The 68,561-nt window shown below is 54.8% G+C and overlaps 2 protein-coding genes across 20 annotated transcripts; one reads left to right on the top strand and one right to left on the bottom strand.

The window, feature by feature from the left end:
* Positions 1-3,334: 3,334 nt before the first annotated feature.
* SLC25A45 (solute carrier family 25 member 45) lies at positions 3,335-14,938 on the bottom strand. 3 transcript variants are annotated; one of them, XM_011287017.4, is made up of 6 exons: positions 9,962-14,938; positions 8,889-8,932; positions 8,631-8,702; positions 8,148-8,333; positions 5,150-5,411; positions 3,335-4,995 (listed from the first exon to the last, which is right to left on the bottom strand). In XM_011287017.4, the coding sequence occupies exons 1-6, from the start codon at positions 9,996-9,998 to the stop codon at positions 4,727-4,729; spliced, it is 870 nt and encodes a 289-aa protein (XP_011285319.2). In that variant the 5' UTR covers positions 9,999-14,938; the 3' UTR covers positions 3,335-4,726. The 3 variants fall into 3 exon arrangements, with proteins under 3 accessions (XP_011285319.2, XP_044895486.1, XP_023095821.2); XM_045039551.1 differs by having other exon boundaries at positions 5,150-5,279; positions 9,040-14,938; XM_023240053.2 differs by having other exon boundaries at positions 9,040-14,938.
* Positions 4,278-52,516, top strand: FRMD8 (FERM domain containing 8). Of its 17 annotated transcripts, none has more exons than XR_006586698.1 (15): positions 5,410-5,664; positions 5,771-5,925; positions 8,543-8,642; positions 15,514-15,598; positions 17,026-17,193; positions 21,131-21,232; positions 21,584-21,642; positions 21,774-21,940; positions 23,944-24,168; positions 26,296-26,419; positions 27,353-27,496; positions 31,429-31,633; positions 46,695-48,912; positions 49,543-49,628; positions 49,869-52,516. XR_006586698.1 is itself a non-coding variant. In XM_045039547.1 (13 exons), the coding sequence occupies exons 3-13, from the start codon at positions 8,637-8,639 to the stop codon at positions 34,978-34,980; spliced, it is 1,404 nt and encodes a 467-aa protein (XP_044895482.1). In that variant the 5' UTR covers positions 4,292-4,377; positions 5,836-5,925; positions 8,543-8,636; the 3' UTR covers positions 34,981-36,701. The 17 variants fall into 17 exon arrangements, 9 of the variants coding, with proteins under 9 accessions (XP_044895483.1, XP_044895482.1, XP_044895478.1 ...); XR_006586699.1 differs by having other exon boundaries at positions 46,695-48,859; XR_006586696.1 differs by having other exon boundaries at positions 49,543-52,516.
* Positions 52,517-68,561: the final 16,045 nt, after the last annotated feature.

Genomic DNA, 68,561 nt, shown 5'->3' on the forward strand with positions numbered 1-68,561 from the left:
TCCAGGAGGATGAGAGGAGTAGGGCGTCTTGATCAGAACTGCATTTGAAAAAGCGGAGTTATTTGTTCAGATTCAGGACAGGACCAAGGCTGTGGCACGAGGATGGCGAAAGAGGGAGTGAGTCCTAGAAAACTTCAGAAGCAGGGTTGGCAGGAGCTGGGGACTCCTTTGATATGGGAGGAGGGGAAAAGGAGAGCTTCCTGGAGACATGTGGCCCGAGGACATACCTGTACCGCAGAGCACTGCAGCAGGAGGGGACCGGGGGGAGCCATGACGTGCCTTTGAGATCCTCAAGGACAGGTGACCAGAGACAGAGGGCAGTGTGGGCCTGGAGCTCCGGACAGCGGTTAAGCCAGAAACAAGTCACATTCACGAAGTGAATCCCCACGAGTCTGAAGGAAGTGACTTAAGCCAGAATCGTCCTTGGGTGTGTCATTTCCCCCTATAGTCTTCGTGTCACTATCCACATAAGTTAGCCTCCTGTGGTCACTGCTCTGAAAACAAACGTGACATTTGACAGTATGAAACCGGTAAGATGCCGTATACGCTCGCCCAAGTTACAAGCTCCTGATGTGCAAGCCTCAGACACCATCCCCGTTGTCAACTCAAAGCAAGTGCATTTGCTATTTTCTTTCCTAGTTCTTAAGGATTCCTTTCCCCTCAGCGAGTCCTCAAACGTAATGATGACCCCCGACGATACGTTAATTCCTTGTGGAACTTAACGTGACTATTATGAGACCCTGCTGATGTAAAAACACTTGGCTTTGAGAAATATCCTTGGGGGATCCCCAGGCGGCTCAGTCGGTTATCTGACTCTTGATTTCGGCTCAGGTCATGATCTCACGGTTTGTGAGTTCGAGCCCTGCCTTGGGCTGTGCACAGACAGCGCAGAGCCTGCTTGGGATTCTCTCTCCTGTGTCTGCCCCTCTCCTGATCGTGTGCGTGCATGCGTTCTCTCTCTCACCAAATAAACTTAAAAAAAATTGTCTTGGGGCGCCTGGGGGCTCAGTCGGTTAAGCGTCCGACTTCAGGTCAGGTCATGATCTCGCGGTTCGTGGGTTCGAGCCTCGTGGAGCCTGCTTCGGATTCTGTGTCTCCCTCTATTTCTGCCCCTCCCCCACTTGTGCTCCGTGTGTGTGTGTGTGTGTGTGTGTGTGTGTGTGTCTATCTCAAAAATAAATAAACATTAAAAAAAATCTTTTTTTAAATTATCCTTGGCCACTTCCTGCCTGTTCTTTGTCTTTCCACCCTCCTTTCCAACACTGTTGTGTCCTTTCCCTGGGCCTCGGAAAGAGGAATGAGTTGTTTTCTCACTAATCGTGTTCACACTTAACCCTAACCTCCCTCCAGCTCTGTTCTGTCAGTCCAGCTAGCAGCCCTTGCCATGTGCAGCAACAGCAGCTCGGGCCGGGAGTACATGGCCCCGTGGGAGGCCTGCACTCTCTCTGGTTGTAAGGGAGGAGAGGAGAACAGCTCCAGCCTCCAGAGACACCCCGGGAAAGAACCGGATAGGGAAAACGGAAGCCTATGCCTAGACGGTGCAAAGGCAGGCTTAAGGGTGTAATTGCTACCCCAAAAGAGGATTTAATTAAAACCCAGTCAAGAACGGATTTTTAAAGTTTATTCTCTTGCTGACAGGTAATGTGCGAAATGGCAAACTACAGAGGGCCACCCTGACCTCCTGCTCCCTTCTGGCCCATTTATAAGCACCGCCTTCTCTCTCACATGTACCGACTGCCCCCCCCCCCACCCCTGCCCCCAACCACTGCTGTACCATCACCATCCTATCTGGCTCCAAATCTGGTACCGACGTGGTGCTGGACAGCCGCTGGGGCCTCACTAACCGACCAGATGTCAGAGGCAATTGAGGCACAGGAAGGGCGGTGACTGGCTGAGCCAGACCCTGTCTTTCCATATCAGGAACACAGGCTTCCTGACCCTGGCCAGGAGGGGAGGCCACTGGAGCTAGGAGTTCAAGTCCCCTCTACTGGACCCATAAGTCCCTTAGCTCGAGAGGACAGCACACACGTTTCTGCCTGTAGGAGCACCTGAACACCATTAAACCTTAACGTGTATAAAAGGGACCAGAATGCTTTGCACCACACGGATTCCTAGGCCCCAATCTCAGAGATTCCGATTCCATCCACCCCCGGTGGGGCCCGGGATCCTGCATTTCGAACCTGATGCCACTGCTCCAGAGACCACACTGGAATCAGCCCGACCTGGAAACCCGCAGACCCCTACCTACCGTGTTAGCAAGGGTGAGGCCAGACTATTGCAACAAAGACGTGTCAGAGCACAGCAGCCCGGGTGGTCGTGGGCACCCGGGTTCTGGGCCGACGGGGTGCCTCCTGCGTCCTCAGCAGGGCCTTCTGGGGGCCCCACTTCCGGCCAACAGTGAGGAATCTTCTTGAAGGTAAGAGATGGGCAATTTGCAAGGTGCCTGGGTGGCTCAGTCGGTTAAGCGTGTGACTTTGGCCCAGGTCACGATCTCACGGGCCGTGAGGTCAAGCCCCGCGTCGGGCTCTGTGCTGACAGCTCGGAGCCTGGAGCCCGCTTCGGATGCTGTGTCTCCCTCTCTCTCTCTCTCTGCCCCTTCCTTCCCCGCTCTTGCTCTGTCTCTATCAAAAATGAACATTAAAAAAAAAAATTAAGCAAAAAGAGAGATGGGCAATTTGCAGGCATTACACATTTCTCTGGCAAAAGCCCAGGGACAGGGCCCCCCTGAGTTGCGAGGGAGGTTAGGAAATGGAGCCCGGCTCGGTGGGCACATGCCTTGCGGCCACACCGTGACACTGGAAGAAGACGGGCGCCGTTTGGGTGCCGCTGCAGTTTGCAGGCCACCGTCCGGTGAAGGAGAGCTCTGAGGAGCACACGTGGGGCTGATGCCATCAGGCCAGCCCCGGGTGGGTTTGAACTTGGTGGGAGGCTGTCGCGGGCCCCAGGCAGAACAGGTGGGCAGAGTAACTGGGCTCTGGAGTTGGAGGCTTGGATGTGTCCGGGCAGGCGGTGCGACATACTGGCCATGTGACCTTGGACACGTTACACACACTCTCTGAGCTAAGGCTGTGATAAGAGCTAGAACGCTGTAAACTGTGATAATATTGTGATGGTTTGGGGTGGGGGGTAAAGTTTATTTATTTTGAGAGAGAGAAAGCGGGCACACAAGCAGGGGAGGAGCAGAGAGAGAGGGAGGGCGAGAGGATCCCAAGCAGGCTCCGCCCTGTCAACGTGGACCCCGACGAGGGGCTTGATCCCACGAACAGTGAGATCATTAGCGGAGCTGAAATCAAAAGTCAGACGCTTAACCGACAGAGCCACCCCAGGCATCCAATGATGTTTTGTTTTAAGATTTTATTTTGTTTTTTAAAAGTAATCTCTGCACCCAACAGGGGGCTCAACCTCACAACTCCAAGATGGGAGCCACGTGCTCCACTGACAGAGCCAGCCAGGTGCCCCTATTGTAATGGTTTTCATTGGGAGCCCCCAGTAAATGGTAAGAATCCCAGGCACTCAGGTCGCCAGAAGGTGGGCCCAGGCTGACCTCAGACCAGATAGGGACATTAGTGGGTACAAACTCTCCTCGGCTTCATTGCCAATCAAGGAACCCCTCTTTGGCCAGTTTGTAACCCCTACTTAGCAACTGAGATGGGTAAGAAAAACAAACACCGTCCGTGAGAGTGGCCAGGCCAGCACTCCTGGGGGAGGTGGTCCCTGACTTCTGGCACCGGTCCCCTGGAGACGACCCCAAGAGGGGCCAGGCAGGCAAAAACTCCCGGTAGAAAGGTGGGGGTGCAGCACCAAGGAAGTGGGTGTGGTGGTTGGAGCTGAGGGACCGATCAGAAGTCTGGCCCCTGACCTCAAGGAGCTCCCTGTGTAACGGGGTTAGGCTGAGAAGCAAATCAACAACCACGACACAGCACAGGGGAGGGAGGGCCGTGATCCAGGCCTGTGGGGGATGTGGAAGAGATCAGGGGATGAGGTGGGGGTGGGGACTAGGAGGTGGGGGGTTGGGAGTGGTATGAAAACCCCCCAGCCAGTCAAGAGGCAAGGGGGAGGCAAGGAAAGACTCCAAGGGACAGTGCTCGACCTGGGCCCGGAGCGGGCTTAGCCACCCCTCGGGAACTGTTTGCTCCAGGCCACGAGGGAATAAGCCTTCCAGGCCAAGGCCAGTAACAACACAGCTTGCTCTCCAAGTGCAGGGCTGGGCTGTGGAAGCCCCCAGGGAGAAGAAAGCCAGTGGACAGGGAGGGCCCAGGAGGTGGGGGGGGGGGGCTCTCCCCCAGACCGGAAGGGAAGCCACTGAAGGACTCTGGACCAGCAGGGGACAGAAGGCTGCTCTCCAGGGGGGTCACGTGGGGAGCAGTTTGAAAGGAGGTGAGGAGGGCCCGTGAGGACGAGTTGCTGGAATCCAGGGGGTGGCTGGTTAGCGCCCAGGGGCGCAGCCTCTAAGAGCTCTTTAAGGGGTGAAGCCCCAGGCTGGGGGCCAGAAGGTCACCAGCACCACGGGCCGGGGAGTGGACTTCACAGACTCAAGGCAAGCGCTGCTGGGGGGCTGAAGTCAGCCTGTGTTCCGGAGCCCAGGGCCCGGGCCCACTGCTGCTCACCCTTGGGAAGGACTGGGCCTCTCGAATCGGATCGCAAGCCGGTGCTTTCACCTCGGCCTCCAAGCTGGGCAGGTGGGCGGTGGCCTCGCTGGGGAGCGGCCGGCATTACCTGCCCGGACTCACCCCCACGAGCGGAGGAGGTATTCGTAGCTGAGGAAGGTGACGGCGTTGACAGGAAAGGCGCGGGCGCTGTTGATCGTCAGCCCCCGGAAGAAGACCCCCAGACCTTCCTGCCGGGCGCTGCTTACCATGCAGTCCAGCACCCCCCGGTACGCCCCGCGCTTCAGCCCCGCCATCTGCAGCCGGGACTTGATCACATCCAAGGGCGTGGCTACGGCCCAGGAGGCGATGCCTGCAAAGCCCCCTGCCACCAGTACCCTGGCTGGGCCTGGGGTAGAGGAAGCCCAGACGGGTGTCAGACCCCGAGGAGCAAGGCACCCTCCCCCCCATCCCCAGCGTCCCTCCCCATCCTCCGGGCAAGGGCCAGCTCCCCTCCCCCATTCCCCCCTCGGTCCCCCCCCCCCCCACGCCAGTTTACTTACTGGGGTCCTGGCCGTCCCGCGTCGACTGGCGGCAGAGCCACTCATAGGTGACAAAATAGATCCCCATTGTGGGGGTGTCCCTCAGCGTCAGGGCCCAGGCTCCCCGGAACAGCCCCCGGGGCCCCTCCTCCTGGAAGATGGAGACCGCACAATGCACAGGCCCCCGGTACCGGGGCGGGGGGCTGCCCGGAGGCCGCGCCCTTGGCTCCGTCTGGTTTTGTAGCCGGACTTTGATGAGGTCAAAAGGGGCCAAGCAGTAGACCTGTATGTAAGGAAGCAGGAAGACCCTGGGTGGGGCTCTGGGAGAGAACGACGCCCCGTCCCGCTCACAGCCTCTGCACACAGGGCTCGGCATGGGCCAGACGGCTTCCGTAGCATCAGACCCCTGACAGCGAGCAGCACCGCCCCTCTCCCTGGACAACAGCATTGAACTTGCCTGGTGCTTGGTGCTCAGAGACAAACCTGGATTGTTTCCCCAAGACTGAGGATAGGTTTCTAGCCTCCCCAAAGCCAGGGTGAGACCCACCTGCAGTGATTGGGTCTGAAGAAAGGATTTAATCTGTGCCCAGGAGACAGCAAAGGGCTGATTGCCGCCCCCTCCCCCCCCCCCCCCCCCCGCAGGGTGAAGGAGGTCACCTCAGTCCTGTTGGAGACTCCATAGGTTCTCCCTCCCCTACCTCCTGCAGGACACCTCTCAGAGGCCCCTGACGGGGTCAAGTGCTGGGCCAGCCTTTCCTGCCTCCTGAAAACCACCAACCACTTGTGTCCCAAGGAAGGTGGGTGATGGTGGGATCTGCGGGTCCTGGGATCTTATCACCCGGCTGAGGCAGAAGGGACGAACATTTGGGGTAGTATTAGGACTGAGGGTGGTTCCGGGTGGATGTGGAGGGAAGGTGGGGGCAGGGGCCAATGTGCGAATCAACGCGGATGCACTAGGTCAAGGTCAGCTGTTAGAGTTCAGATGAGAATTGAGGTGAGGCTGAGGTTAGCACGTCATGAGGGGCTTCTGTGGTTATTGTTTCTTTCGTGGAAGGTACATGAGCTCAGGTCCTCAGCCCTGGAGATGGCTGATGGCAGAGGCAGCTGGAAGTCGGCTCTGGCGGCGATGGTCAGAGGGCGACAGGCCAACTTTGCTTACTTCTTCCCCTGTAGGAAGGGCAGCGGGCTGGGGTCCCTCCCCCTGAGGCGTGACCCTGATATCATCCTTCAGAGTCTGTGGGTGGAGCCAAACTCAGGACTCCTCCAGGCGATGTGCCCCTGAGTCCAGGGCTCCTAAGGGTGAGGAAATGGCCGAGCCCAAGGTAGGGTGGCCAGCAGGGGCAGGTTAGGGTCCTCACTCCCCAACCTGTGCCCATGGGGTCAGTGGGGACGGCAGACACTGCCACAGTGTTTGACAGGGTCAGCCTTTACTGAGCCAAAGGCAACTTTTATGCACATCAGAGGTTGTCATTCCCTGCCCTGTGCTAACCAGAGTCACTTCCTGCCTCTTCGTGCCCTTCTCCACACTGAAACACAATTTCTGCTCCAAGATCCTGTTAAACCGAATCCATGGGCTTGATGGGAAACTGAGTTCCAGTCGGTCCTTGGACCAGGTCCCCATCAGTGACCCTATAACACCCCGTTCTGCTATCTGTTCTGCTTTTTTTTTTTAATTTTTAACATTTATTTATTATTGAGAGACAGAGCATGAGCAGGGGAGGAGCAGAGAGAGAGGGAGACAGAATCCAAAGCAGGCTCCAGGCTCTGAGCTGTCAGCACAGAGCCGGACGCGGGGCTCGAACTCACAAACTGCAAGATCATGACCTGAGCTGAAGTCGGACGCTTAACCGACTGAGCCACCCAGGAGCCCCTGTTTTGCTTTCTAAAGAGCAGGAGGGGAGGGTGACTTAGGAGCTGGGCCTTTCTGGGCCGGCTACTAGCCTGGGGTCTCAGTTCTCTTCCTTGTTTTTGTGGGGTGCAAGTCTCAGGGCTTGGGAAATATGCAGGCATGTGTCCTGCACAAGAAGGGGCAGGAGAAAGGCCAGGACCTTTGGGGGTCTCATGAATCATTAATTCACTTGAGCGAGCCGCCTGGTTCTGTCCTTTGCCCTTGCTCTCTGCCCCATGAAGTATGTTAGGAGCGTCAGGGCAATATCAAATAGGGGGTGACGGAAGGCGCCCGGCTGGGGTGTGGAGGGGAGCCAGGCAAGAGTCCCTCCGCCTCTGTGCTCACGCCCCCCAATCAGCTGGGATTCCCCCTGGTGCCTGGAAGCCGCGTCTTCCTCCACCCCATCAATCAAAAGCTGGATACTTAAGTGCTGAGAACAAAGACCAAAACCGAATGATGAGAGCTATTTAATGATTAATGCCCTGGGCCTCTCGCAGCGAGCTCTGTGGACTGGGGCCCCGCGAGGCTCACAGATCCCGGCCCGCCACATGCTGCAGGCAAAGGGGCTGAGCAGGGCATGAGCTGGGGCAGTGCCAGGACCACGCCAGGACTGGAAGGGCTGGGCTCGGAGCTCTGGGAGCGCTATCAGTTCTCCAGGGCAAGAGGTCACCTGGGGGAGAAGTCTTCCCAGAGCCCTGAGGCTGGCAGAGCCCTCCGGAGTGGGCAAGCCCCGTCAGCCTCAGAGTGGGGCATCGACTGTTCTCCATGCGGCCCCCTCAGCACCGTCTCCCCAGACCCCACCCCCAGCTCTCTCTGCCTTCTGCCCCGCCCCCCCCCCCCCCCCCCCAGTGTTCTCCATGACCCTCCCCTCCAAGCCTGCAGCCCAGACGGCCACAGCCAGCTCTGCCAGGCCAGGTCATCGGGCAGAAGCCAGGAGCTGGCCATTCCCCCACAGCTCCTCATGTACCCGGTGGGGAGACCCAGGGTCTGCAGAGAGGGCTGGGAGGGGAAGCAGCAAACGGACCTTCGCTGTGCCCACATGCGCGCGTGTGTGGATGTGTGTGCGTGCATACACCTGTGCGCGTGTGCATGACCGTACCCGTGTGGACACACCCCACACCTCCCTCTCACCTGCACGAACCCTCCGATGCAGCCAGCTATGAAGACGTGTATGTAGCTGGGTGGCTGGGCCCGCCGTTCCCGGTGAGAGGTTGCCGTGAGCGCCAGCAGGGTGTTGCTGTAGACCCCGAACAGGACGGAGTTGACCATGGCTATGCTCGCAATGGGGAAGCTCATTCCCTTGAAAAAGCCCAGGAGCTGTAGAAGGATGTGGCAAATGCTAAAGTGGCTGGGGGACCAGGGAGGCCTCCTCTTCTCCCCTCCCACCTCTGGCAGGGTCTCCTCTGGCTAGAAACCACTCCTGAAACCTGCCGAAGGGAGGTCGAGGCAGCCCCAGGTCCATCCTCGGGGCACCAAGCTACCACCCAGCCCCGGGTAGCCCCAGACTTAGGTCATCTCTCTTCCAGGGACAGAGCCCTGCCAGGGGGCAAGAAAGCTGGTGCTGGCCACCCGGAGGCCTCCTATGCCAAAGCCCCAAAGAAGCAAGACACCCACCGACTCATGGCGGTAAGTCTTCACCATACAATCGATGATGCCCCGGTATGTGGTCTGGGTCTGTAGCCGCACCTGGGTGAGGAGGACAGAGCAGGCAGCCCAGCAGGGATGAGCAGAGATGGCTCTAGCCCAGCTCCTCCCTCTGCCCAGCAGGATGCCAGCAGGGCAGGACTGATAGGAAAGATCCCCCTCTCAAGGCATCCTGACTGTTGGTTCAGGTCGTAGCCTTTCTTCCTTGAGCGCGTCCCCTCGACTCACCTTTACAGTGTCAAAAGGGTGTCCCAGGACCAAACCCAGAGCTCCTGTGGGATAAGAAGACGGTATGAGTGAGGCCCCTTGCGCCATGCTGAGGAAGCAGGTGCCTAGAGGGAAGGGGAACTCGGGGGGAGAAAATGGGGCAGCGCCCTACCTGCCAGACTCCAAAGAAACTCCAGCTGTCCCCTTTGCAACCTCCTCCACACCAAGTGCTGGGTGAGGCAGGCATGGGGACGTGGGGACATGGGGACAATCAGAGAGAGCCCTGGCCCCACCTGGAGGACACAGGCCGAAGGGAGGAGCCAGCCACAGACACCACGTCCTCGTAGCGTCTAACACTGCCTGTCTTGCCTACTTAACCGTGGGGCGGTGGGATGGGTTCTCCAGTGCTCCTGCCCCGCTGCCGGCCTGACTCCTTCCCTCTTGCCTTCCACTCACTACTGCCGTGGAGTATGTGGCCTCGATCCAGACGGGGCCCTGCTCTCCCCCCCTCCCCCCCCTCGGCCAGCAGTGCGGAGCTGGGAGCCCTTAGAACAGTCGTGCTGACACCAGGGGAGGAGGGTCCCGGCCCCCAGGCCATCTCCCCTGTGTAGCAGGTGCAGGCTCTGGAGACAGAACCTTCTCAGGAAGGCAGGTTCGAAACGTCCCTCTCTTTTCTTCTGAGAGAAGTGTCACCCAGAAGCTGGGCTGGGTCCCCAGCACAGCAGGCCTCAGCGACAGGGCCTGCAGCCCACGGCTGGGTAGGGCAGAGGCCCAAAGGGGAATGCAGGACAGCTGCTGGGGTCAAAGGTGAACTTCCTTTCTGAGCCCCCCAGGGTGGGCCTAGGGAAGCGGGGTTCCTGGGGCGGGTCTGCAGGCGCAGGTGAGTCTGGGGGAGCGCTCGCCTTGGCCCTGGAGGCGAGGGCAGCTCGGCTTCCTCTCCGCTCCCCTCAGGCAACTGCCAGGAGGCTCCGGGATAGCTGGCTCTGGGTGCTTCTGGGCCACCAGGACTTTGGTCTCAGCTCCTCCCAAATCACCAGGAAGTGACCCACCCCTGGGGTGGAGGGGATGTGACAGAAGGGAGAAAAGTGTCTCACCAGAGATCCAGCCGGCCACAAACTCCTCCACGGGCATTGTCCGGCAGGGGCGGAAACTGGTGGCTCCGGCAGAGACACTGGTGAGTGCCGGTTCCTGGTCTCCCTCCCCCTGATCTGCCTGATAACCTGCCACTAATGTTTAACTCTGCCCGTAGGGTGAGCAGTGGCCCGGTGCCCAGACCTCGGCACCAGGAGAAGGGAGGGAGCCAACTCGGGTGGCCTCGACAGCGGAGGAGGGCGCCCCGTGTGAAATCTCAGGGCAGGGGTGATGGCCCAGGTGGCCTGACCCCCTGCCGGCCAGCGACGGCCTCGCGGCCTCCCACGGTGACCAGGCAGGGCAGCCGGGCCCCAGCCTCCAGGGCTGCCTCCGGCTTTAACGAGCTTGTTGAGGGCAAGGCCCTGCTTACCTGGCCCAGCGGGCCCCAACCCCCTCTATCCCCACAGCACCTCACGCCAGGCTGTCGCCCACTCGGGACAGGCGGCCAGGCCTGCAGAGATGGGGCATGGCCACCAGGGGGCAGACAGACGGCGTGGGAGGAGAGGAGTGATTCTTGGGCCTGAGGCCCGGCCTTCTCCCAGGGTTGTCTATGGCTCCCCAGCTCCCTCGTGTGAGTCAGAAACAGCTTCCCTCGCTTGGCCTTCTCTTCTCCATCCCTCCTTTCTAGGGGGAAAGCTGGGGATTTCAAGCGTGTAAAGGCTGGTGTGTGTCTCAGTTCAAGGGTTATGACTGCCCGTTTCTCTTTGGACAATAACCCAAACTGACAAGGCAGGGACCTGAATCCCTCTCTCCCGCTCTCGGCTTCCTTCGACCAAGCTTCTCTGTTGCCAATACATTCAACATGCTACAGCGTGCACCGTTATTCCACTCGCCCATCGGCTCTTTACGAGCTGAGTGTGGTTAAATACACTCCTCCGTGTTGTTTTGAAAATGGTACTTCACATCATTTAAAAATTGTGTTGCATCTTTTGAGAAATTAGACGACCGTTCATGCCTTGTGTTTCTCACACCTGTCTGGTACTTTTTTTTTTTTTTTTTCAACATATGAAGTTTATTGTGCTGTCTGGTACTTTTATCTTTTCTGCTTCCGCCCTCTCTCTCTCTGCCTTAGGGGGGCCGATGTACATGAGCAGAGGCAGCATGGGCTGTGGTGTCGTCCGGTCTCAGCTCTGCCCCCACCAGCCAAGTGATCTGTGGCAAGGCGCGTGCTTCCCGAGGCGCTTTTCTCCCACGTCCTTTGGGAGTCTCCAGAGGTCACTAGAGGGGGTTTCTGGGGCGGTGGTGTTCACGTTCAGGATCACGACCTCATCCAGGGCTGTGTTTCTGACTTTCTCCATTACACTTGAATGATTCCCTTGCAGTGGGGCACGGGAGCACAGCGGCAGTCCCGCAGCCTTGGGGGCAGAGGCAGGGCATCAGGGCAGACCCGTGGGTGCAGGCAGAAAGCGCTGAGCTTGCTGAACACAATGAACCTCCGACATTAACAGAGCGCACAGGGCTTCTGATGTAACGTGTTGTTTCCATCGACAGCCACAGAATATTCTGTCAGATTCTATTCTTAGGTATGCTGGGTAGTGGGGCGGGGGCGGGGTCTTCTTTCGAGGGCACAGAGATCCAGTGCTCAGGTGCCATGGCCCACAGAAATCTGGGAAGACACCAAATGTGGGTCCCAACCTTTGGAGTCCTCCTTGACCCCTCCCTTTCCCTCATATCTCAATAACACTCCATAAGGAAACTGTGTTGGGTTGGTATTGCCTTCAAAACACATCCCACACCCCAGCCCTCCACACCTCCTCCCCTGCTACTACCCAGGCCCGAAGCCACCATCACCTCCGCTTGGATCCCTGCCTGGCCTCCCTGCCTCCACCCCTGCCCCCTTCCAGTCTGTTCTCCACCTCGCAGCCAGAGCTATGCAGGTGAAATTTAAGTCAGGCCATGTCGGTCCTCTGCTCCACACCCTGCACGGGTCCCATCCTGCTCAGAGTCAAAACCAAAGTCCTTCCTAGGCTCTAGAAGCCTTCACAGTACAGCCCCATGCTCTTTTGACCTCCATCCCAGCCACTCTGGCCTCCTTCTCTTCTTCAGAAGGGTTCCTGGCTCCAGGCCTTGGGCATCGGCTGTCCCTTCTCCCTGTTGGCCTGGTCTAGCCTGGACTCAAACGTCATCTGCCTGGCATTCCTGGTGCCCCTTTCCTGGATCTACCTTTCCTTTCTTTCATCGCACTCATCACTGTCTGATGCACTGTGTCATTAACTTGTTGTCTGGGCTGGGATCTCGGGCTGTTTTGTTTACTGATGTTATCCCGAAGGCTTAGAACAGCGCGTAGCACAGAGTAGGCACTCAGTCAATATTTGTTGCAAGTGCGAATGAGCAGACAAGCGAGGGAGCAGCATTAGTGGGCAGCCTTGCAGCCACCCCTGGGTCTCCAGTTCTCTAGCCCCATCTCCAAATGGCCCCAAAGGATGTAAAGTCCCCACAATACTCCTACCTGCCCCTCCAGATCTCGTGGCAACTCTTACTTCCCCAGCAGATGCCCAAGAATCAGTCCCGCTCACCCTTCCGCTTTCCCACTGTGGCCAAAGCAGCATCCACCCCCCACTACTTTCTTGCGGGCAGACAGGTCCTACGAAGCGGGGTTCACGTCTGACCTCCTGGGGGTCCCTGGGCTGCCCCAGTGACCTTCCTGAGTGCTGGCTTCTCACCAAGGGCTGGACTACAGTCCTCATTCTGCTGCGTACCCTCTCCCAAGGGATGGTGGGCAATCCCTTCTGTGGGCCTTAGGGTCCTTCACTGCTTGCAGAGGTAGGAAACCAGCCCAGCTGATTGCTGAGTCTAAGGCCTCTTGGCTCTAAAGGCCTGAGGGCTGCTGTGCTCACATCAGAATGGGCCCTGCTCTCTTCTCTCATCCCAGCCCACCACCCCAGTTCAAGGGAGACCCACTACCACTCCCTGGAGCCCTGCCAGGCTAACCTTTTGCCTGGCAGAGCAGAGCTCTGACCTCGTCCTTCTCTAGCTCACAACCTCCAAAACATCCTCACTGCCTGCCAAACCCACCACACACCCCTCGCCCTGGTGTTCACACCCCCTCCCAGGGGCCACCCCATCTTCCCAGCCTCACCTGCTGTGCTCTGATTGCCCAGGGCTTCCCCGGTGTCCTAACCTCGCTCCCACAGTTCCCACTACTGGGAATGCCTTCAGGAATCTCTTCTGGTGCCCCTCCTCACGGGACGTGGGTTCCGGCCTCCTTACCACCACAGACTGCCAGACATCAGCTTTGTTATTTAAACGTTCTGATCCTATTTTTTCATCAACAAATGGAGATATACTGTCCACCTCCGAGTGTGGTATAAGGATTAAAGGACTTTGGAAAGAGAGGTGCCTGAGTGGCTCAGTGGGTTAAGCGTCCGACTTCTGCTTAGGTCATGATCTCATGGTTCATGAGTTGGAGCCCCTGTGCTGTCAGCTCAGAGCCTCGAGCCCGCTTTGGGTTCTGTATCTCCCTCTCTCTCTGCCCCTCCCCTGCTCACACTCTGTCTCTGTCTCAGATAAATAAACATTGAAAAAAATTATAAGAAAAGAATGTGGCACATTGTATACGCTCCACAAACAGCAGCTGCTTACTCTTACTTCTACCCACGTGGGCCATGAGGGTGACATGAGGAGACAGGGGAGGGCCTGGCACCCAGCAGGGCTCAGGTAGTTGTAGTTTTAAACCTGCATTTCTTCTGGGCTTCTCTCTTCCCCCTCTCTACCTCCACTCCCTAATTCAACCAGAACAGAAGCTTCCTGAGGGCAGGGCAGTGTCTCACCCTGGCCCCCATCCCCTGCCCTAGCCCAGACCCCACACCCAGTACGCACTCAAGCACACTGAACTGTGTCCCACTTTGCTCCCACTGGTTTAGGGAGGCCACCAAACCATCGTGTCCTGGTCTGAGGGTCCCAGAGCTTAGAACCTGGAGGCAGATGCCCATTCTGACTGCACTCTTCTCTCTAGCTCACACCTGAGCTCCCTTGAGTCCTCGGTTCACGCGAGGAAGACATGTTGTAACGGGCTCAATTGCGCGGCAGTGTGGCTCCTGGAGGGCAGGTAAAGAGAGGTTTCAAATACTGAGGAAATTGTGCTGGGTTAGGAGATGGGGCAGCCTCCCAATGCAGGGGGCGGGGAGGAATCAGAGCCTGGTGAGCCCGCGCCTCCCCTTGCACCCCCACCATCCCTGATCACCCAGCCCATTGTGGTGAGAACAATTTCTGGTTCCTCTGGCTTAGGAAGGTGCCCCACGGACCTGTTTTTCTCCCTGAGAGCTACACCTCAGGCATACACATGCTGGCATTGCCAGGACATGTTGGTGACGTGACCCTGGGATAATGGTTTCACACCTGTCTCTTCAGGGGCCCAATGCCTCTTTCTGGCGTGGGAACGGCTCAAGGTCTCCAGGCTGTGTGTCTAAGATAGAGAGGGCTCACGTGACTGCACCTTGGAAAATCAAGTGTGTCTGGCCTGGGTTTCTAGCACATAACCTGAGAGTCCTAGGAGGCCACTGAGTTCAATCTCTTCATTTTACAGATCGGAAACTGGGGCCCGGGGGAGAAGGGGCTTGTCCAGGCCGAGTCCGTAGAAGGGCCCAGTCTTCTGACCGCAGCAAAGAGCCCCTAACCACTCATGGCCCAGGGGGAGCTGCTGCAGTACAGGCTGCTGCCTGAGTCACCTTTACGCAACACCCAGAACAGTGCGGGTCCCTGACACGTCCCAGGACGCATCTCCATTTTTGCAAGTGAGGGCACCGGCCCCAAACCACGCGCAAGTGATTGCCCATAGCTCGGTCACCATTCCTGATTTCCTTGAACCTTCGCCACACCTTGTTACAGGCCAGCGGGCAGGCCCGTGGAGGGGGGGTGGGGGGGGGGCGCTGCCCTCGGTCACCGTGTTGGTGGCGGGGATGTTTCGCGGCGCGGCCGCCTGGGGACCAGGGGCGTAACCAAACACGCGAGGCCCAGATTTCCGCGGGCCCGTGAGAGGCGAGAGCGCGCCGGCGCCAGGCAGGGCGCGTGCGCCGCAGCCCCGGGCTCCCATTGGTTCCTGCGGGTTGGGAGGCGGGGCCGTGCGCGTCGCGCTTCCTCCGCCCCAGCTTCCGCGTCCTCGCCCCGGTAGCCGGACCCCGAGCGGGTGCCAGAGTCTTACCCGGTTTCAGAGCTGGAGTCGGACCGGAGGGGTCGGAGTTAGACCAGGACCCTGGGCTGAAGCGGCGGGCACTGACTCCCTGCGAGGTGAGAGCGCGGCGACGCCCTGCGCGGGTCCTCACCGCGGATGGGAAGGCGCCGTGCCCTGCCCGGGGCATCCCGGCGAGTCGACCCCGCACCTGACCACCAGCCTCGAGCTTGAGTTGGCTGAAGACCCGCTGGTCTGCACACCGGTGCCTCCAGCCAACGCTGTTCACTTTCGCAGATCAGCCCGGGACTCCAGCCTTCCTCAGTGAGAGTTTGAGGGGCTCCCCAATCCCCTCATCCCTGGACACTCCCTCCCCCCAGCGGCCGTTCTTTCTCTTTCCTTGTGTAGATGGACGGGACAGAAGGCAATGCTGGGCAACCGGGCCCCGCTGAGCGGTCCCATCGAAGCAGCGTGTCCTCCGTGGGAGCCCGAGGTGGGTCCCTGTCCCCCTCACCTAATCTCCATACCCAGTTTGTGTCTCAGCCCTGGGGAAGTGGCCCTGGCTTGTCATCTCTCTCATTAAAGAGAATCTTATATAGTAATTAACAAATGAGGTCTGTGGCCGTGTGAAAAGTGACAGAAGACAGAGGACGTGGGCTCTGTCACTAGGCTGTTGGCCAAGTTGGGTACTGTTCTTGAACTTCCCTTTCTTCATTTGTAAAATGAACATATCTTTCATAGCTGTGGAATTGAAATGAAACCTCATGAATGAAAGTGCCACCTTGACTTTCTTAGATTTCTTTCTCACAAACAGCAGGGTGAAAGCAGGCATCGTTATCTTCATTTTATAAGGAAGGAGATTGGGCCCTGGAGAGGTTAAGTCAGTGGGTACTGGAGCCTGCATTGACTCTGTTTTCCCTACCTGAAAAGTGAGTCTGAATCACAGCCTCCCGGAGATTATTTTATGGTCTGTCAAGAAAGTAGCTGTTAGAGGCAGAACAGACTGGAGATCCAACACGCACGTTCATGTGTGTTGATGATAAACTATGCCTTTGCCTCTCATAGGCTTTACCCCATTGGATTCACAGCTTGTCTTTGAGAGACGGGGATTAGCCCTGCTTTAATGAAGCAAGTCACATTCACACTTGCTGGAATCAGCCCACCAGCCAGGACCCCGGCTGGACTGGAACCCAGGTATTTGGGCCTCCGAGCTCAGGGGTCCTTCACTGTACCTGCAGTTCCAGGGATGGGGATTTGAATCTGGCTGCTCTTCTGAGGGCCTCCCTTTGGCACCAGACTCCAAATAAGAATCCTACAAAGCTGACACAAGTGAACACTCAACTTTTTAGGTTATATTTCTCCTGGCCTAGTTAGACTGTCCTGGAAGGCCATGGTGTTGAGTCCTGAGGCTTGGAGAATCCTATGGAAGCTGAACCCTGGAACTTGCTTTACCCTGGGGTGGCCTTAGGAATCCCCTGTTCTGTCTTAGCTGGGGCCAGAGAGAGACAGCTACTTGGCTGAGGATAATAGCCAGTTGCCAACTCTCCTGCCTCGCAGCCTGATACGCTAACTCCTATAATCTCAGGACGGGTTTGGCCTGTCTCTGCCTCAGTTCTCACCTGTGGAATGTTCTCCATCAAGGAAGAAGCCTAGGGAGCTAGGGTGGGGAGTTAGGGCCGGGCCAGAGTTGCTGTGTTTCTGGGTGGTTTGAGGGTCTCAGATAAGCCTTAACACCACTCGTCACAGGGTCTTTGGAAGATGCTGGGGCTCCGCCTCTAGAGTATGGAGGCGTTCTAAGGGATTGGGGCAGCAGGGGAGGGGGGCTCTTGCCCCAGTGGAGGGGGGTAGAGGGTTCCTGGTCAGCATGCCTCTGCCTACGTAGCAGGCCCAGCTGACCCTGCCCAGTTTCTGTTGTTGCAGCAGCTGACGTGCTGGTGTACCTGGCGGATGACACAGTGGTGCCCCTGGCCGTGGAGAACCTGCCCTCACTTAATGCCCACGAGCTGCACCGGGCTGTCCGTGAGGTCCTGCAGCTCCCAGACATCGCCCTGGATGTCTTTGCACTCTGGCTTGTCTCCCCTCTGCTGGGTAAGGCTTGGCAGTCAGAAGCCCAGGCCGGAGGGTTGGAAGGGCAATGACCAGTAGGGAGGGGACAGCTTCCGGAACCTCTGGCCCCAGACATCAGGAGAAAGCGGGACTTCTGTATGTCCTGGAGCTGTCCACCGCTTTTAGGATACCTGGATCCTCTGCCCCCACTCTCTCTCTGCTGGTGGCAGAGGAGGGGTCAAGCCTGCCCCTCAGCCTCACTGGTGCTGGACCTGGGGCATGAAGAGGATCAGGACTGGGGGACAGGGATGGAAGGGATCTGCATTCACTGAGCATGTGGTCCATGCCACAACCTGAGCTGGCATTTCTTGAGCAGAATCTCTCCTCACCCTAATGGCCCAGCCCTGTCTTACAGATGAAGAAGGTGAGGTTTGGAGTGGTGGGTTCAGTGACTGGTAGGACCCAGATCAGAATGGAAGCCTGGACAGGGCCCCCTCAGCCAGCCTCTGAACTGCAACCTCCTCGTTGGGGGCAGGGAGGAAGGTGGGCCAAGGAAGCAGCCACCCCCGAGGGTGGGGTGGACAGGACGAGTGGGAACTTGACTTTTCTGCACGGGGCGTCCAGCCCTGCTTGGTTTCTGGTCCATGACCACCTGTGTCCTGTCCTTTCAGGCTGAGATCCCAAGGCGGGGAGGCGGTAGCTCTCCACATCCTCAGGCCTGGGGGCGGGGTGGGGGGTGGGGGTGTCCCTGAGGCCTCTGAATAGGGTCCCTGGCCTGCTGGCTCGCACAGGAAGAGGGCCAAAGGAGAGGGTGCCCCAACAGGTGCCAGGGCCAGGCATGTGTGCTGAGCTTAAATATTCTCCTTTCTTATAGAGGAGCAGGGGCAAGAAGGGGGTGATGTGTCCCTCAGGGCCCCTAGTGGTTACCTCTTTGTCAGGCCAGTGGGATTTGTGCCTCTGCCCCAGAGGGAGAATCTCTAGTGACCAGTGGGAGACGGAGTGCCCATCCTGTGTATCTCCATCCTGTCCATGTCCTGTGTCCAACCCCCCACCCTGCCCCGTTGGAACTTCCTGTCCAGCTGCTACTCTCGCCCACCCTCTTCCTGCTGGCAGGTCTCCTCCACCCATTCCCCATCCAGCTCAGCCTACCCCTTTTCCACCCTCCGGGTGTGGGTCGAAACTGCGAGCCCCTTGGTTTGTATCTTTGGGAAGCTGGTGGTGTCTGTTTCAAGGGTTTCGGCCGGCCCCTGCCCCGCCTCAGGCTCTGTCTGTCCCTGCAGCTGGGCAGCTCCTCCTACTTCCTCCGCCCCCACTCCCTCCTCTTCACATTCCTGTCCCCCCCTCCGCCTTGCAAGAACATGAATGGGCTGCCTGTGTGGCCGGCCCGGCCCGGGTCACCCTGGGGCACCACCCTGTCCAGGAGGAGGGTGGCTAGAGGCCCCAGCATGAAGTCAGTGCCCACTTGGTTCCCTGGCTGGGTTCGGGAAGGCTGAAAGGCCATTTCTTCTTTGACTCAGGCACCTCGGAACCCTTGGCTGCCCCCCAACCCCAGAGTGGGTTAAGCTATGACAAATGCCCCAGGGCTGTAAGGGGGGAGGGGTGCTGTGGGCTGGAGCCACCCCTCAAGCTGGATGTTTGGGGAATGTCTGTCCTTCTCAGTGCCCTTGTCACTCTGCATGGAACAGGCTCCAGGGACCATCAGTCTCATTCGAGTGAAAGCCTCCAGACAGGAAGGTCCTGTCTGAAAGTGTGTGGGACCGCAGGGTCAGTGTAGTCCTGCTCTGATCACGGGAGTCCCCTGAGCTGCTGGAGCTCGAGATCAGGGCTGGGCTGTAGACAGAAGGAAGGGCACCATTGCCCCCGGTCCACTCTCCCTCTCAGTGTGTCCAGAGGTCCCAGCTGGTCAGTTACCTTGGTCACCTCACAGGTAGGTCCAGAGCCGCCTCCCAGCACCCCTGTGGCGGCCAGTGATCTAAATGCCGGGGACACAGTGGGAAGCAGGACTAAAGGTGTCCCTGCCCTGGGGGAACTCGCAGTCTGAAGTGTGGTGCAGGAGCTGTGGTCCTGGTTGCCACTAACTCTTGGTGGCCTTGGGCAGGCACTGTCTTTCTTTGGACTTCAGTTTCCCACCTGTTCAGTGGATGGTCTCCGTACCCTCTGGCTCTGGCATCCTCTGAGCATCCCGGTGCAAAGCATGTGGAAGCTGAGTGGCCGGCTGGGTAGGGTTGAAGACGGAGCCTTTCTTGGAGGGGAGAGGGCGCTGCCACTGGGTGTGGCAGAGGCGGCGGCAGATGGGTGGGGGCAAGGATCTAGGTTGGAAATGAGGGACAAGGAGCCACTGGGAAGTCTGAATATCTGAGAAACATTGGAGGAGAAAGGGGTGTGAGGAAGCTGAATGCAGGGGTGGATGGGAGACGCTGCAAGCAGGAGGGAGACCAGTTTGGGGGGATTTGGCTACTGGTTTGTGTTAAGATCAGGGACCAGATGGGGGCGCCTGGGTGGCTCAGTTGGTTAAGCAACTGACTTTGGCTCAGGTCGTGATCTCACAGTTCGTGAGTTTAAGTCCCACTCCGGGTGAGCTCGAGCCCCACTTCGGGAGAATACAAGCCCCGCTTTGGGTGAACCCAGCTTCTCTCTCTCTCCCCTCTCTGCCCCTTGCTTACTTGCGCCCTCTCTCTCCCAAAAAAAAAAAAAAAAAAAGATCGGGGATCAGATGGAAGCCCAAAGAACAGAGGTAAAGACCCTTGGCTTCATGCTAGCAGGATAAGGTGCCCAGCCCCCTGGTGGGGGATGAGGGAGGAGATAGGGGTCAGAAGCAGGGTCAGAAGGCAGGAGTAGCTAGTTGATGGCATGGATATTGCCACTTCCCCACTCCCTTACCTCCAGCAGCCATCCTCATTCATCTGATGGCTTGGAAGTGGCCTCTGACTTCTCAAAGGCTGTGGTCACTGATGCGTAAGGTGAAAGTGCTTTCTCATTCCTGGCCCGGGGTGTCGAGCCCTGGGGCCAGCTGGCTGCCCAGACTCAAGGGGCCACGAGAGATGCACTTGGCCATTCTGTCCACCCATGTGAGGGCCTGCGGTGGGCCAGCGGTAAAGCAGTGAATGGGATAGAGCCACTCTTGCCCGGCTGACCCGAGGACTCAGCAGCTAGTGGAGCATAGGCAGGGAGGTGACATCAGATAGTGGTAAACGCCGTAAAGGCAACCACATGAGGGTGTAGTTGGCACGGAGGAAGTTGATGAGGGGAGCTGCCTCAGTGAAGGGTCTGGGGAAGGACACGCTTGAACTGAGACCCAAGCCAGCCGGTCATGTGGGGGGCGGTGTGGGGGGAAGCCTGAGGCTGGAGGAACAGCGCGTACAAAGGCCCTGAGGCACCGACATGGCTGGGGAGATTCAAGCTGTCGAAGAAGGCCGGTGTGGCAGGAGCAGAGCGGGAGAAGGAGTGAGGAGGAAATGAGGTGGGCAAGCTGGATGGCATGGAATAAAGGTCAGCCAGAGTTCCTGGGGAGGATGCTGGAGGTGAGGCCTGGAGAGGAGGAAGCCCAGGCTCTGCCAGGGGCAAGAGAAGACAGCCTCTTGGGTCTGTGGGTCCCAGTTATCAGCTTTGGGCTCTGCTTCCTGATGGCAGTGCTGGGTTCTCCTGTACCACCATCTCCGGCTCTTTCTGTCGGCCACCGCCTCTCGTGCTGGAGGGAACAGTCAGAGGCTGGTGCTGCCTAGAGCCTGACCCTCTCTCACCTGTTGTGGGACTTTGGACAAGTGACTTAACCTCTCTGTGCCTCATTTCTCTGCCTGAGTGAAACGAGCATAGCGTTCTTACAGAGCAGATGCACGTAAACCACTCGGAATGGTTCGGGGTGCTTGTACCTGCTCAGTTAATACCGGCCACGACGGCCATCGTCGTCGCCTTCGTTCGCGGGTGGCAGTCGTACTGGTCAGAGGCCACGCTCACGGCCGCTTCCCCTCTCGTCCCGCAGAGGTGCAGCTGAAGCCCAAGCACCAGCCCTACAAGCTGGGCCGCCAGTGGCCGGAACTGCTGCTGCGTTTTACCGACGCCCCCGATGACGATGTGGCCATGGGTCAGTGCCGCCGCCCGCTGGCCCGCATCTCTCCCAGGCACCCTCGGCCACTCCTTCCAGGGGAAGACCCTTGGTGTGGAGGGGTGGGGGGCAGACTGTGCCAGGGGCCAGGGAGGGCAGCCCCTGGGGCCTTTGGGCCTCACTAACCAGCTTTTGCAGGATCCTTGAGGGGAACCCAGGAGGGGGGTGGCCCCGGGGGTCAGCAAGTGCATTGAGACAAGCCAGCCTCCCAGTCTCTGGACAGCCCTCCGGCTTTGTCAGTCGTGGTGGGTGAGGGGGGCACTAGCCTGCCAGGGGAGAGGGCCGGGCCAAGCCAGGGAGCCGCGCGGTGACCCCAGCCTCTCTCCCCAGATGAGCCTTCCCTGCAGTTCCGAAGGAACGTGTTTTTCCCAAAGCGGCGGGAGCTCCAGGTGAGGCGGTGAGCGCCAGGCGGTGCCCCCGTCCCTGGGGCCCTGTGTCCGGCCTCCCCTTGTCCGCAGACCCCCGGACACTGGTGTGCCACCCCAGCTGAGCAGCCCCTCCGTCCCGCACCGGCCCACAGATCCACGACGAGGAGGTCCTGCGGCTGCTCTATGAGGAGGCCAAAGGCAACGTGCTGGCCGCACGGTACCCATGTGACGTGGAGGACTGCGAGGCCCTGGGTGCCCTGGTGTGCCGCGTGCAGCTCGGGCCCTACCAGCCTGGCCAGCCCACTGCCTGTGCCGTGAGGTGAGGGCCAGTGGGACCTGGGGCGGGGGCACGGGGTGGGGAGGGTTGTCCCGGAGCCCTGCTTGCAGGTGACCCGACAGGATCTGGAGTCGGGAGGCATAGGCCCCCTGGGGCTGGCCCTGACGCTGTGTGACCTTGAGCAACTCACCCCACCTCTCTGAGCCTCCTTTTCCTCGTCTGCTCTGGGCTGAAGAGCCTGAGAATTGGGAGCTTTGGGCGAAGTGACACCTGTGAGAGGAGACCCCAGGTGTGCATGAGGGTGGAGCCTCCATCTGAGGTCAGGAGGGAGGTGAGCTGGTTCTTCCGGGGACTGACCCCCATCACCAATGACCGTCCAGCTTAGTTCCGCACTCCAGGGACGAGGTCCCGTTCCCCGGGCACTCCAGCCTGCGGGCTCTGGGCTTCCCACCCCCTCCCAAGAAGCAGTGCTCTCTGCTGTGACAGTGATTGTGCCCCAGAAGCACACCAGGCCGGACTCTGACCTCCACGGACAATGGTCCTGAGGTTTAGAGGTAATTCCAGTGGAGATGAACTTTCGGCACAGCCTGCTCCTGGACCCCAGCCTCCTCCCACCCCAGCACTGTAGTGGGCGGCGTGTCGGGGGAGAGGATGTGCAGAGACAGGGCCCTGTGCCAGGTGACTAAGAGCTGGGGCCCCACGGCGACCACCTGGCTCAGCCGAGCCGGAGGGCTCCCCACGGAGCTGGCTGGGGCTGGTGGCCGTAGGGATCCTGCCCCTCGGGAGTGTCTGCTGCTTTACGCAACCCAAAGTGTTTGTACTTGAGGGACTTTGTCAGCTCTGGATGGATCCAGAGGTGCAGAGGCTCCGGTTAGATCCCCAGACGCCTGTCCTCATTCTGGCCCGGCCCCGTGTCCTCTGGGCCAGCTCACACTCAGGCAGGCCGGTTGTGTATTGGGAGAGGCCTCTTCCCTGACCCACAAGAGTCCTCAGACTCACTCTGACGTCCCCTTCCCTTGGCTGAGCCTCAGGTCCGACCAAAGGAGACACGGTGGCCAGAGCGCTGATGGGCCCGCCCTGAGCCTGCCCAGGCCCCACCGACGGGCGTGGGGAAGGCGGGATTTCCAGGTGACAGGCGAGAGTTGTCGCGGGAAGATGGGATGCGGGAGCACGAACAACGGAAGTGCCCACGGCAGCCCCGAGAAGGGCGACGGCCCCCCGGACACCCCTTCTCACACTGCCCCGCTGTTGGCCACCAGGCCGGCGCGAGCTCCTTCCTCACCTCAGCCTTCCCGCTGGCGGGGAGTGTTTGGTCGTCCAGAAGCCCCAGGAGAGACCCCTCCCTTCTGTGGTGAAAATGGCAACCTCAGCGGTACTTTTTAGGTGCCAGGCACCTGCTGGCGCCCTTCCACGCAACCGGCGGTTGGTGTCCTCGTTTCATCCCTGGGGAAGCTGGGCCTCTGAGAAGGTCCTCGCTGCCCGAGGACACACCTCCGGCTGCCCCCAGCTGGGAGCAGCTGGCACGCAGCCCGCACGGTCAGAGCGCTGCCTGACGCGGGAACGGGGCGGCTATGCCGAGGTTCTTTATGGTTGCGAGCTTTTCTTCTTGGACCTGTGTGGACGGATTGTGGGTTGACGTGTTTTGGTTTTTTTTTATGTCCCTCTTTGGCAGAAAGTCCGTGGAGAGGTATATGTAGGTCACTGGCTGTCCTGGTTTTTGGTTGTAAAAGTCCCACTAGCTCGGAAATCCAAACCTTCGTGACTCAGTGACACAGACGCCGCGCTGAAACCCTCCAGCCACAGGCCGGCTGTGCGGCGGGCCTGGTCTCGGCTCCCCCTTTGGTGTCCCAGCCTGTCCTCCAGGCCTGTCACCAGCCAGGCTTGCCACGGGGCTCACGGCAGTGGGCTCTCTGGCGGTCCTCGTCCGGGGCCTCGCCTGCCCCTGCCCGTGAGCGCGCCGCACCCTGAGGACCTCGGCACCTCTGGCCAGGCCCCCGCCCCGGAGCCCCGCCTCCCACCGAGCCCCCCACTTCCTTCCTCCGCAGGGAGAAGCTGGACTCCTTCCTCCCCACCCACCTCTGCAAGCGGGGCCACGGGCTCTTTGCTGCCCTCCGGGGCCGCGGGGCCAAAGCGGGGCCGGGGGAGCAGGGCCTGCTGAACGCCTACTGCAAGGTGAAGGAAGCGGCCGGCGGTGACAGCGGGCGCGGGGCCTCCCTCAGCACCCACTACCGTGCCTACCTCCTCAAGAGCCACGAGCTGCCCTTTTACGGGTGAGCGACCCCCTGGCTGTCATCGTCCCGGGCAGCCACGGCCACGGGGCCTCCGCTGTCCCCTCCCCTGACAGCCCAACAGTCTGCACAGCCTGCCAGGGTTCCCACCTCTGCGCCCGCCGAGCTCTGTCCTCACGTGAGGCTTGTCTTGGTGCCAGCACCTCGGGCCCCACGGGGACCGAGCCGGACCCCTGTCCTCCCCTTGCACCTGTCCCAGGCCGGGCGGCGACCCTCCTCCCACCCGCCACGGTCACCTGGCCGCTGGGCCCGCGGACCTTGCGCGTGGCCAGTTCTCTCACGCCACCAACAGTGGTCGGTGGCTCTCGGGTACCTGCTGCGTGCCAGCGATCGAGGCGCCGGCGATACCTCGGTGAGCAGAGAGACGCGGGCCCTGCCTGGTGAGGCCGCCTTTCCCGTGGGAAGTCAGACAGCAGCAGAAGCAGAGACCTCAGGTGGCACGAGCGGCAGCCGGGTGACCGGCGAGGACAGTGTGGCCGTGCCCCGAAGGGGAGATACGGCTCAGGCCGGGTGGTAATAACGCGGGAGGTGAGACGCGGTCAGATGCCGGGGTGTTTGAGGGTACGGTCGACAGGATTTGCTAGACAGACGGACAGCGGGACAGATGAAGGCGAGGAGGCAGAACTCCAGGTGTCTGGCGTGAGCACACGAACGATGGTGTCATCAGCCGAGATGGGACCGTGCCACGGAGCGGGTTGGGAAAGGTTTGGGGGTTTGGATTTGGACGTGTTGAATTTGAGATGCTCGCTAGATACCCAGCTGGCGATTCCGGGCGGGCAGTTAGGTTTCTGAGTCTAGAGTCGGGTAGTCATTGGTGAGCATCAGCATCTGGGCGGTTTGAAACCTGGAGCCTGAAGACATGGTCAAGGAGGTGCGAGTGGACAGGCGCAAGGAGGCCCCGGGATGGCGAGGCGGGCGGGTGGGTCTCTACGAGCCAGACAGAGGGAAGTGTCAGGGAGGAGGAAGTGACCAAGCGTCGCACGCTACTGCTTCCGGGTTGAATTCAACGCGCCCTGGGTGGCTGATGGTTGACCTTGGTTTCAGCATCGTGGGGTGGCAGCGGATGGAGGAGAGTGAGAAGAGACAGGAGACGGTGTGGCCGGCCCCTTAGGGGTCGGTGCTGTGCAGTGGAGTCCAGAGATGCAGCCTTTATGGGTGGATGCGGGGGCAGAGGCTTTTAATTTTTATGGTGAGCGAATGTGTGTGTACAGATCAGGCTGATCCGACAGAGGGTGAGAAACTGAGATGAGGGCAGCCAAGTGGCTGCTTCTGGTTGCTCCCGTGTCCTCAGTGAGGCAGGAGTCCCAGCCATCCGCTGAACCTGTAGAAGTCTTCCAGGAGCAGGGACAGGAGCAAGGCTGCTCTCAGGACCCGGAGGAGCACGTGCTTGTCTCCAGGCCGGTCCCGGAGCGAGGGTGCAGGCTGTCACAGAGAGTGGGACTCAGCAAGGGCTCTGGCTTCGCCTGGTGCGAGGGGGCGGCAGGCCAGGCAGACATAGGAGAGGGAAGGACGTGGCGGGGCAGGGGGAGAGGGTGGCGGCTCAGTGAGTTGGTGTGCCAAGGCCACCATACCTTTTCCCCTTCCCCGTGTCAAGCCCTGAAGCCTCCCTGAGTGGCCCCTGTCCCCTCACGGCCCCGAGCAGGTGCAACTTGACCCCACTGCTGCTGAAGGGTCTTGGCCTGACAGACCGTGGGCGGCGGAGTTCTCCCAACCTGATACGGCCTGGCAGCTGCCAGCAGCCTCAGCCCCATCCCCTCCTGGCGGTTCCCCGGACGTAGCCTCCTCTGTCCCACCCCCAGGTTCACACTCTTCTCTCCGTCTGAGGTGCCTGCCCTTCTCTGTGACGCTCCTCTCCTCCCCCTGCCTGTTCAAGCCCTCCTGTCCTGCATGGCCAGTGCAGATGCCACCACCCCCAGGAAGCCTCCCTCCCACCCCCTCTCTGTTTCTCCCTCCCCAGGGGCAGGTTTCCATTTAACCGTCGGTCACCAAAATGGCTTAAACTTCTCATATGCCCAGGGCAGGGCCTGGCCAGAGCATTGAGGAGGGTGACCCCGGACGGTCTGTTCCTGGTGCGGGAGGTGACCGGCTAATGGCAGTTCCCCTTCCCAGGTGTGCCTTCTTCCATGGTGAGGTTGACAAGCCGGCCCAGGGCTTTTTGCACCGGGGCGGGCGAAAGCCGGTGGTGGTGGCCATCAGTCTGGAGGGCGTGCATGTCATCGACAGCAGGGAGAAGGTACCTCCAGCTTCTCCAGGGTGGGACCTGGGTTGGGGGAGCAGGGAGCCTCACTGGAGAGGGCTCACGCAGGCCTTCCTGCTTCTCGTGGGCTGGTGGTTGGCCCGGAGGCAGACTGGATGGCCTGTGTGGCTTCCCTCCCCCTTGGACGGTCCCTGGGGCTTCCAGTGTCATCCTGGGAGCTTCCTTGGGGTCTGCTCTAGGTCAGCTTTTCTGTCAGCACGCTAGGCAGGAGGGCAGCTAGGGAAAGGGGAGGCTGGGGCTGGGATTAAAGCCTCTGGGTGGAGGGGGTCTGGCCTGGCCTGGCCACTCTGCCGGACCAATGGCTGGAGACTAGCTATTGGTTTTCCAGAAAAGCCTCATGACTAGAAGCCCTCTCCGGCTGCCAGAGTTGGGCTTCTTCCCCTGTATTTGGCATAGGCTGTCGGTTGGTTCCCTGCGTAGATGGTGGTGTCGGCATCCTGCCCTGTGGGGCAGTTTCTCTGCACTTGGGCCAGAGTCTCTCCTAAGCCAGCAGAAAAGTTTTGGGTGACTTACCCCCAGAGAGGGACCCCAGCCCCTCCTGGGCACCTGTGCCCAAGTATGCTGGGCCCAGAGCCCAGCTCAGCCTGCTGAGACGCTACCCAGCTGATCTCATGGAAAAGCCCCCTACCCCCCACCCCTTCCCCCACGTGACTGCCCCAACTGTCAGGGGCTTGACCGGCTGGTGAGTAGTGCCATGGGTCAGGGGCTCTCAGCCTCCCCAGACCACAACCCCCTTTGAGGGTTTGATGAAAGTGGGGACTCCTCCGAGAAACTCATACAGGAATTTAGACTCAGCCTTAGGGATAAATAGCCTGGCCAGGCGTCCCCTCCTGGTGTCACGTGAGCAGGCTGGAGTGGGGGAATGGACTCGGCTCCGAGAATCCAAGCTCTGTGTCTCCCGCTGGCCAGCACGTCCTGCTGGGCCTGCGTTTCCAGGAGCTGTCATGGGACCACACCTCTCCCGAGGAGGAGGAGTCTGTCCTGTGGCTAGAGTTCGATGGGGACAACGAGGGCACCCCGGTCAACAGGCTGCTCAAGATCTACTCCAAGCAGGTAGTGGGCATTGCCTGCACCGGGGGCGAGGTCGGGGTGGGGTAGCCTGGGCTCAAGGGGTCCCAGGCTACTGGAGGCTCCGGGCTGGCTGACAAGGAGGCGAGAGGGCTGCCGAGTGCCTGGGGACCAGGGGAGCTGACGTCAGCTGGGCCAGAGCCACTCTTGCGAGTCAGAGACCCGGTTTGCAGATGCCACGTTGGGCTTGTGGCTGTGTGACCAGCCGGCCCTGGCTCCAGTCCTCGAGGCCCCCTGGGAGTTGGGTGCTCTCAGAGAAGTGGGCGTGGTGGGGCGAAGGCCCCTCGGCACCTTTGTTTCACTCTGTGCACACGGCCCTCATCCCTGCACCTCCCTGCTGCGAGCCCAGTGGCCTCTGCCTTGCCACACCCAGTACACAGATGGCTGTCCTCCGTCCCCGGCTCAGCTTGACCGTGAGCTCTTGGCCACTCCTGTCCCCTGCAGTGGCTCCTCTGACCCCCTGGCCTATAGCATCACAAAGTCTTCCCTCTCACGGTTTTGCATACACGACTGTCCCCACTTCTGCTGATGATTCTGTCATTTTTACGTCACTAGGCTAGACCCCTTTTCAAAGTAAATGTGTTATTGTATCATCTGTAGAGAAAAGTTACCAAATCCTAAGTGTATGGCTCAACGGGTTTTCTGAAAATAAACCCACGTAACACCTTTCAGATTGCGAAAAAGAACCAGGACCCCAGGAGACCCCTCGAGCCTCCTCCCAGCAAGGGCCCCCCCATCCTGACTTGTTTCACCCTCGAGTCTTTCTGCCTGTTTTTGAACCTTCTGGCACAGGCTCCCTCAGTTTGTTCTCTTCTGTCTGGTTTCTTCTGCTCAGTGGTGTGTTTGTGAGCTCTGTCCCCCCTGCAGGCGGCAGTGGCTTGATCTTTTGGAGAGGCTCTCCGATGTCCCATCGTCCACGTTCACCAGCCTTGACTTTCCCACTCCATTGCTGATGGACACTTCCGTTTGGGGCTGTTGCCAGCAACGCTGTCGTGATCACTGTCGTGCGTGTGCTTTGTACGCATACGTGGGCGTCCCCCTGGGAGTGGGATGGCTGGGCCCCCAGGTCAGCACACGCTCACTTGAGGAGACACTGCCAAGCCGTCCCAAGCCGTCCACAGCTGTCACGCAGATGTGTGCCTGCCGCTCCCTGTCCCTCCATTTCAAGTTAATTTTTTACATGGAGTGTGATATATAAATCAACATTCTCTCTCTCTCTCTCTCTCTCTCTCTCTCTCTCTCTCTCTCTCTCTCTCTCTTTTCTTTTTGTTCCAGCATTATCTGTTCAAAAGACTACCCTGTCTTCATTGAATTGCCCTGTGTCTCCGTTGAAATTCAGTTGGCCAAGTGTGTGTGGGTCTATTTCTGGATTGTCTGTTCTGTGCCCTTGATCTATGTGTTTGTCTTTCACTAATAATCCCATCGTACTGATGACTGAAACTTAATAGTAAACTTGAAATCGGGTAGTATGATTTCTAGGACTTTGTTCTTTTCCAAAATTGTTTTTGACTATCCCAGTTCCTTTGCATTTCCATATCAATTTCAGGAAAAGCTTGTTGATTGTTACCCTTCCTCCCCCCAAAAAAGTCTTCTGAGATTTAGATTAAGATTCCATTGAATCTGTAGATTAATTTTGGAGAGAATTAACATCCTAAATCTTCCAGGCCAATAATTTCTACGTCTCCCTTTATTTGGCTTTGATTTCTTTCACTAGTATCTTATAGTTGTCAGCATAGAGATATTGTACGTCTTTTATTATATTTATCCTTAAGGTTGTCTTTTTTTTTCTTTCTTTCCCTTCCTTCCTTCCTTCCTTCCTTCCTTCCTTCCTTCCTTCCTTCCTTCCTTCCTTCCTTCCCTTGGTGCTACCCTAGATGGTACTTTTTTATTTATTTTTATTTATTTGTTTTTTTGGAACATAAAAAAATTTCTTCTTCTCTCACGTAACATTATATATAGGCAGTCCAGATCTGTTATTGTGAACTCAGAGTCCTTTAACTTTCTTTCTCCACCACGTATATTCTCTTCTCTTAAATTTACCTCATGGTCCAGGATGGCTGCTTCAACTCCAGCCATCACATCTACATGCTCCACAACAGGAAGAAGAAAAAGGGAGAGGCAAACATTCCCTCTTTAAATATCAATTTTCGGTTCATTGTGGTATGTAAAAGTACAGTTGATTTGGAGGCACCTGGGTACCTAGGTTGAGCATCTGTCTGACCCTTGATTTCAGTTTAGGTCATGATCCCAGGGTTGTGGAATCGAGCCCCGCATCGGGCTCTGCTGAGCTTAGAGCCTGCTTCAGATCCTCTCTCTCTCCCTCTCCCCTTTCCTGTGCTCACTCTTTCTCTAAAAGAAAAAAACAGAAAGAAATACAATTGATTGTGTTATCTACACATTCATATATCCTGCAACTTTGTTAAATTCACTCGCTGGTTTTAATAGTTTTGTTGCAGATTCTTTGGGGTTTTCTCTATAGACAGTCATGTCATGTGTAATAGGGGCGGTTGTATTCTGACCCTCCAGTGTGTGTGCCTCTGTTTGTCTTGACTGATTCCACTCCTGGACTTCCAGTACAGTGTTGGGTACTGACTTGCTCCTGACCTTGGGCGGGAGTATGTTTGGTCTTGCTCGAAATATGTATGGTGTTAGCTGCAGGTTTTTCACAGACACCCCCATCTGGTCGAGGAAGGCTAATAGTCCCTTCTGTTACTGGTCTGCCAGGCTCTATCCTGAATGGATATTAATTTGGTCAGATGTGGGGTCGTTTTAATGGCAGGCTCCCTGGACCTCAGAAGCATCACGCTGTGATTGAGGTTTTGTTCCAGGGAACTTTGAGGGCTTCCCTGTTGTGCTTACAGCCCCGTATCCTCTGTCCCCACTGGCTGCCCTCCCACTCACCAGCCAATCTTTGCATGAGAAAAGGAGGCAGGCGTGGAGAATGGATGCCGGCTTTTCCTTCCGGGCCCAGGCAGCGTTTCCTGCCCTGCCCCCCTCCCAGGGCGGGTTGTGTTGCTCCGGAGAGGCCTCTGGCTGCACCGTGCGGGCACAGGTGCCGGGCCGCTGTTCTGTCAGCGGGGGGCCATCCCCTTGGCCCCTGACCCCCAACCCCTTGTGGGTACTCTTCTTGGGAGCACGAGGCAGGCATTCGGTCCTCCTCGGTCCCTGCTGTGTCCCACTGCCTATAGTAGACCTGGCACGGGGTCGGCACTCGGTGAGGATGTTGTCTAACCGAGGGATTCCACCCGCTGACAGCTGGCTGTCTGTGGACCCACCAGACCCCTGGTGTCCCCATCACATGGTGTCTGGACTGTGCTCACTGACACCTGGTCTCTTCACCTTTTATGTCAACATGCGTTATACTTAAAATTGGTTGAGAAGGTGTCGCCTTTGAAGAACGTGCTCAGAGGGCGTCCCCCACCCTCAGCCCTGTGACCTGACCACCACCGCCTTCCTCGTGGGCCTGCAGGCTCTTCTCTCAGACAACTCCCTCCATTCCTTCCACCCAGGACGCCCTGCCTGAGCCCTCTTCCGGCCTTCCTTATCGTCTCCGCGCAGCTGAGTTTCTTTCCCATCTGGCCTGACTGCTGCCACCCGTGGCACTCGGCCTTCCTGCCCAGAATGCTCTTTTTTGCCCAGCCCACCTCCCAGACCTGAGACAGGGACCCCTACTCGTCCTCCAGGACTGACCTCCAAAGTCACCCCAGGTGGATGCCTCCCCTGTCCCTCTGCCCACAGAGCACCTGACCCCCCCTTCCTTTATTATGTAAATGGCGTTTGTTTCCGCCTCAGCCTCCCCCAGCAGAAGGCAGGGGCCCGTCCATCTTATCCGTCTCGCCCTGCAGAATATGGGAAGGCCGTGTCCTGGGCCATGGCTCACCGCCCAGGCCTCAGGGTGGCCCCTTTCTCCCCCCCAGGCTGAGCTGATGAGCGGCCTCATCGAGTACTGCATTGAGCTGAACCAGACATCAGAGCTCGCCGCCCCCCAGGAGACTGTGTCCGGCCCGCCCTCGGCCGCCAGCTCCCTGCCATCTTCTGCTCAGCGCCCGCAGCTGCAGAGGCAGGGCAGCGTGGTGTGCAGCCGCCTCCAGCATCTCTCCACCATCGACTACGTGGAGGAAGGTGAGCCTGCGCACACGTGCACACACGACGTGCACACGCACACACATGACACGCGCGTGCACATGCACATATGCGCGCCATGGGGAGCCCCGGGGACAGCGAGGTAGGGTCCGGTTGCCAGGGACCTAAACGGGAGAAGGAGTGAAGCTGGGTGAGGGTCGCATCTTGTGAGCTCTGTGATTGGGAATGGGGGCCTCTGGGGCCCTGGCGGGAGAGTCCTTTTCTGGCCCTGTCACTGTTGCGTCCACAGATGTTCCCTGCAGCAGTGTCCAGATGTGACAAACTAGAAGTGACCGACGTCGGTTAGTTCGGTGTGGAGACAGAAACAAGGGGGCCACATCCAGTAGAATCAGGGCAGCTGGTAAAAAAGAGGGCTGAGTGCAGGGTGATGTCCCAGTCCGGGCCCTGGAGCAGACAGAGGACGTTTATAAGGAAACCGGGGAAGTCCCGAAGTATGTAGTTCAGTTCATCATATCGTACTGGGGTTTATGTTTTAGTTTTGGCAAATGTGAGACGGCGACGGAGGATGCCAGCCTCAGGAGAAGCCAGATGAGGGCAAACGGGAACTCTTTGTATGATTATCTTTGCAACTTCTCGATAAATCTGGTTTTATTCCAAAATAAGATTTTAAACACAATAACAAAGACCTATGTTTAAATGGCAAGATGTCGGGGCGCCTGGGTGGCTCAGTCAGTTGAGCATCCGACTTCAGCTCAGGTCACGATCTTACGACTTGTGGGTTTGAGCCCCACATCAGGCTCTGTGCTGACAGCTCAGAGCCTGGAGCCTGCTTCGGTTTGTGTCTCCCTCTCTCTCTCTCTCTGCCCCTCCCCTGCTCACATTCTGCCTCTCTCTCTCTCTCTCTCAAAAATTAAACATTAAAAAAATTTTAATAAATGGCAAGATGTTCACAAAATAAGACCCAAGTAATAAAAATCAGGTAATAGGACAGCCCCACGTAAGACTGCATCCGTGTGCAGGAGGAGGGGGATGTGCCAGCCCTGGTGGTGAATTGTTGTAACTTTCGCTTTTTCTTTGTGCGTCTTTGCAGTATCTACATATTTTATGACAGGCACGTCATTTTTTAAAAACTTTTTTGAAGTTTATTTATTTTTGAGAGACAGAGCAAGCGCAGGAGGGGCAGAGAGAAAGGGAGAGAGAGAATCCCAAGCAGGCTCTGTACTGTCAGTGCAGAGCCCAATGCGGGGCTTGAACTCACAAACTGTGAGATGGTGACCTGAGCCAAAACCAAGAGTCGGACGCTTGACTGACTGAGCCACCCAGGCACCCCTACATTTTTTACGAGAAGCACGTCATTTTTTTTTAATTTGTATTTTTTTTTTTTTTGAGAGAAACAGAGAACGAGTGGGGGAGGGGCAAAGAGAGAGGGAGAGGCAGAATCCGAAGCAGGCTCCAGGCTCCGAGCTGTCAGCACAGAACCCGACGCGGGGCTCGAACTCACAAATGGTGAGATCATGACCTGAGCCGACGTTGGACGCTTAACTGATGAGCCACCCGGGTGCCCCAAGCACGTCATCTTTTATAATCAGAAACAGCAAAATAATTTTTCAATAACGTAACTGTTTCCCCCATTGTAGTCTTCCTTGGAATGGCCAGCAGGCACTGTCACCCAGCTCCCTGGTGTGGGACGTGACCGCTATCTCCAGTTGTGAGCCACTACAAACAATGTAGCCGTGGCTAAATCCTTGCTTAGAATCCAAACCGATTCCTTGGGACAAATTCCTTGAGACGGCGTTGCGGTATCAGACCGCGTGCCCGCTTGCACCCCTCCCAGTAGACAGCGCGCATGGCCTCCACCCCCTCTCTGTCACACTGAAAGAGACCTTTTTGGGTTGTTATTTGAATATCAGTGAAGTTGGACCATTTTTATGTTCTTGGATTGTTGTTCATTTCTGGTGTCTATTTTTCTTTCGTTGCTTGATTTTTTTTAGTTAGCATCGTATGTTAATGTGGTATGTTTGTTAATAATTAACGAGCCAATACTGATACAGTATTATTATTAAAACCTTTCTTTTTTTTAATGTTTATTTATTTTTGACAGAGAGAGAGAGAGAGAGAGACAGAACATGAACAGGGGAGGGTCAGAGAGAGAGGGAGACACAGAATCTGAAACAGGCTCCAGGCTCTGAGCTGTCAGCACAGAGCCCGACGTGGGGCTCGAACTCACAAACCGCGAGATCATGACCTGAGCTGAAGTCGGATGCTCAACCGACTGAGCCACCCAGGCGCCCCTAAAGTCCTTCATTCTAACCTAATGTCCCTTTTCAAGGTGGCAGGATCCCATCCAAGACACTATACTACACTTAGCTTTGTGTCTCTGTAGGCACCTCTGGGCTGTGGTAGCTTCTCAGATTTCCCTTGTTTTTGATGACCTTGACAGTTTTGAGGACGACTCTTTGGGGATATTGTAGGATGCCGTGTTATTGGAATTTGCCTGATGTTTTCCTCGTGATTAGGCAGGAGCTGTGGGCTGGGGAGGGAGATCACAGAGGTAAAAAGTGCCATTTTTATCACATCACATCAAAGGTGCATTATCGACATGACTTGTGACAGTTGGTGTTGACCTTGGTCACCTGGCCTGAAATTCTAACTTGTAAGAATTCTTTCTGTCTTATCGAGGTTCACCTCGAACCAGTTGTCTGTGTTGTAGGTGTTTTGTTTCTTTGGTCTGTTTTTTTGTTTATTTTTGAGAGAGAGAGAGAGAGAGAGAGAGAGAGAGAGCGCGCGCGCGCGCGCAAGAGCGCAAGCAGGGGAGTGGCAGAGAGGGGGACAGAGGATCCGAAGCAGGGTCCGCACTGACAGCAGAGAGCCCGATGCGGGGCTCGAACTCACGAACCGTGAGATCAACCCGAGCTGAGGTCGGACGTTAACCGACTGAGCCACCCAGGGGCCCCTCTTTGGTCTGTTCTTGAACTGGGTTTAACAAAAGCTCCTCAGACAGCACAGCTGGTCCAGCATCAAATGAAACCCCGAAACGGCCTCCGATTTGCAAGGCTGGCCGCACTCCCCGCCCTCCCCATCGTGGGCAGAAGAGTTGGGGTCCGGGACTGAGGTTCAGATAGTTGGTGGATGCGGTGAGGGGGACTGGGTCTGCACCGGCTCTGGAAGGAGCCAGGCCCTGGAGCCGGAATCCAGGCTCCCGGGGGGGCGCGGACCAGCCCACCCCGGGAAGCCCTCCCTCAGCGCGGTCCTCTTCTTCCTTGATAGGTCAGCAGATCAAGCGGGTGAAACCGAAGCGCACCACGTCCTTCTTCAGCCGGCAGCTGTCCATGGGCCAAGGGAGCTACACCGTGGTGCAGCCCGCTGACAGCCTGGAGCAGGGCTGAGGGCAGCGGTGCCAGGCGGGGGGTGGCACCCGGAGGCCCCCTGGGGCCTGGCCAAGGGCCCTTCTCCCCGAGGGGCGGGACCAGGCTGCGGCCCTGGCGTCGGGCAAGAGGGCCACCTCGAGCGGGAGGAAGTGGCTTCTGTGCCTGGGATGGGACGCGGGCTGCGCGGAGCTGGCCGGGGGCTCCTGCAGGGTCTTTTTTGGACTTCCCCTGGACTCGGCCCCACTGCCGTCTCAGGAGCATCTGAGGAGGCTCTGGCCGCCTCCCCCCAGCCAGGGACTTCTCTTCGTGCCCCTCTCGAGATGGACAGTGTCCCCTACTCTGAAGTCCTCAGTGGCGGTTCTGATGGCAGGTGGCCGATGAATAGGGTTCGGGACCTATAGATCCAGTGTGTGTCTTTGGTCTCTTCCCTGGACTTTGGTGACCACATCCCTGCATTCCTTCTGCCGCACCCCACCCCCACCCCCCACCCCACAACCTGCTGCCAGTCTGGGCATGGCTCTTTGGGCAGGAAGGGGCCCTCGTGCATTGAACCACAGGAGGAACAGAGAAGGCGAGGCCCCTCACCCATACCCTCCCTTGCCGGATGAAACTGGAGGGAGCCAGGCAGGGCCTGGCTCAGGGGGCATTCTGTGCCCCTCACTCAGGCCCCTTGTGCCAGGACACCCTCTGACCGGAAGGAAAATGCCTTTTTGCCAGCCTTTGGTGACCACGCTGTGTCGGGAGGTGGCCGTCCTGTGGACCAACACGCCGCCAGACCCACACTTCGCACTTGGACGGGCTCCCAGCCACCCTGGGCTTCGGGTTCTGGTTTTGCTCCTTTTTCATCTGCTTTAGTTCTGCGAAGCCTGTGGCCTCTGGGGGCAACTTGGGAGAATGCTCCCGCCAACCTCAGAGCTACTGGCTTTCCTTCAAGATGGCGCCGTGGTGTCCATCCGCGTGACCCTTTGGGGTGGCCTGTGCGCGAGGATGTCCCGTGCGAGCTGGTCTCATCTTTGCAGGGACATTGTAGGGAGGCTGGATGTGGCACTGGGTGTGGCTTTTCCCCTGCCTCACGTTCCTGTCTTCTCCCAGAGCAGCCAGGCTAGCAGAGGGCCTTCCCAGCCCCTCGGCTCCTCCGTGGTGGCTCCATGGCTCTCACGGCGCTTGCTGGGACTTTCTGCGGGGAAGAGGCAGGCCCAGGGGAGCACTGGGCTCGGCCTTGTTCTCCCCTCCCCTGGAGAGCCTGGGCAGAGGAAACGCGAACTTGGCTCCAGGGGCGGAGCCCACTCACTTCCTCTTCCTTTTGGTGACTTTTGCACACTCCAGATGTTCTGAGGGGGGCTTGCCTCCGGCAGTAGGGACTTGTGTTGCTTGTTATAATAAATGGGTATCCGAGCCTTCTGGAATGTCCCAGCCAGAGAACATCTTATCTCCCCTCCTGGAATCACTGGACCTGAGTGGCTGCCCGGCCCGCCCGGCACCAGCCATCTGGTTATCTTTTCCCACTCGCTGTTTTGACCCAGGTGAATGTTTATCTGCTGGTCTGGCTGCGAGGGGCGGGTGTGGACCCATTACTTGTTTTTACTGTTCGGCCTCTCTGCTGTTCTCTGAGCATCCCTTGTGACGTGACCTTTTCTGCCTGGCCTTTGGGACAAAGCAGTATTTCACCAAGTGCCCTTTGAATATTCTCATTCTTTTGTATCATGTGACTCATTAATAATAAATGAATTTCCAGCAAACTCTGGGTGGTTCACATTATGAAATACCAGGAGTGTGTTAAGTACAGCCTGCGAGTTGATTATAGGCTGCATGTTTGCTTTTTATTGAATACGTGTCAAGGTATGCAGCTCTCTGGGCTGCAGAGTGGAATTCGATGGAGAACCCAGAGTGAGGTTTTCCAGTGTCGGTGGCTGGCCAGGGACTCCCAGGGTAAGAAGGTCCAGGAGGGGTTTGGTGGTTCATGGTGGGAACCAAGGGGGTAGGTCTGCAGGGAGGCAGGGGAACGAAGCACCGATGGTGGGCAGGCCTTTGTCCCCTGTCCCTCATGGCCTAAGCCATACTGCCATGGCCTGTCAGACCCCTGCCCTCCCATTCCTCTTCACACCTCGGGGTTGGGGCTGAGGGCACAGTCTGGACACCAGTGCCTAGCCGAGAGGCCAGAAAACCCAGGACGTTTTTGGGGTGATTTTTGTGCCCACCCCGAGGATGCCTCGTGCCCCAGGCCTCACCAGGAAGTGGTTTGTTTGCCATAGATCCTGACGTGGGCGCCCACAGGCTTTGACCCTGGAGGGTGAGCACCGTGTGGGGTTTGGAGTTCACACTTAAGCGCGTTGGGAGCCAGAAGGAGCAAGTCACGAGTCTCTGGCTGTGAGGTCCTGGGACTAGGGCCCCTCCCCTATCCTGCCTTCCTCCGTGAGGTCCGCCATCTGGCAAGGGCAGCATGATGCACGATTGTGGGCACTTCCTGGAGCCTCCACTCCTTGCCCTTTAAGAAGGCCATGATAATAGTACCCGTATCATAGGGTTGTTGGGGTGCTTGAGGGTCTGGCGATGACTAGGCACTTGATGGGTGTTAGCTATTTTTGTCTCTACAAGTCACATGTCTGGACACCGGCAGGGAGAACAGTATCCACCCGAGAGGCCAGGGCCTGCCGACAGCGCGGACACCCCCACTCTGGTGGGTGAGGGGGTACCAACGGCCTGGAGCCCGGCCCACCTGGAGCCCCTTCCTCTTTCCCGGGCCCGTCAGCCCTCGCCACCTGTATTCGTTTCCTGCGGCCGCTGTAACAAACGGGCATAACCTTAGTGGCTGAAAACCACACACATTCATCACCTCACAGTTCTGTAGCCCGAAGTCTGAAATGAGTCTCACTGGACTAAGGTCAAGGTATCGACAGGGCCTCGTTGCTTCTGGGGCTTCTAGGGGAGAAGCCGTTTTCCTTTCCTTTTGCGGCTTCTAGAGGCAGCCTGGTGGCCCCTTCCTCCATGCGGGGTCCTCACATCTCTCTCTTCTCCCCTCACAAGGTCTAGGGGCCCGTGTGATCACACCGAGCCAGTGTGGACAATCCGGGTTCATCTCCCTGTCAATAGCCGCTGACTAGCACCTGGCACCCCTCTCTGCCACATAACCTGACACTCGCAGGCTCTGGGGACCGGGACACAGACATCTTGGAGGGACCTAATTCTGCCTACTGCGCCGCCCCTCCCGCCTCAGCCCTGCACCACTTCGTGCTCCGGGCCCGCCACGTTCGCCTCCTCTGCCGTCTCTGACCAGGCCTCGTCCCACACCCTGCACCGGTGGCCTGGCGAGCAGCAGAGGCTGCCTGTCCGTGGGCAGGCTCAAGCTGACTGGGGGACCCCCTTCCAGGACCACCGCCAGTTCTCCAGCTGGTTCACGGGCCTAAGTTCAGAATGTGCCCCCCCCCCCCCCCGCCCCCCGGAGCCACATACCGCTTCAGCCATCAGCGGGCTGGCCCTCACAGAAGGGCCTTTGTGCTCCCTCTGTAGCCACCGCGCACGACAGCAGGAGAAGACGCTGTCCACCCTACACTATGCGTCCCCCTCCACCCCCGGGCCGGCTGACCCTTACAAACCGCCCCCTGTGACCTATACGGGACCCGGCGGGAGGAGAGGGAGAGGCTGGCTGCCGGGGAGGCCTTTCCATTCTCTGAGGGCTCGGCTCTGAGCCTGTGATCCCAATTCCAGGCACCCTTGAGATGACCAAAGAGGGGCCCGGGGAGGGAGCCCAGCTGACAACCAGATCCTCTTGGGGAGCACGGCTCTGCATGGCAAGGCGGCTGCCGGAAGTTCCCCTGGGAGTCGGCTTCCCGGTCTGGGAGGCGCTCTGCCCCCTTTTTTTCCACTCAGGCATCTGCCCACACTGTGTAGTGCTCTCCCTCTGTGTCCCCCACGGGTCTTGGGTTACGCATCCCCCTGAGGTGGCACCAGCCCAAGTCCCTGCTCCGAGCAGGGGCCAGCAACACCTGACTGGATGGTGAGGACAGCAACATGAACAGCAGGGCCTCTGCCGCGTCCTTCCACCCTCCCACCCCCCTACCGCCCCCACCTCTCCCCCCATCCCAGATCTTCTGCACACAGACGAGGGCCTGCCCAGAGCCTGCCATCTGGAATGAATGAAGGCCAAGCATCAGGGCCCTCCCTCCTAAGGCTCTGAGAGGGCCTATCAGTGTGTTCAGTGGTTTTGTAAAATATGCAGAAGTAGGATTTAAAGATTATTTTTCTGAAGGGACCTTCAGAAACTAAAACTAAAACCTAAACTTCATAAGCTATAGTCCACACAAATCCTAGATTGGTCTCTGCCCACCCAGAGATACTGGCCCCACTTGCTTTTAAGCTTTTTTTGTTTGGGGGGGCACCTGAGTGGCTCAGTCAGTTAAGCGTCTGACTTCGGCTCAGGTCGTGATCTCGTGGTTCATGAGTTCGAGCCCCGTTTTGGGCTGTGTGCTGACAGCTCAGAGCCTGGAGCCTGCCTCGGATTCCGTGTCTCCCTCTGTCTCTCTGCCCCTCCCCTGCTCATGCTCTGTCTCTCTCACAAAAGTAAATAAACTTTTAAAAAATTTGTTTAAATAAATAAATAAAGCTTTTGTTTTTATTTTGAAAGAGAGAGCGTGCACGCAAGTGGGAGCAGGGCAGAGAAAGAAGGAGAGAGAATCCCAAACAGGCTCTAAGCTGTCAGCGCAGAGCCTGACGCGGGTCTCAAACTCGTGAACTGTGAGATTAGGACCTGAGCTGAAATCAAGAGCCGGATGCTTAACCCACAGCCACCCAGGTGCCCCTCCACTTGTTTTTAGAACATACCCCACCATCTCCCCACTCGGGGGCTTGGCTCGGCACTCTTTAACCCCCTCCCCACCTTGGCTTCTCAACAACCCCCCCCCCCAGCCCACATTCCCTTCACCCAAGTTTCTCACCCTGGACAGGTGACTTCCCCCGGGATCAGATCTTTTTCCCTGGGGAGGCCAAGACCCCATTCATTGTCTGACTCCTCCTCCCTGCTGTGCAGCCTTAGGCAAATTATATCACCTTTCTGGGCCTCCATTTCCTCATCTCTAAAATGGGGACGGTAGCAATACCTACTCCTCCCCTTCGTGGGGGAGGTATGATGCCTGTCTAATGGTTTCTTCCCACGCCCAAGGGCAGAGCACTGTGTTTTGCATACCTCTGCAAATGAGAGGCAGGCACCTGTTTGCAGAGGCAGGAGAGGTGGTGGCAGAGTCAGGATCCCCCACCATTGTGAGGCCGGAAGTCCTCTCCGTGAGCCCCAGTTTCTTCCTCCGTGAAGTGAGGACGATCACCCCTCCTCTATGAGGTTGTGGGTGACCTTGGGTAACAGATGTGAAACCACCTGGAACCCGCGTGGCTGTATCTTTATGTGATTTTGTCAGGCTCGTCCATTCACTCATCCCTGAGGACGGACCGTGTTCCAGAAGTCATTTTCATGCATCTCTCTTCCACCTGCCTTAGGTTCCTGGGGCTGTCATAACAAAGTGCCCCAAGCTGGTGGGCTTGAAACAATAGAAATTTATGGTCTCACAGTTCTGGAAGGCAGAAGTCCGAAACCAGGAGGTCAGCAGGGCCATGCTCCCTCTGGAAGCCGCAGAGGAATCCTTCCTTCCCCTTCCTAGCTTCCGGTGCTTTTCTGGCAATCCTTGGCTTGCGCCGCATAGACCCAATCCCTGCCTTCATCGCATGGCTCCTCCCTGCGTGTGTCTGTCTTCCTGTCGCCGTCTTCTTAAAAGGCCACCGGTCATGTTGGGTTGGGGGCACACCTTCTGCCACTTCATCTTAACTCAGTACATCTGCAACAACCCTATTTCCAACTGAGGTCACATTCTGAGGTCCCAAGAGTTAGGACTTGAACACATCTTTTTGCAGGGGACCCAATTCAACCTATAACACCACCCTAATAGATTACTAGCTTGGTCTCCTTTGGTGGGGCTTTTTAGTGCATCAAAGTTTGTTATTTTAAAGTTTATTGGGGCACCTGGGGGGCTCAGTCAGTTGGGCGTCCAACTTTGGCCCGGGTCATGATCCCCGTGCTTTGTGGGTTCGAGCCCCCCCTCGGGCTCTGTGCTGACAGGCTCGGAGCCTAGAGTCTGCTTTGGATCCTGTGTCTCCCTCTCTCTCTGCCCCTCCCCCACTCTGTCTCTCTGTCTCCCAAAATAAATGAACATTAAAAAAAAATGATAAAGTTTATTTATTTGAGAGAAAAAAAGAGAGCACGAGCACACAGTAGTGGGGGGGGTGGGGGGGGTGGCATAGAGAAGGGGAGAGAGAATCCCAAGCAGGCTCCAAGCTGTCAGCGCAGAGCCCAATGTGGGGCTCATACTCACGAACTGTGAGATCATGACTTGAGCCGAAATCAGGCTCAACCGACTGAGCCACCCAGGCGCCCCACTAAACATTTTTTAAAAATAATAAAATAAGGGATGCCTGGGTAGCTCAGTCGGTTAAGCGTCTGACTTCGGCTCAGGTCATGATCTCGCGGTTCATGGGTTCAAGCCCCGCATCGGGCTCTGTGCTGACAGCTCGGAGCCTGGAGCCTCAGATTCTGTGTCTCCCTCTCTCTCTGCCTCTCCCCTGCTATGTGTTCTCTCTCTCAAAAGTAAATAAAACCATTAAAAAAATTTTTTTAAGTAATAATAAAATACCAGCTGCCCTTGGGTTGCCCTAGTGGCTTATGTCTACTAGCCTAGCACACACAGCCTGGCTCAGCCAGCACCCGGCTCCAGAGGTCCCCAGACCAGAAGAGGCCCATGGCGGTCAGTGCAGGGGTACTGGGACTTCAGGGCCCCCAGACCCCCTAACTCTTCAGAACTCGAACAGCAGAGGTCCCTGGAACAGTCTACACAGGCAATCCCTTCTGAGGCCGGGGCAGTTCCGGGTCATTCTCCACCACTTACAGCATCCGGGACCCTTGGGCAGGCCTTCCCAATCTCGGCCTCTCAGCTGGTCGGTCACCGGTGGCTCCTGCCTCAACCGCACGCAGCGCCTCAGATCCGGCCACAGGGGGAGGGCTTCGCTCTTTGTGCTGCTGCAGCCAGCGGTGTGTCAGCGTGGGGAGACACCCACAGGAGGCCAGAAGCCACACTGGATTCAGAATACGGCAGAGCAACCGCGCAAGGTTGCATGCTCTGTCTGAGAAGCCAAGGCCTCAAGGCACACAGATAGCGCTGGCGAGGGGAGGTCTGCAGTGACCGTGACAGGGAGCACTTCTCGACGCCCCTGCAAAAGGAGTTGAGAGAATTAGTGACTGAGTTGCCCAAAGGGTGTCAGCTCGGAGTCCGGTCGGCTTTGCAGGGGACACTGGGGATGGGAACACAGATGACCAGGAATATAAGCCACTTTGCACCTGACCGATGAGCTGGCCACACCCAGACAGGGAAACAGACAAAGAAAACAGACAACAGATAACAGACAACAGATAGGGAGGGGGGTCTCGGTGATCAGAGAAGCCTTCCTAGAGGAGAGGGCCTGAGAGATTCCATAAAATAGAGGAAAATGGAGCACAGTGAGAGGGTACGGGCACAGAGCAGGGGGAGCCGCGCAGAGCCTGGCTGTGACCTTGAGCCTGAAAGACGCTGCCAGCCCTAAGCCAAGGGAAGTGGGAGACTTCATGGCAGATTCTCACTGCTCCTCCTTCTCCCAGGCAAGGAGGACATTTTAGAGCTGCCTGACACTTTCTCCCTGTCCAGATCAGGTCCACACTTCAGACAATGCAGGCGGATTACCCCAATGTCACCCAGAACAGGATGGCAGGGTTGGACCTGGGTCAGGACTTAAGTTTTAAGCAGCAAGTTGCATGCCCCAAGGTTGGCTGCCTTTTTTTTGCCCCCATCAGGTTGACACTGAGGCAGTGGGAAGGGCGGGGTACGCAGAGCTGGGGAGAGTCTGCCTGCAGGTCCAGATGTAGCCAGAAGGGGGCAGCTGAGCCCGCCCTTTGCTCCTCCAGCTCCTCCAGCGGGGCTGCAGAGGCAGTGAGCCGGCATTTCCTGCCCAGATCCCTGGAACCTGGAACCGGGGGCAGAATCTCCCCCGGCAGGGGAGGAGGGGAGGGGTCCGGTCTGGTGCTGCATTCGTTCCCACCCCCCACCCCCCAACCCCTTTCAGGGCAGTGGCCCTGGCTCCTGACCACCACCACCGTCCCACAGTCCATGATAGGGGGTCCTGGAGCTCCAAGGGCACTGATTGGTGAGGGGACCCACATTTTCCAAAGATCAGGATCTGCATCCTGCAAACAGATTCTGCTTTGGAATTTTTTTGTTTGTTTTTCTGTAGAGTGACAACCGAGTCAAAATATTTAACGCCAGGGCTACGTGGGGAAATCCAGGGGGTGGGGTGGGCACACCCTGGGCCAGTCATCTCCGTCCTGCCCTGCCCAGTGCCCACAAGAGCTGACTGTTCCCGGCCCCTGCCCGACAGGCCCCCACCCCCTGCCCAGCTGTCTCTCAGCACCTGCCTCCCCCACCCATACTGAGCCCGCCAACTATTTTTAAACTACTTGTCATAAATACAGTTTGCAAGAGGATAATAATAGTCCCAGCTCTTTCTCAGGGTTCCTGTGTCCCCTGCCTATTCGACCTTGGCATTTGGTGGAAGAGGTTGTAGTAATCACTGATATTCTAGGTCAGTGAGAGCACAGGCCTCCCTCACGGTGTCAAGGTCAGCAGCCTCCAGGGGCCAGGGGTGCCACTCAGAGGGTTTCTCCAGTGCCTGCACAAGTCCTGGTGCCAGGCACGTTTTGCTCCCAGATGCCACTGGGGGATTGGGGGGGAGGGGGCATGGGGTCTGATCAGAAAAGGCTCCTTTAGAGGTTCATGGACTGTTTAAATGACCAGTGCTCTGGTGGAGTCACTCTAGGGACAAGACGAGGCTCAGGCCTGAGGACAGGGACCCTAGCAGCAGGGACCCTAGTGGAAGTGGGAGGCTCGGCAGTGGGGGCTGCAGGCAGCCTGGAGAAGGTAGAGGGCTTCTTGGGGGCTATGCAAACCTGGGGGTGTGGGGTAGTAGGATGTCGGCACCCCCAGCTCCCTGCCCAGAGACACTGTCACCAGGATTCCTGGTGGGTGGGGCTTGGGGAAAGGCTGGCAAGGTGGGTACAGGCCAAAGGGTGGGGCCTAGGAAAGCTGGGACTTGCTCAGTCAGCAACAGGGGGACTGAGGAGGTCTGGGGGCCACTGGTGGGGCACAGCAGTGGTCAAATGAGACAAGGCTTGTGGGTCAGGGTCCCTAGTGCCACAGGACTTCCCTCTGCTGGGGACTGAGAAGTGACGACACAGGTGCTCAGCATGGGGGGTAAGGAGGCAGGCGGGTCTGGTGAGCGCTTAAGGGGCAGCGGCTTTAGGACATAGGGAGGTGACCACGAGCCAGTGACAGAGTTGGCAGGAGAAGGGAAGGCCGGGCTCCGGGCAGAAGGTCAGCTTGGGCAAGACTCAGGGAAGGCAGGGGGTGGTCAGTAGGGCCGGGGCACCGACGGCCTGACGCCCAGGGGTATCAGGTGCATGTGTCAGTGGGTCCAGGAGATCCAGATGCAAAGGACTGACACTATCCAAGTTGTTGCTTGGAGGCCTGGCCAAAGCATGAAGCCTGGCCTTAGGAGGGGAGAGCCTCAGGAAAGAGCATCAGGGCTGAGAGCCCACAGGCTCCGTGCACCAACAAGAGATAAGAGTCAAGTGTGGAAGGAGCCCTCTCCTAATCTCTCCTGCTCCCCCTCCTCTGGCCGCCTGCCCTTTGGTCCAGGCAGGGTAAAAAAAAAAAAAATGGTAGGATGAAATGTAGGTTAGGTCCGTCTCCTCCCCTGCCTTACAAACCAGCCTATGGGGAGTCTGTACCCCAACACTCTCTCCTTCAAATGCCTTCTGCCAGCTCCAGCAGAGACAGGCTTCCCTAGTTCCCTTAGCTGGCCCCAGGCATTCAGGGTGAGCTACTGGGCCCCAGTCCCCACGGAGCAGCCCCTGGCCCTTCCTCCTGGTCTCTTGACCTGGGAGTCCAAGTTGGACAGGCTCCCAAATCCGGGCCTGCCATTGAATTTGTGGGGCTGCTGCTGACCTGGGCACTCGTTCCCTTCCTTCGGTCTGCCAGTATCGCAAATATTTGTCAAGAGCCTCACAGTGGACAGAATGACCTTTACGGAACACAGGCTGCTTTTGTCAACACATTTCACTGAGGTCCACTGCGTGCCAGGGACTGCGGGGTTGGGGCGATTCAGCGGTGGGCGGAACAGAAACCCCTGCCCCAGGAGCCCAAGTCCCAGGGGTGCACAGGACACACTGAGAAGGTGACCTCTGGGCAGAGGCCTCAAGCAGCTGAGGGACAGCTGGGCCAGATGGCCACCAGGTGAAGAGCCTTCTGGGCAGGACAATCCGGGTCAGAATTACGAAGTGGGAACAAGGGAAGACTAGCTGGGAGAAGTTAAGAGCGTGCCCAGGGCTACACTGTGAGATGGGGCCCAGCTTCCTGCCGGGGCAGGAGAGGCCAGTGGGGGCTGAGTGGGGGTGGGGCAGGATGTTGTTCCAGCACCGGCTGCTGTGAGGCAAGGCGAGGCAAGGCCGGGCAGGAAGGGCTCCCAGCCACCACTGGGTGACTGTGCAGTTTCCTTTGCCAGGCTCTGAGACAAGGGGCCTTATGGCTCAGAGGGAAAAGGCCCCAGTCAAGGGTTTCCTGTAAGTAGAGAGCCAAGGTGACCCGGGAGGTCACAGCTCCGCAACTGGACCTGCAGGGAATGGAGTCAGGGTTCCGGCACATTCTCTAGTTGCCCTGCCCTTGGTGTGAACCTGAAGTAGCACCCCTTTCTCGCCCTTCTCCTCTCCCTTTCCCAGGAGCTCCTGCAGGAAGTCTCCTGGGTCCTTTCCTGGGCTGGTGTGTGTTTGGCAACAGAGCTGAGCCGGCTTCAGAATAAGAGGGGAAGGCGGCCATGACCGGAGAAAGGACTTGGAACCCAGGCCCTGACCCTGAGAAATGGAGATGTTGCCCAAGGGGCCCTTTCCTGTCCTCCTTCCCCCTCCAACCCTGAGCTCCTCAGTGGGCGGCCCAGGAAGGAGAAAGCTTCAGCCGCCTGCCTGCTCGGGTGGGGTGGACCCATCACCAGCCCCACCCAGGGATCCAAGTTTCTCTGTTTACACTGTTTTCCTGGAACAGCTTGTTTTGATCCAGAGAAATCTGCTGACGCACTGCCTGCTCTCCTCCCTCTGGGCGGAGGTATTTTTAGCCTTATTTGTTGAAAAAAAAAAGGCAGAACCTAAGCCCCACATTTGTCTGCCTCACTGTGAGACTACCTCCCCCCCCTCCCCCCCCCCACAGGACAGAGATGTCCCTGTATGGCTTTCTACTGTTAAAAAACAAAATTCAACTGAGCAAGTTTAACGACCTAACTGGCTGTATTCAACGATTCAGCGAGTTAGGCAGCAGCCCATCTGATCCATAGAAAGGAACTCGAGGGAGCTGTGCAAAATAGATGGGTTTTACAGGCCGAGATACCGTGTGACAAGGGGGTATTAGCAAAAGGAAATGGATTGTTTCAAGCCAGATCACCTTCCTTTAGGGGGGAGAGCAAGGCAAGGCAGACTACCTCACTAGGGCTGATCTGGACATTCCTGATGGGTCTGAAGCTGCGGTTAAGTTAGACATTAAATCTTGATGGGGCTTAGCACACATGACTCCATTTTAGCTGGGTTGTTTATTTTTAACACTGTCTTCCTCTCCACCCTCCTCAAGGACATTCCTTTCCCAAACAAAACCGGCTGTGTGGAACCAGAGGCCCGGAGAGCTTCTACACAAGGATCCTCTGAAAGTGCCATTTCGTCCTTGAAAATAAAGCGGGTGGACAGAGCAGCTCCAGACACGAGGGCACAAAGAACGGCCTTATGTCCTTTTGCGATGGCGAATCCTAAGCCTCGTGGAACCCGAATGCTTTGTGTTGCTAATTCCACCTACTCCTACCTTTCTGAAAAATAAAATCTAAAGACGTTTGTTTCTGGGATTTGGGAATCCGTGTGAATGAGGGCGATTCTTAGACCAGAGGTGGAGAAAAGCAAGCTAAGATTTCAGGCTGGGCCCAGGAAGCAACGACACAGCGGTGACTACCACCTCTCAGGCACCTTGTAGATAAATAAAGGGCTGACCCCACAGCCTGGGACTGTGACGCGGCAGGAAAGGAATCTGCTTGGTATTATTCACACTGTACAGCTTTCTAAAACATTCGGAATGGCCATCCTCTCTTCCCACACTGTTCTCTCAGGCCGAGTCTCTCCAATCGACCCCTGGAAATGTCGCCAGGACAAGACTGCGGGGGCAGATCTCGACGAAAGGTGAGAGGCCAGAATCTTTCCCGGGCAGAGGAGCTCGGCTAAGCAGCCGTTGGGGAACAAGCCCGGGCTTGCCACAAACTCAGTCATCAATGCTGACGGTCACATGAGAGTCATGAGATGAGTTTTGCAAGAACCACAAGGAGGGGCCCATCTGCAGATGCCATCTCACTGAGGCTGGGGAAGAAATCTTCCCCAGTTTCCTCCCAGTTGCCAAAGGAGCCTGTCGTCAGGGAATGTTTTGTTTGGGGCGCGGGTGGTTACCCTGGGAGGAGGCTTTCCGGCAGAGAGTTGGTCTAAGGAGCGGTCCTCGCTTGTGGTTAACCTGACCACACAGTCCTCCTTCCACTCTATATACTTCAGGGGGCAAGGTCTGAACGGAGGGTACAGGGGGTCTCGAGCTGTGATTCTCCCTCACCCTGGCAACGAGATACCACCCGTCCCTTGCAAAAGCCTGACCCAGCGCTCAGGCCTGGGTCCGCCTGGCCTTGGCAGAGGGGATCGTAAGTCCAGCGGGTTCTTTTGCCTCTGCTCTAGAAGACCCACGTCGGAGGCCTGCTCTATGTGGGCAGCCAGCAGGCAGTGTGACCCCAAGCCATCAAACAGTCTCCCTGGGCCCCATCACAGGCTGTAAAGTACCCTGGATAAATGCAGTTTTTCCCCCAAAGTCTCCCTTCTTCCCCGCCTCCCAATCCAGAAGTAAAACGGGTTGAATTACATGTATCCTTTTGGTCTTACAGCCACGCAGTTGTATATTGTTTTCTGCACTGACAAGATTTTGATTTCATCATTTGGCAATCACCGATTTCCCCTTAATGCATTATGAAAAATCATTCAGTAGCCTATCCCAGGCGTGGTTTTCTTACGGAACACCTCAAACCGTCAGGCCCCTGGGGACAAAACAACAAAGCCGTAACACATTCCCTCCAAGCCACCACGCAGGAACATCACGGGGCATTAACGTTTTAATCAACTTGCCCCCCAACCATTCCTAACACAACGACCCCACGGCGGGCTTTCTCAACCAGAGAAGCTACGGGCGCAGCTCCGCGCGCGCTTCTGCGAGGGACGGCTGGTCGCCAACAGGCGGGCAGCCCCCGCACCCCTTAGATATGTCCCGAGTTCGGCCGCCCGGGGCCTCCGGCCGCCCCGCCCCCACCCGCGCGCCTCGGCGCTGACGTCACCGGCGCTCACGCGGCCGAGCCGCCGCCCGAGGAGTCACGCGGCCGCGCTCCGCCGCCACCGCCCGAGGTGATGCGCCCTCTGCAGAGATCCCTCCGCCGCCGCCTGGAATTTTCCAGGCGCTCTGCCGGCCCTTCTTTCGGGTTTATGCGGGGCGGGGCGACCTAAGAAGACCCGGCGTTGGCTTTGGCCCCCTCGGGAATGCGGCCCCAGCCCGCCAACCGCCCACCACTGCCCGGTCTCTCAGGGAAGGGTGTTCCTACTCCCTCGTCCTCCGAAAAGAAAAAGGGGACTCTCCCCCGCGGAATCCTCTTCCCAAATATGACCTTGAAATCTATCTTCCGTGTCACGAGGCACTGCTAAAGGGGAGGCGGGGACAACTGAGGAATCCAGGTGGTGGACGCCCCGGGAGACGAGACCCGCCCCGAGTCGTCTCCTGGGGCAAGGTCAGGGAGGGACTTTTTTCCCCTCGCGTGGCGGTGGAGGAATCGTCCCGTTGAGCCGTGCCCCGAGTGATGCGGCCCGGGGCTATAAAAGCAAAAGTTGTGGCCTGTCCATCAGGAGTTAGCGACAGGGAGGGCCGCGGGCTTGGCTGTAGTGGTGGGGGAGGAAGTGGCCAGCTCAGGGCCTCAGGGGGCAGATGGGGGAGATGACAGGCTTAGATGAGACTCGAGGGGGTTGGGGTGTGAGACTAAGAAAGGTTAAAGAGGAAACGAGATCTTGGGGAACCTATGGTGGGGAGAGCTGCGTTGAAGGTCCCCGCAGTGACCCAGGGGAGGACAGCCCTTTAGCCCTGGCTGTCGCTTCCTTCTGGAGAACGGGAACTTGGCCTCTAGGAGGGCACCGCTCCTGCGTGGGCCGAGCGAGCCCCGTGCCCTGGTTTGTGTGGGAGGAGGAGAGAAGTTAGAAGCAGGGGGAGAACAGAATCTCAACGCCCTTACTGGAGAGGAAGCGGAATTGGGCATTTGGCTCCCTGAGCATGATCAGGAAGGAAGGCAGTGGGGGTGCAGGGCCCCAAGAGGGCTGGGAGGGCAGACCTCGAACTCGTCAATGTCAGCAGCCCCCTTTTTTTTCAGAGGGTTGTGAACCCGCGTGGGGATGAGGCCTGGTCTTGTGGATACTGAACTTAGCTTCGCGGGCCTGACAGCTCTGGCCCAGGGTGGTATGTAATTTTGGTTCGGCCTGGGACAGGGTCCAGGCCGTGCCCAGCCTGGTGAACCCCAGGTCTGGGTGTGAGGTCAGACCCTTTGTCGGAGGTAAGGGTGGTCTCAGGAGTGATTGAGGAGGTAGGGTGCCATCAAAGCGGTTACTGGTGTGGCGCCCGACGCCTGACAGGCTGGGGCTGCCGAGGCAGGATATTTGTGTGTCTGGGGACAAAATTGACCCAAGCTTTATTTTCCAGGTGGCAGTGCTCCCCTTTGGACTTTTCCTCTAGGTTCCGTGCTAACTTCTTCTGTGAGCTCACTCTGCCCTTCCTCCTCCCTTTAACTCTCTCGAGGTTGTCCATTCGTTTAAAACATTGCTTCTGGTAACCTGGTAAGCCTGGGAAAGTTGGCAGCGGCCTTGAGAAGTTCGGTTATGTCGGTAATCGTGGAGGAGGAGAGGCACGCCCTGCTGAGACTCGGGGTGGGGTGGGGTGGTCTTGCTTGCCTGCGGAGAGGGTGGGGACTGAATGTGTACCCTTGGGTGGGCCTGCAGCGACGGCACCAGCTGAAGGTTACGAAATGCCTCATGGACCATGGTTTGTTACTGTAGTGTTCATCGTGGTGATCAGATGGCACCAGGAGAAATGGAGCCCATGGCCAGTGTGAGTCGTAGCAGTGCAGGAGGGGAGACCCTGAAGGAGAGAGCCCGCCTAAGTTGATGTCTGCAGATTGAATTTCCAGAGGCTTAGGAGGTGGAAGTTTCTCCAGTGTCCTGTTTCCAGGCCTTGCTCAGGAAGCCCTGTGTTCAGGAGGCCACCATTTCAGGTTTTCAGATGAGCTCACGAGGGGGCAATCATTCAAAGTCCAAAGCAGATGCATCGGGCCACCAGCAGATCTGTTGCTTTGAATGTTTGATCCCGGAGCACCAACCCCCAGGCACCCCTCCTTTTCTGGGGCGGAGGTTTTCAGATGCTGCGTCTTCTAAATTGAGCCTTCGGTCTTTGCTAGTTCTGTGCTACGAACATGGCTTCAAGAAGATTCTTAAGCTGTAGGACGTTCTAACGTGCCACAACGCAGAGTCATGCCTTGTAGATGAATCTTGCAGATGGAGCCCAGTGACTCGTTCGCCTACCCACGCGCCTGCCTGCCTGCACATTGGTTGGAGGAATTAGTGTGATGGTCTAACCTGTGTCTGGGGAAAGTGTTCACATTTGAAATGCCTTGAGCAAATACTTCAATGAAGCCTACTGGCAGACTGAAGGGGGTGGGGGGGTGGGGGGGTCGTGTTATGCTACAGTCCGGGGGTGGGTACAAGTTGGTTGTGGCCAAATTCTGTTAGAAATGGCAGGTCTTTGGGCATTCTGATTGCATCACAGATGACTAAGTGAGGGAAATGGTTGGGGGGCCACCAGTGGTCTTTGATGCTTCTAGATATTTGTTGATGTGGATTTTGCTTGATTTAATTTGAAAGTAAACTTCAAATGGGAGGACCCAACTGAGGTGTGAGGGTTGGGGGGGCACACCTTGGCATCGGTTCTGGCAGGGGTGACAGTTGGAGTGGTACACGTTGGCATTGGTACTGGGAGGGGTGGGGGTGAGGAAAGGGAGAGGGTTGGGTTGATACCGTATATGTTGCCGAGGGTCGGGGTGGTAGGGAATGGGGGTTGGAAGGGAATTCGGGCACAAAGGGTAAAATTCTGGGGAAGGTAATCGACTCACAGAGGAAGAAGGTACTAGTTAACGCCACTAAATTGTTAGTGCTAGTTACATTGTGCTTAGAAAGCACAAAAGATTGCTTCAAAACTTTAGAAAGAAGCTAAAATCGTTTTGCCTTGCTGCAAGGTGGGAAAGAGGGAGGACAACTGAACATGAGTACACGTCCCGTGAAAGCTGGGTGGCAGGAGTCCCCGTCGGCAGAGTGCTCACTAGCCTTTGCTGCTCCATGAGCTTTTTCAGTGGTTTATATGAAGGTGTGCGGGTGTTGGGGAGCTGTAAGTCTTAGAAAGGACTTTAAATGTGCAAATTGGGAGCTTTCAAAGTATTGAAGTTTAAAATTGTGGTGTGCACTTGAGATTAGACGTACTCTTTGGCGTTTGGAACATTTGTATTTACTGAGATGTTGTGGTTGAAAATTCTGAGCAAAGTGAACGTGCAATGATAGGAATTTTATGTCTCAAACACATCTCTTGCCTTTGTGGTCCGTGTTAATAGCAGTAAAAATTTTTGCTATTAGTTTTTGTAACAGAATAACCTTTTTATGGTCGCTGTAAAATTACTGTGATATATAGTAGCAAACAATCCATGTAGCCTTGCAAAGGTCGAGTGAATCGATTTCTATCTTTAGTTTGAACATTTGTGCTTTTCAGATTGATCCAGTACTGGAGCAACTCTCAGCCAAAATCAGTTTGGGGAACAGGCAAAATGGTGGCGGGGGGAGCGGGGAGCCTTTACTAGATGTGGTCTGTTTTTAAAAATTCGGGGAAAGACAAGAAAACCGTTGATGATTACGTGTTTCTGAGATGCATCTAGGGAGTTGGTAAAGTAATACCAGTAGCTCTTTCTCCTGGCCTCTAACCTTAGATTTCACTAAAAATTTTAAATCCCCAATACCTTTTGCTTCTGGGATTTTTGTCTTATGGGTTCTTTTTTAATGTTTAAAAATATGTTGGTATCGTTCAGCTTTTCATCATGACTTGGGTATGATGTAATTCCTGTCCTCAGAATTTATTAGTCATGCGCATATGGGGAAATGTGTTTGTGTATGCTGTTGTGAAATGGAAGCTGTTACACTGCGTAAAGTACTTTTGTGTTGCTCTGTGCTGAGAACTAGTCTTCTGTTGCATCGTGTACATGATTACTAATCGTTTTCTTTACAGCACAAATAAAGGTTTGAGTTCTAAAACTCTTTAATTTGTATTGCTATCTTATGTTTTTCGACCTTTATCTTTCCTGTAAACAAGTTATCTTGATAATGAAGTAGGATGTATCATCTTATAGATTGAGGCCTAGATTTGCTGTTCATTATTTGCTTTAAATAATTGAGGTCACTTAGTGGAGTGTGTAGTAACTTCAAATAAAACGTGTCCTCAATGGTCAGCAGCCCGGTGGACAGGAATGGGGGCTCAGCTCACCGTAGGGAGTGTCTAATAGTCGTGCAAACTGATGCTGAACCACCCAGCCGGTGAAGGTCAGTGTCAAGGTCCTGGGCGAGTACTTTAATATCCTGGAACTTTAACTGGTTAGATTTCCAAATGGTATCATTCCCTTTGCTGAAGGGAGACCGTCTGAAGAATACAGCAGACACGTGTTCTGTGTTTTCTGTACTTGTGGTTTGGGGGAGCTGGAATGTATTTTGGACTCGAATCTAAACACAATTCTCATCTTTAGTACCAAAGACTTGGTTTGGCTTTATTGGTTTGGTAAGTGACATACATGAGTTTGGGCTCGATTGTGCAGCTGCTCTGCAGAGCAGGCCAAGGTTAAACAGAGTGTGAACAGAAGCTCTTGGAATCCATAGTTTGTCTCATGTGTCTAAATTGACTGTCCTGGGTGGGGAAGTGGCAGGAGGCTCATCCTGGGAGCAAAGTCCTCACACTGCTGTTGTGTATTTACTCTTGGGCCCAAAGGTTTTGCCTCGCAGGAGGCAAAACTTTGGGCTCAGGATAGAAACCCTTGCCAACCTCCGCTAAGGCTTTAGTTTGCAAGGGAGCCCAAAGGGAAGTTTACCTTGGAAGGGGAGAGGAGATGGGACAGGCTAGGTCTGTGACCAAAACAAAGGGGTGGGAGAGCGTGGCCTAAAGAATTCCTCCAAGAGCAGGCATGGGACTGGCTATTGTCCTCCCTCCTTGTGTCTAGATGGCCTGCGTCTAGGGTCCTGGTAAACCCTCATGTGTCTGCTACTGAGAAACTGGAGATGGGTGCTGGGGAAGAGGAAGTGGCCGGGCAGGGGTGGGGGGTGTGGGACAGGCTAAAGGCTCTGCTGAGAGTGGGCACGGCTGTGTGCCAGTTTCAGGATCCTTTCCCTGCTCACCACTCTGGTCCTTCATCCCTGTAGAACAATCTAGGTCTCCTTTCCTATCTTACCCTTCCCTTCTCTTTGCTTTTTACCCCAGCCCTCCTCCAGCTGCCCTGCCCTCTTTTCAGAACTAGTTTCTTCTTGTTTTTTTATATGCTGACTACAAAACTCTTGCTTCCAACCTTGAAGGTAACTGCTATAAATGTTTTTCTAAATGGCAGTGTTTCCTAGCAACTATGTTGGCTGGTAAAGGATTCCCATAAGGGTGTGATTGGCACCCAATGGTTGGTATTGGCAGACAGCAGGCAGCTGAAGCTCAGGCCTCCTAGCCTCCGCCCAATCCAGGGGCTCCTGAGATGGTCTGTGAAAAAGGAGCTTTCTACCTGTTCTTCACCCACAATTACTCTCCCATCAAGTGAATGGGCTGCAGGTGTGAATGACCTTGTTGATGATTTTGCTAATCATTTTGCCTTCTAGTGCATAGATCTGAACTCGGCCTTCTCTCGGAACTCGCACAGGCAGTGGATGACACAATGAAATTCACTAAGTAGAAAATGGTGATCTGGTGCAAGATCAAAGTAATGGGGGCATAAGGATAGCAAAAGTTGCCTTTGGAAGTTCATTTAAAAAGGAAAATAGCCTAAGAGTAAGTATGGGTTGAGGCCTCTCTGTGCCCAGGTTGGGCATAGTCAGAACTGTCTAAGTGGCTGTCCTTACAAAAGGGATCGGACGCTAACCACCACCTCTTCCACTCTGTCGGCTGCCCTTGGTTTGTCTTCCTGACCTTGGACATTAAGGGACTTGTAGGACCTCTTATGCCGCTCTGTGTGGCTGAGTGTCTGGAGGAAATGGTAACCTCTGGTCTGCTTTCTATTGTGTGGTGCTGATATTAAATGAAATGCCAACAGGCTTACAGATACTTGTATGTTTTAAGTGTTCGTATTTAACACAGACTGCACCCCTGCAGTCTGGAAGTGGGCAGAGGAAGGTAGCAAAATAACAAAAAATAAAAAGATGCAAAGGTGTATGTCCCTGGGGGTGTGGCCTTGACCTGGCTCTTGTGGGTGTCCTCTCTGCCACCTTCTGGCCTGCTGGGTAAGGACACTGCCTGCTCTCTGCTGCAGGCCCCTCAGCTCTGTGCCGCCTTCCCTCTCTTTTAAATACCTCTTAACTGAGTTCTCACGTATAAAAAAGGTTTATCATGAGGCTTACAAATAAGACAAAAACCAAAATGCTCAGTAATTTTCTGTTATTGGTATGTTTGCTTCTAGAGTGTTTTTTTCTTCCTATGCATAAGATACGATTTTTTTGTTACAAAAATGGGATTATGCTGTAAATTGCTTTGCAACTCCTTTCACTTAATATATAGTGAACATCTTTTCCTGTCATTTAAAGCATCTTTTGTGGTGATGTAATCCATCATATGGCTATATCAATTTAAACAATCTAAGTTAGATGATCTTATTTTACAGGTTTTTTTTTTTTCTCTTAGGAAGTACAGCTGTGATGACCTTCCCTGTAGCTCACACTTGATCACATCTGATATTCTTTCTTTGCGGTATATGAATATATGAAATGCCTACGTCAAACTTAAGACTTTAGGTTCATTTATAGTGCTAAATAGCCCTCTTGGAGGGACTTTCTAAATTAATGTTCTCATAATTGAGGTAAACCTGGCTTTGTCTTTCCTTCTCTACAGTATTCCAAGGTATTACTATATTAAAAACCTTAGATATTTACCGCTACTGAGACAGAATATCTGTGGATTGGCCATTTGCAGTGGTGTGTGTGTGGGGGGGGGTTACTTGGGCTTACTAATTGCTCATTTTCCTATTGGTTGTTTTGTAGAAACACATATTAAGGATATTAACAATCTATGTTCCACGTAAATACTTTTCCCGGTTTTTAGATTACCTTTTCATTTTGTGTATTGTGTTTCAGACATACGAAAGAGTGGCACCATTTTTCTGAGGTCCTTTCGCTATAGTTTCTGCACTTGATGTTCTGCTTAGATCTCTCCCACCCCAAAAGTATATAAATATTAATCTGGATTTTCTTGTGACACTTATGGCTTAATTTTTTACGCTTAAACATATACCACAACTGGAGTTTATTGTGCAGCCAGTGGGGGGTAGGGGCTGATGTCCTCTCAGAGCCCCCCAGAGCTTGCTCCCCTCCTGGTGTCCCCCGCCCTGTGGCTACATGATTGAGTGGAAGAGTCACGGCTGTCACAATAGGACAGTTCACTGGAGAAGACCTTGGGGACAGGCAGGTATTGTCTTCTAGTGGGGGCCTCCATGACGGAGGTTGCGTTACCGCATCCTAACTGTTTTGGACCTATGGCAACACCAGCCCCGGGGGCAGGTGTCCAAAGCAAGTGCCGAAGGATGGATCTGGGTTTGCCTGACCCGGCCACTTGGAAGCTTTATGCACTAGAGAAAGTCACCGAACCCCACCCGCCGAGCCTGTTTCCCTCCTCTGTGAAATGGCGCCAGGTGAACGTGTGTCCTGGGCACACGGCTACTCTTCATCGAGCGTTTGCAGGGCCACCTTCCTCTCATTACCCAGCCTCCTGTCCAACCGCTACCTCCTGGTTCCCCCTCCCTGCCCGCCTTGCTCTGAGCCTTGGATGACAATCAGTGTGCATATTCTGGTCTGCTCTGGTTTTGCGTTTCTGTTTTCATTTGCATTTCCCTGTATCCGTGGAGTTCACAAACACATTGGACGTGGGTTTTTCCTCAGGGTTGTTAATTCTTCCGTAAGAATGCTATGGATGGGCTTCTAGGGGTCTGTGAGTGCTCAGAAACGGTGTGTATTTTATATATATACACATATATATATTGTGTGTGTGTGAAAAGCATAAGCTTGCCGAAGAGGCCCATGACCTCAAAAAAAGATCAAATGAAAAACTGCATTATTGTATCCCGTGGTGCTTATACTATAGGATGTTTACTCCGTCGCCTAAGTAGTAAGCAGCGTCTTGACTATTTTAGATTGTGCGTGCTGTGAGCATCTCTGAATGTGGTGTGTGTGTGGCTTTGCCTGCTCGGTGAGTATGCACAGTTTCACAGACTCAGATACTCTCCGGAAAGCTTACACATCCTCTTGTGAGTATATCCATTTCCCTGCGTAGTTGGTGGCATCAGATATTTTCAATTTTTCTTGTTACAACTTTTTTTTTAGTTGTAAAATACAACATAAAATTTATCATCTTAATCATTTTTAAGTGTACATTTCAGTAGCGTGATATATTGTCGTGCAACCAATCTCCAGGGCGTTTTCATCTGGCAAAACTGAAACTCTGTACCTGCTAAACTCCCCATTCCCTTCTCCCTCCCTGCCCTGGCAACCACCCTTCTCTGTTTCTGGGAGTTTGGCCTTTCTAGGTACCTCATGTTAAACAGAATCATACGGTACTTGCCTTTGGTGACTGGCTTATTTCACTTGGCGTAATATCCTCAAGGTTCGTCTGTGTTATATGTGTCAAAATTCTCTTCCTTTTTAGAAGAGCTGAAATGGGCACCTGGTTGGCTCAGTCATTGGAGTGTGCAACTTTTGATCTGAGGTCTATGAGCTTGAGCCCCATGTTGGGTGTGGAGTTTACTTTAAAAAAATAAAAGAGCCGGAACATTCCATCAGATGTATGTAACACATTTTGTTTACCACTTGTCAATTAATACCTGGGTCGCATCCACCTTTTGGTTATTGTGAACGATGCTGCTGGGGACATGGGTGTGCAAATACCTTTTGAAACCCTGCTTTTATTTCTTTTGGAGATACACCCAGAAGTGGGATTGCTGGGTCATATGGTAATTCTACTTTTAATTTTTTGAAGAACCTCCATACTGTTTTCCACAGTGGTTGCAGTAGTGTGCATTCCCACCAGTCCGCAAGAATCCCAGTTTTCCACATGGTCCCCAGTACTTGCTATTTTCTGTTGTTTTATATAGCAGCCATCCTATTGGGTGTGAGGTGATGTTTTGTTGTGGTTTTGATTTGCATTTGCCTAATACTTAGTAATGTTGAGCATCTTTTCATAAGATTCTTGGCCATTTGAATGTCTTGTTTAGGGAAATATCTTTTCAAGTCCTTTGCCCATTTTAAAATCTGGGTCATTTTTTATTGTTATTGACTTGTAGTTCTTAAAATATATTTTGAATAATAACCCTTTATCAGATAGATGACTTAGAAATATTTTCTCCCATTGTGTGGGCCGCCTTTTCAGTCTGTTGATTGCGTCCTTTGATGCCCAGGAGTTTTTAGTCCTCATGTAGTCCAGCGTATCTATTTTTTACCTTCGTTACCTGTGCTTTTGGTGCCATGTCCGAGAAGTCATTGCCAAGTCCAGTGTCATGAAGTATTTATTGCTACTATTAAAAGTGCTGTGGTAGTCTTAATCCATGTTTTTGAACTTACTGGTTAGTCTGTTTTACCATTTGGTTTACCATCTGCCCTTTACCTCTTTGCCCGCTTACTGTATGAAATTCCTCACTGAGTTCTAGAATGGTCGTAAATTCTTTGTTCCGTTCAGAAGGTAAGCGTTTGCCACTTACGAGTGTCAGACGTACTCCTTTTTTTCCCCTTTTGTTGTTGGTACAAAAAGTATCTATCACACAAGGACTTTTGAAACATCCATCTACCAAGTCTAATAATAATTAGTAAGTCTGTTCGTTTTGCTTCTGATTACGTTTTCTTTAGTAGCTAAATGTCTGTGTACTCTTACGGTTTCCTGAGTAGTCTTCACCGTTTAAGGAGTTATGAATCCAATTTAGGGGTGAATCTAAATTGATGAGTTATACTCATAAAGTGGAAATGTCAAACCTTTACTGAATGAATTCTACTTTGCTTTGCTCCAGGTCAGTATTAGTGTCTTGCAATTAATTATCTGCCTGAATCCGTTGCTGGAATTTTTAGCCGCTAGTTTCTGTTGTTTCTAGTCAAATACAGCAAATTTTAATGACCATCACTGTTACTATGTTTGAAAACCTAGTATTTGGAGGCTGTGCTGCTCCTTTTAAGCCAAGAGTATTCTCTCCTTGTTGGAACTTGAGTACACAGAACTGGGTTCATCTTTGGTTTGTGACATGACATGGCTCTCTTTTATTTGCTTCCTTGGTGTTTTTAATAACGTGGTAAGCATTTCTGAGACTTGTGTTCAGTGTAAAACCTAGGACGTTAGACAGTAGCTTTTTCTACCTGGGTGGTCATCTTCTCCCCCTGCCCCCATCTCTAGGCCAACGTAATCGCCATCCCAAATACTGGATTTATCTTTACTTGCTTTCTTTTCATATAACTTAAAAAAAAAAAAATCCACCTAAGTGTGTTTGTTAAGGAAGCTCCAGGCATTCACAGCCCCTCCAGGACAGCACAGCACAGCAGCTGTGCCATCTGGGATTCTCCATCTTGTCAGGTGGGTTGAGAGTTTCTGCTGCCAAAGTAGAGTAATGTGCTATGGAATTGAGTTAAAACTCATCGGTCTCTACAACTGCTTGTCGGTACCAGAATTGAGCATCAGATAGTGTCTGACTTATTTAGACCTAGCAAGACTCTGAGTCTACTTCTGGCGTTCTTTCTCCTAAGCAGGCTGAAAAACAAACTATTCTAGGACAGCAGTTGTGACATCCGCCGAAAGTGGCTTTTAATTATATATTATGTGTTTGGTCTTGTTGAAATCTTCTTACCTGGCATCTGTCTGTCAGCATCTCTAATCCCAAGCGGAAAAGGCGTGCATCCGGTGGGGCACAGTCTGCTCCCTCTGCTGCCTGCCTGCTGCACCCAGCCTTAGCTGGTTCGCCCTTTAAGTACGCGCTTCCCCTCAGAGGCCCCCCGAGGGCCAGGAGCACAGGTGTGAGCCCTGCTCTGTCTCTTACTCGACTAACAGGGTCATGGAGAGCTTCACGCTGGGAACCACAAGGCCCAGATCTATCCCTGGCAGCCTTATTCTTGCCCCCTTCGCTTCTGGGGTGAGTGGTAGCTGTCCCCTTGACGACTCTGTCGATGTAACAGCTGTGGGACCAGCTGTCTGTGTGTCCGAGCGAGGCCCTGCCTCTGCCTCCTGCTGACCCCAAGGGCAGAGGCTCTGCCGGTCTTCTTCCAGTTTGTTTCAGGATATAAAAAATGTTCAGAGTGATATGTGCACATATAAAAAACTCACACCCTGTAAAGGGGATGTAGTGACATCCTTCTCTAACCCCAGCCTCCCTTCCCACAGAGGCAGCAGTTGTGGCCAGTTGCTTGAATTTCTTTCTGGATAGTCCTGTGTACCTATTTCACTACAGAGGCCCCGGCACACCACATCCAGTCTTGCACTTTGGACTGTTCAGTTAACGGTACATCTAGGAGCTCACCGCTTATCTTTTTTGGCCTACCTTGGGCTTTTCGAAACACGTCTGTGTGGTAGTCAGTGTTTAAATGTACCCATTTTCCCTTGTGAGGAGCAATTAGATTGTTTCTAGCAATTTTTACTGTGTATAAGGCTATACTGAGTATCTGCCTATGTGGTTGTTTGTGTATATGGGCAACTGTGCCTTTGGGGGAAGGTTTCTGGGTCATGGTCTGTGTGTCTTTCTGAATGTGATGGGTACTGCCAGCCCATGCTCGCTGTCGTTCCGTTCTTCCGCTTGACATTTTCCCGCACTTCACCAACACTGTTCTTAAACTTGGTTACTTGTCAGTGTGAGAAGTAAAAATAGCATTTCATTGTAGTTTTGAGTTCTGTTTCTATTGGGCTGTGTACTTACAGATTTTCAAGAGCTTTTTATATATTGAAGAAATTAACCCTTTGTCACTGATGCGGCAAATACTTGCCTGTTTGTCGTTGATCTGGCTTTTGTGTTTCATGCTAGAATGTTGCTGTTCAGAGTTTTAAATATACTTATGTATCAATGTTTTCTTTTAGGGCTTCTGGTCTTATGACTCAGGTTGTGAAGTGCCCCCCCAGCCCCCGCCCCATTCCAGACGCAGTGGTTCCCTGCAGCCCGGCCTTGGCCGTTTGGGGTTTTATCTTGGCTGAGTAGAAGGTAAACTCCAGTGTCGCCGTGGTTCAGTTTCCCCTTTGTGATTCTGTAAAGCTGAGTGAACACTCCGTTGGCCGACGTGTGTGACTGCTTGTGCCTCAGTTATGTTTTCGTCTCCTGAGAACTCTTCACTGGAGGACGGTTACCCTCGAATGATTACAAAACATTGTTTCAGTTTGTAGTTTGCCCTTTTTTTCTTTTTTTTAAGTTGACGCGCGATGCTGCCGCGTTGCTTTCAAGTTGTAATTTGCCTTTTAAATTTACTTGTTGCATCTTGCCAGTGGTTTTAAATTTTGTTGTCAAGTCTGTTATTTTGACGGTGGTTTCATACTTTGATGTTCTGCTGTATTTCCCACTGGCTTCCTTGTGCTTTCATTTTTGACATTTGACATAACTCTTTCATCCGTCTAGGAGTCGTGTTGGTGTTTGTACAGTGTGAGGTAAGCATCCAATTAATTCAAGATGGCTGATTTCCCCAGCGCCGCTTCCTGGATGATGCCTTCTCTACTGATCTGAAACTTGTTAGTTATGTACTAAGTACCTTTAATGTAATTGAGTATGTTTCTGAACTTTCTAGTTTGTTCCGCCGATCTATCTTTCCTCCGTCAGTCCAGTGTTTTCATTATATTAGCTTTATCACATCTGATTGTAAAACGTGGTAATACAAGCCCCTGGCATTCTTTTTTAAGGTACTCTGATTTTTACTGGAATTGCATTATGTTTATCGATATGTTATGACGTTGAGACTTTCCGTGTAGGAACAGGCCCCCCCTGTTCGTTTAGGATTGGATGATTTTCGTGTCCTCAGAAATTTTAGCCCTCTCTTAGGCAAGTTATGGACATTTATGAAGTTCGCTCCCAGATACGTTATATTCTGTGTTGTGGTTAGATATATTTTTCCATTAAAATTCCTGGTTGTGGTAGTATGTGATAAGACTTGTTTTATAGGTATACGTTATTTCGGACATAAATAGGCTGATTATTAAGGCCAATTGGAAGACAATATAGCATCCAGGCTAAAAGGGCTTTTGAGTCAGATGACTCTGATCTCATGCTTGACTTGCCCCTTATTTATTTTCTGTGCCACGAGCTCTCTGCCTCAGTTTCTCCATTTGTAAGAAGGGATAATCATATTATCTACTAAGAAGTGGGATGAGGGTTTAATGAAATAAAGAGGCATTGTGCTCAGTGCTCTGCTGACACGGAGTGAGCACTGTTCTACTGGAGTTTCAGAGTAAGAGTCATCTTTAATGGTTCTGTCATCCATGTGATTCATTCCGTTTTGCATGCTTCTCTCCTGTCTTGCTGGCATTGGCTGTAATCACTAATGAGCTGTGAGTATCGTGGTCTTGTTCCCACCCAGTCCGCTGGTGGGATCTGTCAGTGGATAGAGAGGGGTCAGGCTGGCCCTGGCAGGTGTGCACAAGCCCCAGCAGCACACATCAGGCTGCCCATTGGTTGTCATCCTGACGGTCCTCAGCTGGAGTGATCTGCTGACAGAGCTCTTCAAATTTTAATATTCACGTATTTGTTTTATCATGTATTTGAAAATTGCTGGTTTTCTATTTATGGTGGTAATACAACATTTCCTTTTAAGAGGAATATATTTTTTCTCTTTTTAGTTGAAATGTCCCCCCACATACTGTAAGATTCATGCTGTCAACGTGTACGATTCAGTGGGTTTTAGTATGTTCACCGTGTTTTGCCAACCATCACTGTCATCCCATTTCCAGGACTTTTTCATTTTCCCAAACAGAAGCCTGATCCCCATAAAACAGTAACTTCCCATCCCTCTCTCCCTCCCTCCTCCCGGTTCCCCCCACCCCGCTTTTTTCCCTGCATTTTCATTATTGTAACTGATCAAAGTCTGTTTGCAATAGATGTGAATGTGAGTTAAGTACATGTGACATTGATTTGGCAGAGGCAACCTAGTGATTGGCAAGAACACAGCACGAGCAGCTTCTGCGGGTTGGTGTTCCTCCTCCTGGTTCCTGATAACCTTTACTATACTTTCTATTTGCCTATTCTAGGTTCCTCCTACGAAGGGAATCATACATTTGTCCTTTTGTGTCCGTCCTACTTCAGTTAGCACAGTGTTTGCAAGTTTCATTCACGTTGCAACATGTAACAATACTTGATTCCTTTGTGAGGCCGAATACGCCCTTGGTGTGGCTACACCACATTTTGTTTATCCAGTCATTTGTTGGACATTTGGGTTGTTTCCACTCATTTGGCTATTATCAATAATACCTCTATGCACTTTTTATTGAATTTGTTTTAAAATGTCATTGGTGTGTGCCTCAGAGTGGAAGTGCTGGGTCAGATAACTCTGTGCTTAACTTTTTGAGGATCCGCAAAACTGTCTCCCAGTGTAGCTGCACCATTTTACATTCTCGCCATTAATTGATGAGGTTTCTGATTTCTCCACACCCTCAGCCCTTGTTCTTATTTGGCTGTGTGTGTGTGTGTGTGTGTGTGTGTGTGTGTGTGTTTATATAAGCTCTATGCCCAGTGTAGGATTTGAACTCCCAACCCGGGGTCGCATGCTCATCCACCCAAGCCAGCCAGGCACCCCTCTGGCTTTTTAATCATAGCCATCCTAATGGGTGTGACGTGGTATCTCCTGTGATTTTGATTTGCACTTCTCTCATGACTAACTGTGTCTAGCACCTTTCCATATGCTTGTTGGCCATGTGTAGATCTTCTCTAGAGAACTGTCTATAGTGATCTTTTGTCCCCTTTTTAATTGAGTGTTTATCTTTTCATTATTGAATTTTAAGAGTTCTTTGTGTATTCTGGATACTAGAGCCTTATCACGTTTTTCTCTTCTGGGGGTTGTGTTTCCACTTTCTTGATAGTGTTCTTTGACATAAAATAAATTTATATGTCGAAAGTAACTTGATTTAAGGGAAAAAAAAAAAACTAGGACTGGTTATACGGCAAAAAATGTCCAGGTGTCATGTGAATGGTTAAGGTTTGGGGGCAGAGAAGAGTGTTCCGATCCTGTAGCGTGAAGTGGGTGAGCACTCCTTCCTGTGCAACGTCAGCGGGTTCTACCTGGTGCGTGTGCCGGGGTCATCTTGTTGGAGTGCTTGGAAGGTTTGGTTTTGTTTTTTATGTCCAGTAATAGATAATGGATTTATTCAGATGTCTTTTCTGCATTCCCCCCCCCCCCCCCGCGCCGCTGCCCCCTCAAGCATCGAGTTTTTCTCCTTTCATTCTCTCATGATTAATGACATCACGGAATATCATGGCCTCCTGTGATTTCTGAAACACACCGGTCCCAGGCCTGGAGCTCTATTCCGCCAACACAGAAATGAATCAGAAGGTCCACTTCAGCTTCAGGGCGTTGTCAGGCAGGCTTCCGTATCAGGACCTCAGGAAAGGCAGAGACGCTTTTAAGAGCAGCAGCAAAGAGCAGGCCTCTGAGCTGGACAACTGACTTTCTGTCCCCTGCTTTGCTACTTAGCACGTGACGTTGGCCACATTTCTAAAATACTTGAAGCCGGTTTCCTTAACAAAATGGGGACAAAAATAAAGTCAGAACATAACTCGTGGTTTGCGTGAGGCTGAGATGAGGGGTCACACGGCACAGGTGCTGGGAGTGAGGGGCCCTGCTGTTTCCGGTCCCCGTCAGCCTCCCCACTTCGCACAGTTGACTGGACACAGAGTGTTGGGTAACGCCGCCCGGGCTGCCACTTCCTTTTGGAGATTCCAAGTTCTTTGCGAACTTCCAGTGTCTTCCTGAGTTATAGGCTAGTCCGTATTTCTATTTCATTGTAAGTCAATTTGCTTGAATTAAGTTTTCTAAGAAAATTGCCTTTTTAAATACGTATTAGTGTAGAGCTTTTTTTTTTTTTTTTTTTTTTTTTGCATTTTAATATCCTTGTCAATGGTTTTTGGGGGTGGAAGGAAAAAAAATAGTTTTCACTTTTTATTCCTAGTTTATCTTTGACAGACTTTCGAGAAATCTATTTTACTGGTTTTTTCAAAGAAGCAGCTTTAGATAGAATACCCAGTTCTGCTTTCATGTTGTAATTTATTAATTTCTGCTTTTACTTCATTAATTCCTGTGCTCTCCTTGGATGTTGTTTGTCCCTCTTTTTCCAGTCTTGCCTTACATGCTTAGTGCGGAAGGAGGGGGAGGCAGAGCGTGGTCAGGGAGGCTGTGGCAGGAGGCGGTCCTGCTCTAGCCCCACTGTGACCACGGACAGAGCCCTCCAACGCCGACGTGTGGACCCTCCGTAAGGGAGGCAACTGCTGCCCCCTTCCCGCCCCCGCCACCCCCGCCGCCAGAGGATGCATGGAGGCCAGTTAGTGGCCAGGGCCCAGCGGGAGCATGGGGGGCGTTCTGCAGGGGGGAACGGCCAACTGCTGTTGCTCCGGTCCACAGTTCGGTTTCTAACGATCACTCCAACCAACAGCCTCCTCGGTGTCCAGATACTCAGCTGGTCTCCACAGACACAGGCAGGTGAGATGAATGGCCCTGCCTTCCCGTGGTGCCCCCGTTCTCCCGGGGCACCGGTCTCCGATGGTGACTAGATAGATGGTGAGTTAACACAGTGTGGCAACAGCCACCGGGGATGGAGTGCAGCCTGAGGGTGAAGACAGAGCCCTAACCCAGGGGAGACCTTTGAGCTGTCACTTCACAGGTAGGTGAGGCTGTAAGGAAGAGCATTCTGGCTGAGAAAAGCACGAGCAAAGCCTCTGAGCTGTGAAGGAAACTGGCTGGAGCTAGGAGTGCAGGTGGGGCTGGCCGGGCCACGGTGGGGACTCAGGAGGTGCCCCATGGTGCACCTGAAGGCTCCCCGTCTGTATTTGGGAAAAGAGTTTATTGTCCTTATTTCCTATTTGCTTTTTGGTTTTAGTTCTGATGTATCATTTGAGCATAGTTATTTAAAGAGTACGCTTTAAATTTTCCGAGGTTTTGGAAGGGTTGTGTTTTGTTTTTAACTATTATAATCAATTTCTATTTTAATGAATGGTTACCTGAGGAAGTGCCCAGTACAATTTCTGCCTTTTGGATCTGTGGCTCCCTTTCTTCACTGCTTAAGGTATGATTATTTTTATCAATGCTCCATGGCGTTTGAGAAAGTATTCTTTGTCACGTTCCATACGTTGGGTCCGTCCCTCTCGACGGTTTGGGGTCCAGTCCAAAGCCACGACGTCCCTATGTAATGCGAAGTGTGATTCCATTTTCCCCACCACTCGTGGTTCTCTCCACTGCCCCCAAGACTGCTCACCAGTTTTGTTCTGTGTGTTTCGCTGCAGTGTATTTGGTGCGTGGAGTCCGGCCCTGCCGCGTGGAGTGCCGGGTGCTGACCGGGCAGACGGGAGCCCACCCCCTCCCCACCCCCACCTCACTGTCTCCTCCTTTGCGGGTTGAATGAAGTACCTGTGTGTTGGAATTTTCAACTGTTGAACCTTGAAACCATTTTTCCATCTCTCGTCTGTTTCCTGCCCGTGTCGTGCCTTCGTTGTACATATAGCTGTGATCGGGAGCCATTTTGCTTCCTCCACTTCAGGTTGTAGACACGGTGTCTACACTGTCACTTGTAGACACGGTGACTCGTGTTGAAATAATCCACCTGTTCTGGCTGAGGCTCTCTGGGGTGTTCCGGGCTGTGAGCCTGCCACTGTCACCTCGTGGGCTTCTGCGTGGGCTGGTTCCAGCATTTTGTAATCCTGAATTACACGGGCATAGGCGTCTTTGGGCAAATCCCCTTTTATACCTCCAGGCTGCTCTTGGTTGTCCCCCCGGCCGGAGGCAAGGGGCTTCTTCTCTTCGCTCACTGCCCTGGGTGCAGATGTTTGGAAAGGGCCGGTTATACACTCCTGTTTTGCCCACTGCCTTGCCAACACAATTTTTTCTGTTTTTGACTGTGAGGGTGGAGTGCTTCCTTGAAGCCATTTTATTTTATTTATTTATTTATTTTTCCCTTGAAGCCATTTTAATTTTCACTGGGGACACGTTTCCCTGTGTAGGTCGCTCTCTGAGTTTCCTTAAGCAGACACCTTGAGGGTCTTGTCACTAACATGTTGAATTAATTCTTTGCTCATCTTACAGACTGTGTTTTGACTACCCCCCCATTTCTAAGGCCTTTTAAGGTCAGAGCTTTGTTCCTCCGTCAGGTTGGGACTTAGATGGCTATGCACGGTTCCTCTTTCCTGCTGCAGTAAGTAAGTGCCTGCCTTTTGTGGTGTGTTTGGGGGCTGAAGCCTGGAGAGAGGCCAGGAGGGGCGATGGGCAAGCGAGGAGGTGGGGGAGAGGTGAGGGAGATGGGTGAGGGGGATGGAAACCTGGCTCTGAGCTCACCCAGTGGTCCCCAGACCTTGGTGTGTGTGTGTGTGTGTGTGTGTGTGTGTGTGTGTGTGAGAGAGAGAGAGAGAGAGAGAGAGAGAGAGAGAGAGAGAGAGAAAGAGAAAGAGAGAGAGACGAGACTGGCTGTGCTTGCAGAGCATCCATCAGGACTAGTAGAGAGGACCCGTTATCAGCCTGGCCTGGTGTGACGCTGAACAGGTCTCAGTCCTCTCTGAGCCTCACCTTCTCCTCTGGACTCTGCTGGAGAAGGGCTACTGGGCTCCTCAGGGCTGGCTGGAGGGGTCCAGGAGTCCTCCCCTCGTGAGAGGCCAGGACAGGACTCCTGGATGAGGACTGCAGAGCTTGGGGGTGCTCCCACTGGACCCGCCGTGGGCCCACAGGAGGCAGAGCCCAGCCTGGGAGCAGCAGGTGCTTGGGGCCAGGATGGGGAGGGTGGCCCAGGGCAGGTAAACTGGCCCAGGGTCCAGGGTAGGCTTCCTGTTCCTCCTGTCTCTGGGGCCCTGGTGACTCAGACCGTCCTCTCGGGGAACTCAGACACGGGGCCAGAGGCTGGTGGGGACACTGTGCTTCTGACTTCGTTTTCAAGCAGTGGCAGCTTCGCAGGAAGGACCCCACAGCCGGCACTGGTGGAGAGAGCGAGGACGGAAGGCCAGGCAGGTGGGCTAGACCGCGTGGCCCCACACAGCAGGGGCCCAGCAGATGCGGAGGACCACTGGCATTTGAGCTAGGCTGGGTGCTTGAAATTTCCTCTAGTTCTTAGATTTCCTGTTCTGGATGAAAAACTTGAAAGTTTTGCCTTTAATTATAAAAGTCATCTGCATAGAGTTAAAAATTCAAGCCATGGAAAAAGGTATAAAATGAAAGTAAAATCCTTCTCCCCTCACTCATCCCAGCCCTACTGCAGAGAGGTGGCCTCTCCCATTTCTTAGGATCTTTTTGGAAATTTCCATCTACATACGAAGACATTGCCCTACAGTGAGCAGGACCATAACTTGTGGTTCAGTTTTCCGTCGGACTTCGTGAGTTCCTGCATTGGGATGTGCATCCAGCACAACAGGAAACATGTGGCCATGCGGCCAAGGGGACACGTGTCCCCCTGGCTGCACCTTTGACAGGGCTGTCAGGGCAGCGAGGGGGAACCTGGGAGGGAGGGGGGCCCGGAGCCGCCGCAGGTGTTTCTTTTACTGGACGCGGCCCATGGCCGCGTTCAGGTTTTGCTTTTCACCTTTGAGTCTGTGAGAAAACAAGCAGGAAAAAGCAAAAGGCGCTGGTGGTGGCACGCCCGGTGCTGCTGGGCCAGGGTTCGAGTCCCTGTGGCGTCTCTGCTTCCTTCCTGCTCCCCATTCCGGGCCCTTCCCCTCCGTGGTCCTGAGGAGAGACGTTGGGCTGAAGCACCCAGGGCCTCCCCCGGGAGTGCTCCCCTCCATGGTCTCCTCCATCGCCACCTTGGAGGACCTGGGGCTGGGCTCTCAAGGGCTCTCCCCCTCCCTTGGGCCGTATGTAGATGAACTAGCCCCATCAGATCCAATCCTTCGAGAAGAAGAGGAGAGCTTGGGAGCTGTGAACCCCAAGGCCGAGGGTGTGTGCTCCCCGCCTG

The sequence above is a fragment of the Felis catus genome, chromosome D1, assembly GCF_018350175.1.
Source record: "Felis catus isolate Fca126 chromosome D1, F.catus_Fca126_mat1.0, whole genome shotgun sequence".
Lineage (NCBI taxonomy): Eukaryota > Metazoa > Chordata > Mammalia > Carnivora > Felidae > Felis > Felis catus.

Bases quoted from the DNA above. Each gene is read 5' to 3' on its own strand.
- FRMD8 (XM_045039548.1), top strand. The intron at 21,233-21,583 runs GTCAGTGCCGCC...CTCTCTCCCCAG, and splicing joins CGATGACGATGTGGCCATGG to ATGAGCCTTCCCTGCAGTTC. The intron at 27,497-31,428 runs GTAGTGGGCATT...TCTCCCCCCCAG, and splicing joins TCAAGATCTACTCCAAGCAG to GCTGAGCTGATGAGCGGCCT.
- SLC25A45 (XM_023240053.2), bottom strand. From the start codon at position 9,130: ATGTCCCCACGTCCCCATGCCTGCCTCACCCAGCACTTGGTGTGGAGG. The intron at 8,933-9,039 runs GTAGGGCGCTGC...CTTATCCCACAG, and splicing joins GTTTCTTTGGAGTCTGGCAG to GAGCTCTGGGTTTGGTCCTG. The intron at 8,703-8,888 runs GTGAGTCGAGGG...CTCCTCACCCAG, and splicing joins ACCCTTTTGACACTGTAAAG to GTGCGGCTACAGACCCAGAC.